This window comes from Sorex fumeus, unplaced genomic scaffold, assembly GCF_029834395.1.
Source record: "Sorex fumeus unplaced genomic scaffold, SorFum_2.1 ptg000131l, whole genome shotgun sequence".
NCBI classification, from domain to species: domain Eukaryota; kingdom Metazoa; phylum Chordata; class Mammalia; order Eulipotyphla; family Soricidae; genus Sorex; species Sorex fumeus.
The window spans coordinates 24,867,805-24,939,893 of record NW_026606188.1 but is presented as its reverse complement, the minus strand read 5'-3'; the positions used below and the strand labels follow the sequence as shown (position 1 = coordinate 24,939,893).

Genomic DNA, 72,089 nt, shown 5'->3' with positions numbered 1-72,089 from the left:
ATAAATTCCTTGTCAGAGAGGTTGTCTAGCACTTCATTACTGTTGGTGTCCTCTGGGCTAGCCTCTTCAATAAGTAAGCTTGGTGGACTTCTGCGTTGCCTTACCACTGTGACCTGTGTGGTTTAGACCCTCACACTCACTTTTACTATTCTGTTTGAGATGTAGAATGACTTGAGATGGGCTTAATGAATTATTGGCTAATGTGTTTCTGATGGTTAAGCTAACTGAATGAAAGTTCCATCTAAGAGGGTAAGTTATGGTTCCTACGGGATATGTAGGGAGAGAATAATTCTGGGAAGGGGACCTGCCACCGGGCAGGTAACTGGATGAATGAGGAGAAGGTTCCCAGAACTGTTCAGCTTTGGTTTCACGCAGTGTGCCTCAATTCCCGTCCCTCACAGACCAAGGGTGAAAACCAGCCGTACTCGGGGATCTAGTTAGATACACAGCCCCAGGAAGGGGCCCTGCCGCCGGGTGGGTACCTGGATGAATAATCCCAATGTCCCATTATTAAAAGAATGTCTCTTAAGCTTTCCTCTAGTTCTGGTATATGTTTCTCAAGACTCAGGTTTTCCCATAGAGTTTACATTTAATTCTTTGGGTCAAGCTGACCACCGGGTCAGTAAATGTCTATACAGAGAAGTGAAGCTTTTCCATACAACTGACTTTATTTATTTTTTTATTAGTGAAACACCATGAGGTACAGTTGTAGACTAACAAATTTTTGTACTTGGATTTCAATTATACAATGATCAAATACCCATCCCTCCACCAGTGCCCATTTTCCACCACCACGGGTCCCAGTATCCCTCCCCCCCCCCCCCATCTTACCCTGCCTCTGTGGCAGAGCATTCCCTTTTGTTCTATCTCTCCTTTTGGGTGACACAACTGACTTTAAATATATTAATTCTCCACTGTTAAAATGTCTCTTTAGTAGAGAAGTTAAAGTACTTATTTGCCTGCAGCTGACCCCAGTTCCAGCCGCAGCAGGGCATATGGTTTCCAAAACCACACCCGGAGTCTTTCCTAAGGACAAAATAGCCACTGAGCACTGCTGGGTGGGTCCAACATCCCTCCCAAATAAAAAATAATATCTCTTTTGGGGAGCAGGGGAGTTGGGTCACACCTGAGGTTTAATCCTGACTGTTCAGGAATCACTCTTGGTGAGGTTCAGGAGACAACATGGGATGCTAGGAAGCAAACCTGTGTCACCCATGTGAAAAGCAAGTGCCTTACACACTGTAAGATCTCTCTAGTTACAAAATAATATCTCCACGACTTCATCTACCTCTCGTGAATTCTTTGGGTCAGTTTCTCATTCTTTGCTGGGTTGCCCAAAGCAGCATTGTAAATGCAAACCCAGGCAGTAAGAGGTCATATAAAAGTCTTATGTTTGGGTTACCATGAGAGTTTGTTTATAAAGTTTCATGAGATGGGTCAGTGGCTAAAAGTAATTGCTTTGCAAGCATAAAGCTGTGAGTTTAATCCTTGGGGCTACTCACACACAACTTGAAAGTCTTTCTCTTTACCTGGTCTTTAAATTGGTGTTAAACTAGCCAAATGCACACGTAGAAGCCAAGGACTGGTGAGCTGACTAGGCAAAGGAAGAAGTGTCCAAAACGCCACTAACAGAGTTCAACAGGCTTGGGGGTAGCTGAGCTTGTGTGCTTACATATTGGTACTGGGCATGTCCTAACGGCCTGAAATACAGAGGAAAGTCACCATTAATTGTGTAATTGTGTAACAAGTTTACAAAAATAACCTCAGCCACGGAATAGGACTCATAACAGGGTTTGGATAGAGACAAAGGGTCTTTGAAAAAAAATTCTATTAGAATGGGCAGCAGTGCAGGTCTTGCTTAGAAGAAGGAAGCTGAGAGTCAGTCATATAGTCCTTCAAGCACTGCCAGAATCAATCCACCCCTGCCTATCCCCCAGGCACTGATCCAGGAGTATTCCCTGAGCACGGCCTGTATGGGGAAACTAAAAACAAATCAAATTGGGTCTGTTGAAGTATGATTTGCCTACAATAAAATACGTGGAAGAAAGGGGCCAGAGTTTCTATTTGGGGTGATAAAAGGTTTTGGAAATAGATTGAAGTGTTGTTTGTACAACACTATCAATGTTATTAATGTCCCTAATTGTCCGTTTTTTTGTTTTTATTAGTGAAACACCATGAGGTACAGTTGTAGACTTACACATTTTTGTGCTTGGGTTTCAGTTATACAATGATTGAGTACCCATCCCTCCAACGGTGCCCATTCCCCACCTCCAATGCTCCCAGCATCCCTCCCACCCCCACCCCCCATACCACCCCACTCTTGTGGCAGGGCATTCCCTTTTGTTCTCTCTCTCCTTTGGGGTGCTGTGGTTTGCAAAAAAGGCATTGAGTGGCTATCATGTTCGGTCTATAGTCTATTTTCAGCGTGCATCTCTCATTCTGGGAGGGTCCTCCCAACACCCTTTATTTGGTGCTCCCTTCTCTATCTGAGCTGCATTCTCCATCAGCATGTGTGGCTGGCCTCCAAGTCATGGAGTGAACGTCCTGGTAATTATCTCGGCTATTCTTGGGTGTTAGTCTCCCAATTTGTTACTTTATATTCCCCAGATGAATGCAATCTTTCTATGTCTGTCCCTCTCTTTCTGACTCATTTTGCTTAGCATGATACTTTCCATGTAGTACCATTTGTAAGTAAATTTCATGACTTCATCTTTTCTAACAGCAGCATAGTACTCCAATATGTAGATGTACCAAAGTTTCTTTAACCAGTCATCTGTTCTCGGGCACTTGGATTTTTTCCAGATTTTGGCTATTGTGAATAGTGCAGCAATGAACATAGAAGTGCAGATGTCATTTCAATTGTACTTTTTTGCCTCGCTGGGATATATTCACAGTAGTGGTATTGCTGGGTCAAATGGGAGCTCAATTTCTAATGTTTTGAGAATCATCCATACTGTTTTCCAAAAGGGCTGAACCAGTCGGCATTACCACCAGCAGTGAAGGAGAGTCCCTTTCTCGCCACATCATACCAACACCGGTTGCTTTTGCTCTTTTAGATGTGGGCCAGTGTCTGTGGTGTGAGATGATATCTCATTGTTGTTTTGATCTGCATCTCCCTGATGATTAGTGATGTAGAGAATTTTCTCATGTGCCTTTTAACTAGTTGTATTTCTTCTTGGGAAACTTTCTGTTCATTTCATCACCCCATTTTTTGATGGGGTTAGATGTTTTATTCCCGTAGAGTTCAACCAGTGCTTTGTATATCCTTGATATCAACCCTTTATCAGATGGGTATTGTGTAAATATCCTTTCCCATTCTGTGGATTGTTTTTGTATTCTGGTTATTGTATCTTTTGAGTTGCAAAAGCTTCTTAATTTAAGATAGTCCCATTTGATTATCTCTGTTTCCACTTGGTTGGTCAATGGAGTGTTGTCTTTGAAGATACCATTAGCCTCAATATGCTGGAGGGTTTTGCTGACCTTGTCTTCAATGTATCTTATGGATTTTGGCCTGATGTTGAGGTCTTTAATCCATTTTGACCTGACTTTTGTGCATGGTGTTAGGTCGAGGTCTAAGCCAATTTTTTTGCATGTGGTTTTCCAGTTATGCCAACACCATTTGTTGAAGAGGCTTTCCTTGTTCCACTTCACATTTCTTGCTCCCTTATCAAAGATTAGATGTTCATACATTTGGGGTTGTGTGTACGGATATTCCAACCTGTTCCATTGGTTTGTGGTCCTGGCTTTGTTCCAGTACCATGCTGTTTTAATTATTACCGCTTTGTAGTAGAGTTTGAGTTGGGGAGGGTAATGCCTCCCCATGTCTTTTTCCCAAGAATTGCTTTAGCTATTCGTGGGCGTTTATTTTTCCATATGAATTTCAGGAGTGCTTGATCTATTTCTTTTAAGAATTTCATGGGTATCCTTATAGGGATCGCATTGCATCTGTATACTGCTTACAGGAGTACTGCCATTTTGATGATGTTGATTCTTCCTATCCATGAGCAGGGAGTGTGTTTCCATTTTCTCGTGTCCTTTTTTATTTCATGAAGTAGCATTTTTTAGTTTTCATTGTAGAGATCCTTTACCTCTTTAGTTAGGCTGATCCCGAGGTATTTGATTTTCTGGGGCAAAATTGTGAACAGGATTATTTTTTTCATGTCACTTTCCTCTCTCATTATTTGCATATAGGAAGTGCATGGATTTTTGGGCGTTGATTTTATAACCTGCGACTTTACTGTACAAGGCTATTTTTTCTAGGAGTTTCTTAATAGAGGATTTAGGATTCTCAAGATATAGTATCATATCAACTGTGAATAATGAGAGCTTGATTTCTTCCTTTCCTACCTGGATACCGTTAATGTCTTTTTATTGCCTAATCGCTATTGCAAGTATTTCCAATACTATGTTAAACAGAAGTGGTGATAGTGGGCATCCTCATTTTGTCCCTGATCTTAGAGGAAAGGCCCTTAGTCTTTCCCCATTGAGGATAATGCTTGCCATGGGTTTGTCGTAGATGACTTTGTCTATCTTAAGGAAAGTTCCTTCAAAACCCATTTTGGTGAGAGTTTTCATCATAAACAGGTGCTGGATCTTGTCAAAAGCTTTCTCTGCATCTATTGATATGACCACATGGTTTTTATCTTTACTTTTGTTGATATGATGGATTATGTTGATTTTTTTCCGAATGTTAAACCATCCTTGCATCCCCGAGATGAATCCCACTTGGTCGTGGTGTATGATCTTTTTGATGAGTTGTTGGATTCTATTTGCTAATATTTTGTCGAGGATCTTCTTCTCATCTGTGTTCATCAGGGATATTGGCCTATAGTTTTTTTTGTTGGTGGTGTCTTTGTTTGCTTTAGGTATTAGGGAGATATGTGTCTCATAGAAGCTATTTGGGAGGGTTCCTGTTTTTTCAATTTCCTGGAAAATCTTGAGGAGAACTGCCAAAAAGTCTTCTTTGAATGTTTGGAATAATTCAATAGTGAACCCGTCTGTGTCTGGGCTTTTGTTTTCGGGAAGACTTTTGATTACTGCTTTGATTTCCTTGGTATGAATGGGTCTATTCGGGTATTCCAAGTCTTCATGGTTCAGTCTTGGGAGATTATAGGAATCCAGGAATTTATCCATTTCTTCTAGGTTCTCTTGTTTCGTGGTATATAGACTCCCAGAGTAGTTTCTGATGATCTTTTGGATTTCATTGGTTTCTGTTGTAATGTCCCCTTTTTCATTTCTGATTTGGTTTATTAGGGTTCTCTCTCTTTCTTTCTTTGTGAGTCTTGCTAGTGGTTTATCAATCTTTTTTATTTTCTCAAAGAACCAGCTCTTGGTTTCATTGACCTTTTGGATTCTTTTTTTGGTTTCCATGTCGTTCATTTCTGCTCTAAGTTTTGTTATTTCTTTCCTTCGGCCAATATTGGGTTCCTTTTGTTGGTCTTTTTCTAAAATCTTGAGCTGTGTGCTTAGATTATCTAAGTAGGCCCTTTCTTCTTTCCTTAGGAATGCCTGCAACACTATAAATTTTCCTCTTAGCACGGCTTTATCTGCATCCCATAGGTTCTGGTAGCTCGTGTCTTCATTCTCGTTTGTTTCCAGGTATCTTTTGATTTCGTCTTTGACTTCCTTCCTGACCCACTCGTTGTTCAACATTGAGTTGTTTAATTTCCAGGTGTTTGATTTGTTTTTCGATATCTTTCTGTGGTTTGCTTCTATCTTGTGTGCATAGTGGTCTGAAAAGATTATTGATACTACTTCTATCTTCCTGATTCTATTGAGGTATGTTTTGTGGCCTAGCATATGGTCTATTTTGGAGAATGTTCCGTGTGAACTGGAAAAGAATGTGTATTCTTTCTTTTGGGGGTGTAAAGCCCTGTATAGGTCTATTAGCCCTCTCTCTTCTAGTTCTTCCTTCAAAGCCAATGTTTCCTTGTTGAATTTTTTTCTTGTTGATCTATCCAGAGGCGATACGGCAATGTTGAAGTCTCCAACTACTATTGTGTTGCTAGCAATGTCCTCCTTAAAATCTGTTAGCAGTTGTTTTAAGTACTTAGCTGGTCCCTCATTAGGTGCGTATATATTTAAGAGTGTGATTTCTTCCTGTTGTGCATATCCCTTGATAAATAGAAAATGGCCTTCATTGTCCCTTCTAATCTTTTTCAACCTGAAATTTATGTTGTTGGATACTAGTATGGCCACCCCGACTTTTTTGAAGGAGCTATCTGCTTGCAGGATTGGTTTCCATCCTTTAACTTTGAGTCTGTGTTTGCTCTGATTGTTCAGATGAGTTTCTTGTAGACAGCAGAATGTTGGTTTCAGTTTCTGGATTCATTTTGCCACTCTATGTCTCTTGATTGGTGCATTTAGACCATTGACATTGAGACAGATTATTGTCATGGGGTTTTGTGCCATCTTTCTGTAGGGGTTGGTTGTGTTTATAAGTGTTTTCCTTCTTATCTTACAGGAGCCTCTTTAATCCTTCTTTTAGATTTGGTTTTGAGTCTATGAAGTTCCTGAGCTGTTATCTACAAAATGGTGTATTGTTCCATCGAGTTTGAGTGAGAGTTTAGCTGGATAAAGTATTCTTGGTGAGGCATTCATTTCATTGAGTTTTTTCACTATATCCCACAATTGCCTTTGGGCTTGGAGAATTTCCTCTGATAGGTCTGCTGTGAATCTAAGGGGTGCTCCTTTGTGTGTGATTTCCTTCTTTGACCTTGCTGCTTGTAGTATTGTCTCTGTCCACAGCATCCATCGTTCTGACTACGAAGATACTTGGACTCTTGGAGTGAACACTTGGAGTGTTTTTACTCGGGTCTCTTTTAGCTGGCACCCTTCTAGCTCCTTGGATCTGGATGTCTGCATTCTTTAAATCTGGGAACTTTTCAGCAATGATTTCTTTGACTGTTGCTTTTTCATTGGGGTTGCGTCCCTGTCCTCTGGTTCTCCAATTATTCTAATGCTGTTCCTCTTGGCATCATACCCTAGGTCTCTGATTCTCCTTAGAGCCATTTTGAGGTATTTCCCCGTTGCTTATTGTTCCCTATGGGATTTCTGTTGCTCATCTTCAAGTTCACTGATCCTGTCTTCAGCTGTATTCATCCTACTGCTAAGGGCACTTACTGAGTTTTAATTTCATCTACCGAATCCTTTATTTGTGACACTTCTTTTTGTAGCTTTTTTTATTTCTGCTCTGATTTCTTCCTGTATTTTCTCGACTATCTGTTCTATTGTTTCTTTCATTTTTTTCTTTAGTTTTCTGTATATCTCCTCCGTAGATTCTTTGAGTAGATCCTTGAACATCCTCTGCATTTCATCTTGGAATTTTTTATTGGAGAGAGTTAATTTGTGTATAACCCCGGTTGAGGATTCAGGACTCTTTTCTTCGCACTCTCATTGTAGTGGAGATTTCGCTGTTTCTTCATGTTGTTTTGGTTGTCTAGTGGTCAAACCCTGAAATTCACTAGTACTGTTCCCTCTTATCGTGGGAAAGGATTCCGGATAAGGTCGGTTGATGGTGGTCACCCTTCTCCCTTTCTAGAGTCTAACCATCCACTCAGGCATTTTTCTTTGGCTTATGACAGACCTCTAGTGAAGCTTTGGAAAAGGTGCTCTTTTAATATTGGGCTTGTACAACTTCTTTGCATACTGGTCTTTTGTTATTATGGAGTACGCCAGTGGATTATTGTTGTATTGTAGTTGAGGTGGCCAGAATTTCTTCCACAGATTTAGGTGATGAAGGCTAGGATGAAAGTCCAGAGTGCTGGAAGTGGGGAATATAACTGTGGCCACATCAGCGTTTGCCCGCCCTTGAGAAGGCCACGCTCACTTTTGGAGGCCACGCCCACTTTTGAGGAGGTCATGCCCCCACGATTGTGGCCACGCCCCTGCTAGTACAGATGCTAGTCCACGGACCTGTTAGGGAGGGACGGCGACTAGTGGGGCTGGTGCTCGCATCGGAAGTGGAGGCAGATGCCCCAGACCAGGGTCCCGGCAGCCTGTGGTGGCTGACTTTCCGGGTTCCGAGTTGGGGTGGGAAGTGGGCCCCTGGTGGGTACCTGTTTGGGAGGGCCCTAATTGTTCTTTTTCTAAAGAAATTGAATCACTGTGAATTTATTTATTCATGAATGAGTTTTAGGAGCACAGTATTGCCCATGAGCACAATCCTTCACCAGTATCCACTTGCCTCCACAAGTGTCCCCATTTTCACTTCTGCTCCCAGTCTGTCTCTAAGGCAGGCACTTTTCCCTTTTTCCTTTTAGGCACTGTGCTTTGCAATCCTGTTACTAATAGGGTATCATGCATACCACTTTAACTGCTTTCAGCACCCAGTCTTTGTCCAGAGGGACCACTTTCCCTTATCAAGGTCATAGTGGTTTCTTTCTGAATCTTTTCCTGTTCTCTTCCTCCCCCATTTCCCACCCCTTCAGTGTCTTACTAAAGACCAGTTCTCCTGCTCTATATTTATATTGCCCTTTGACATTAGTTATTCCTGTTTCTTTATACCCCACATATGAGTGTGATCATTCTGTGTCTATCCCTCTCATTCTGATTCATTTCGCTCAGCATGAGACTTTCCAGATCTGTTTATGTATCATCAAATTGCATGACTTCATCTTTTATTATGGCCAAGTAGTATTTCATTGTGTATATGTACCAATATACATATACATATATACACAGCTTCTTTATCCAGTCATCTGGTCTTGGGCACTTGAGTTGTTTCCAGGTTTTGGCTATTGTGAATAGTGCTGCAACAAGCTTAGAAGTGCAGATGTCTTTTCTGCATTGTGTTTTGGGGTCCATATGTGGATTCCCAGGAATAGAGATGCTGTGTCATATGGAAACCCAGTTCTTAGTTTTTTATTACGGCCCATATTGTCTTCCCAAAGGGTTAGATCAGTTGACAATCACCAACTGAGGGTCCCTTTTCCCCACATCCACACCAACACTGGTTGCTGTTGATTTTTTTTGATGAGTCCCAGGCTTTCTGGTGTGAGCTGATATCTTATTGTTATTTTTATTTGAAATTCTCTGATAATAATATAGAGCATTTTTTCATGTGCCTTTTGGTCATTTGTATTTCTTCTTTAGGGAATTTTCTGTTCATCTCTTCTCTCCATTTTTTGGATAGGGTTGTATTTTTGGTAAGGTTCTATCACTGTTTTACACATCTTGGATATTAATCCTTTATCAGATGAGTGGTGGGCACATAATTTTTCACAATCTGTGATCTGTCTTTATATTCTGGTCACTATTTCATTTGAGGTGCAGGAGCTTTTCAATTTAATGCAGTCCCATTTATCTTTGCTTCCACTTGCTTCGTCAGTGGCATTTCATCCTTAAAGATGCCTCTAGCTTCAATGTTATGGTAAACCAAAAGAAGGCAGAAACAACACAAAAAAAATTACAGACCAATAGTAAGTAAGTAAGTAAAGGCTCTCCCGTTGATCATCGATTTGCTCGAGTGGGCCCAGTAACGTCTCCATTGAAGACTTTGTTGTTACTGTGTTTGGCATATCGATTATGTCACAGAGAGCTTGCCAGGCTCTGCCGTGCGGGCGAAATACTCTCGGTAGCTTGCCGGGCTCTCCGAGAGGAGCAGAGGAATCGAACTCAGGTTGGCCATGTTGGCTGCGTACAAGGCAAACGCCCTACCGCTGTGCTATCGCTCCAGCCCAATATCCTTGATAAAAATAGAGACAAATATCCTCAACAATACACCAGTATATCTAATCCAAAAACTCAAAGACCACCTGGGATTCATTCCAGGGATGTAGGGTGGTTTAACATATGCAAGTCAATCTGTGTGATATACCATCTCAATATAAGAAAAAAATCATATGATAATATCAATAGATACATAAAAAACATTAAAAAAGATCTGGCACTCACTTATAATAAAGGAACCCTAAATAAAATGGCAATTGAAGAAACTTTCTTCAACATAGTAAAAGTCATTCACAAACCCACAGCAAACATTATATTCAATGGGGGAAAATTAAATCCTTCCCTTCAAGACCAGGAACAAGACAAAGTTACCCACTCTCACCACTTTTATTCCGTATAGTACTGTAAATACTCACCATAGCAATTAAGCAAGAAAAAGATATCAAGGGAATCCAGATTTAAAAAAAAAAGGAAGAAGTCAAGCTTTCACTATTTGTGGATTATATGAATACTGTACTTAGGAAAACCCTAAAAACTACAAAAATGCTCCTAGAAACAATAGATTTGTACAGTAAAGTGACAGTCTACAGAATTAACACAAAAAAGTTTATGACTTTCCTATACAAGAATAATGATATAGGAGAGACAAATTTAAAAATCAATCCCATTCACAATTGTGACTCAGAAAATCAAGTACCAAAGAATCGGCTTAAATAAAGAGATAAAATACCTACATAAAGAAAACTAAAAATCACTGATTGAAAAATAAAACATGAGGAAATGGAAAGATACCCTATGCTAATGAATTGAGAGGATTAACATAACCAAAATGGCAATATTCCCAAAGCATTACACAGATTCAATGTCATTCCTATAACCCTATAAGGATATTCATGAAATTTTTCAAAAAACTAGGTCAACAGTACTGAAATTTATATGGAATAATGAAACCATTTTCCTTTCCCACCCCCACTCCCCACCCTAAATAGCCAAAGAAATCCTCAGGAAAAAGAAGATGGGAGACATAACTTTTCCCAACTTCGAACTACTAAAAAGTGGTAGTAATCAAAACAGCATGGCACTGGAATAAAGACAGACTCTCAGATCAATGGAATAGAGTTGAAAATCCAGAGAAGGACCCTCAGGTATGTAGTCAGTTAATCGTCTATAAAGGAGTAAAATATATAAAATGGAGCAAACAAAGCCTCTTCAACAAGTAGTGTTGGAAAAACTGACTGACCACATGCAAAACAACAACAACAGACTTCTTTCTAACACCATGCTAAAAAGTTGAAACAAAACGGATTAAAAGGGTAAAGTGGTATGATGCTGCCAGCAGAACAACCTGTACCTGTGGGGCAAGTGCATCAGCAGCCTAATAAAAGCTTCAGATTTCCTGTTACGCCAAAATTGCTTTTGGCCAGACACCAACAAGTTGGGACCAAGTTTATCAAGAGATTAAATGGCCAAAAGTTAGGTATGTGGGAGCCATGCCCACAAACCACCTTCGGCTCAGCTATACAAGCTCATTTATTGGCCTTATTTCATAGACCCATAGATAAATCTCAAAAGAGATCAAAAGCCATAGCTTAATCCTGGACCCTCACATGGCTGAGCTGGCCAGGGTAAATCAGAAGGGGGTGGTCAGCCCGGAGCCCATTCAAGGAGTGCCCCGGGAAGCAACTTGCTTCCACGATCCAGAATCGCCACCATACCCCTGGCCTGACTCCACCTCCTCAGGCTCCTCAGGCCGAACCTCACCAAGATATAATATGCTGAAAATTCTGATATGTGTGTTTTGTGACCAAAATCTTTAGGCTTTCTCAGAGTTGGGATGGACTATTTCCCCCCACTTCCCAATACTCCTGGAAGCACATCAGTCACCCTCCATGAACCAACTCCAATGCCATCATGTAAGCTCTACTACTAGCCTTGCTTCAGAGACCCATAAATAATTCTATAAAGAGATCAAAATCCGCAGTTAATCTCAGATCCACACAAGGCTAAATAGACTGGGGTAAATCTGAGAGGGGCAGGTCATCCTGGTACCAACCCAAGCAGAGCCCCTGGCAGCTGCTTGCTCCCACATCCAAAATCGCAGCCATACCCTCGGCCTGACCCCACCCTCTCACGACGGAGACATAATCTGCTGAAAATTCTGGTACGGGCCAGATAGCTAGTAGAGTAGATAGGGCACTTGGTTTGCATTTGGCTGACAAGGGTTTGATCCCTGACATGGTAAATGGCCCCCAGAGCCTGCCAGGAGTGACTCCTGAGCACAAGCCCTGAGCATTGCATGGTGTAACCAAACAAACTAAAACAACCCTCACCCTCCAAACCTGCCTGTCTACAATAACTGATGATCAGAAGCCCCGCTATGCCCAGCAGCCCATATGTGCAAGGTCAGGCAAGGCTGGTTTAGGGTTTTGTTCTGATGTTCATACAGAGCTTCAGGGTTGTCTGCACAAAAAGTCCTAGCCCCACAGAGAGCCAATGAGGACATAAGAGGAACTGCTGCACAGCTTGTGTTTGTTACCTAAACACACTTCTCTACTGGGCTTAACGTTGGCAGTGGTAGGTTCTCCCTTACTTATAAGCAACTTTCTTGTCTATGAGAGTGGCTTGTACCATATGATGGAAAAGCAATAGATGCTTAATTGGGCCATTTTCAATGAAAGCAATGTGGTTAAATGGTGCAAAGTAAGTTATATTTGAAATTGAATGGAGGAGTCGGTAATCACATCTGTTATTACTTAGTTTTATGGTTTTAATTCTAGTATGCCTTAAATATTAGAAAAAATGTTACCTAAATAATTTTTGGAAGAAAAGTAATGTATTTTGTCAAAAAGTTAAGAAATAAACTTTGCAAATGGTTAAAAAGTAAATCAATAGAAATAAATTTCTAATTTCTGTAAACAAAATTTATAATTTCCAGGAAATCACCATATCAGGAATTAACAACGATTTATATAAGTAAATGCCATTTTAAAACATTAAGAAAAAAATCCTGGATTAAATGCAGGATCCAGAGGGCATCTGTGTCTGCTTATGTATAAAGGTCCTTGGTTAACACCTTTGTGTTTTATTATGTCAGCTAAGTAGTTGGCTAGAAAATCATGTTCAATTCTCAGGACTCCCAATTTCTAGTTCTCTAGTTCCTAAATTTTACACAATAACTAAATTCAAGGTCCAGTTGCTCATCTCTCAAAGACCAGTGCTCAGGAAACAGGACTACCATGGGGAAGACACATCTTACCAACCTCCATGCCTTGGAACTCTATTCTTTTGCCATATTTTCCTTCCTTCCAGGAAGAAAAATCCAATTTGGTCTTCACATGTACATCTTTAGCTATTATAGTGTTGATGAAAAGGCGTAGCAAAGAGAAAGACTACTTTTTCCTGAAAGTGACGGGAATCCTTTCCTCATCAGTCCTACCTAGGACACCCCTCCAATAACTTGCTTCCAAATGTCCTACCCTATCATTGCACAAACAAGGGACTGAGGATCCTGGGATTGTACCCTGCCTGCCCCTTCTTTTCCCTAAGACACATAACCAAACTCCCTCTCCCCTTTCCTACCAAACTAAAGTCAAGATGGGCCTTGCTTAAAGACAAGGGCCCATCAGTTATCTACTTTGGATCCTTTTTGGGGTTTGCAGTATTGGGGGTTTTGTTTGGTTTGCTTTGAGAACCATACTTGGGGGTTCTTGGGGTTTACTCCTGGCTCTGTGTACAAGGATAACTCCTGGTGGGCTCAGGGGACCATATGAGGTGTAAGGGATCAAACCTGAATTGACCTCCTTGCAAGACAAGCACCTTACCCACTGTATAGCTCTCTAGTCCTGAATTTGGAATGCTGAATACCTGCCCATACAGCTTCCAATAAACTGGGACAACTGAAGAACTCCTCCCCACTTCAATAGCCTAAGGACAAATTACATCTGGAATCAGGGAAGTAATTCTGGTGCAGGACAGGCTCCTGTAGACCTGGAGCTTGTTTTCTGATAGGAGGAGGAAAGAGAGCACAGTGGAGAAGTTGGCAGATTAGGAGAAAGAATAAGGATAGGGTGGCATGTCAGTGACCACACCACGCCCACTTAGAACCCCTCCCAATAATGTAACTTCCTCAAGGCACAAAATATATTTTATGCCCACCCTCACCTCTCCACTGCGGCAGGTAGAGAGACCCTTTGACCACAGGGGACTATGCTTGGGATTTCTAAGCAGAGAATAGCCATGAAATTATTGAGACCAGAAGAGAAAAGGACTGAGAAGAGAGGAACAGTCCCTGACAGCCCACTCAAGTGAAGCATGGGATGAAATCTTTGTAGCTACTGACAAAGAGAAGCCACCATTTTAGGAGCGGCTGTGGAGCTCCCGGTGGATCAGAATATAGATGTTTGTTCCACTCCACCTGAAGGGGGAGCCACAAATTGCAACGCATTTGTCAAGGTCAAAACCACAACACTACAGGGTGGAGTCTTGGGTGAGGATAGAGACACATTTGCACATAAATCATCTTTAATAACCCCAAAAGCAACAATATAAATAGATGTTTACACAAAATGTTATGGTATTGGTGTAAAGAGAGTGCTTATTATTCAATGAGAAAAGATAGTACAATAAAGAACTAAAAACTGTAGTATTCTAAAAATGAGATGAATTCATTTACAAGGGACTATTTATATAAGTTGGGAGTGAAGGAACCAGAGGTTCCTTAGATTTGCAACCATATCATTTCCTTTCTTCATGTGAAAAGTCAAAGGAGGGAAAGGTTATTAGAATCTGCAGAGAGAATGTCAGCTCCGAAGACCAATGAACTTTGCTCTGAAGCACAGCTGGTCAGAGGCAACCTTCCAGGAGGAAACCAAGAGAACACTCTGAGCTTGTTCCCTTCCCACCTCCAATTGCATTGCATTCCACTGGCCAAACCCAGATGGAAGCCAGAGGGCACTTGGGGACATGCTGCTAAAGCCCACAGAAGAAAACTGCAAGGGCAGAGTGAATCTGAAGCCACAAACCGGAGCTATACCACACAGAAGGGAAGAATATGTCCTCCACAGAGAAAGAAAAAGTAAGGGTCTATTGGCCACCGGAGACTAAATCAATCTCAACTGAGATTAAAAGCTCAGATGCTGACTCATGTGCCTGTCTGTCTGGTTTACTCTTTAATGCTTACATAACTTTGATCAGTCTCATTTTCATCACTGATGTAGTGAATGGAGTAATAATATTAGCTACATCATGGAGGGGCTGGAGCAATAGCACAGCAGGTAGGGCATTTGCCTTGCATGCAGCCGAACCGGCTGACCTGAGTTCAATTCCTCCACCCCGCTCGGAGAGCCTGGCAAGCTACCGAGAGTATCTTGCCTGCATGGCAAAGACTAGCAAGCTACCCGTGACATATTCGATATGCCAAAGACAGTAACAAGTCTCACAATGTTACTTGGCCCACTCGAGCAAATCAATGAACAATAGAAGGACAGTGACAGTGACAGTGACAGTGATATCATGGAGGGTTGTAGGAACCTGACGTGGGAGAAAGGTATGTAAGCTCTAATTCAACATCTTGCATTAATAAGCATTTAATATATGATAATTTCCCCTCTCAAATTTGTAAATAGCGAAGATCTGTAATTCTTGTTATTGGCAAAATTACGGGACAAAATAAACACTGAGACAAACTTTTTTGACAATATTTATTTATTGAGTTAATTATTATTTATTGAGTACCATGAGTACCATGAAATTACAGTTATTTGTGTTTGAGTTTCAGGCACATAATGGTCCTTTTTTTAACTAAATCACCTTGTCACTATGAGATAGTTACAAAGCTTTTATGTTTGAGTTTCAATTATACAATGTTCCAACACCCATTCCTCCACCAGTGCACATTTCCCACCACCAATATCCCCCCGTATTACTCTGCCCCCTCCATTCTAGCCTGCCTCTATTCTATGGCATGCACTTCCCCCCTGCCCTCATCTTTTGGACATTATGGTTTTTAATACAGATAATGAGGGCCCATCATGTTCGGTCATTTGCCCACTTTCAACACACATCTCCTATCCAGAACGATCCCTTCCAACCATTATTGTTGTAACAGTCCTGTCTTTGTCCCAATTGCCCCTCTCACCAGCCCTTGAGGCAGGCTTCCAACCATGAACCATTTGTCCTGACCTTGTTTCTACTGACCTTGGGTGTTAGTCTCTTACTATGTTTTGTTTCTTTTTTTGTAAAATATATATCCCACAAATGAGTTGAGTGCAGTAATTTTATGTCTGTCTTTCTCCTTTTGACTTGCTTCACTTAGCATGATACTATCCATTTTCATCCATTTATAAGCAAATTTCATGACTTCATTTTTTCTAATAGTTGTATAATATTCCATTGTTAGATGTATCATAGTTTCTTTAACCAGTCATCTATTCTCTGGCACTTGGGTTGTTTCCAGATTCCATTTTGGCTATTCATCTGCAATGAACATACAAGTGCAGATGTGATTTCTGCTTTGTTCTGCTATGTGTTTTTGCAACCCAGGGGTATATTCCCAGAAGTGGTATTGATGCATCATATGGAAGCTCAATTTCTAATTTTTTGAGGAATGCCCGTATTATTTTCCAAAAAGTCTAGACTAGTCAGCATTCCTACCAACAATGAATGAGAGTCTCTTTCTCTCCGCATCCATGCCAGCACTGGTTGTTCTTATTCTTTTTGATGTGTACCAGTCTCTGTGGTAAAAGGTAATATCTCATTGTATGCTTTGATTTGCTTCTCCCTGATGATTAATGATGTACAGCATTTTTTTTCATGCCCCTTTTGGTCATTTGTATTTCTTCTTTGAGAAAGTTTCTGTTTATTTCTTCTCCTCATTTTTTAATGAGGTTGGAAACTTTCTTCTTATAAAGTTTTACCAGTGCCTTATAATCTTGGGTATTAACCCTTTGTCTGATGAGCATTGGGTAAATATTTTTTTTCCATTCCGTGGGCTGTCTCTGCATCTTGGTCGTTGTTTCTTTTGAGGTAAGAAGCTTCTTAGCTTAATGTAGTCCATTTGTTTATCTTTGCTTTCACTCACTTGGTCAGTGGTGTTTCATCTTTAAAGATGCCTTTAGCTTCAATATCATGGAGGGTTCTGCCTCTGTTTTTCTCCATATAACTTTTGGATTCAGGTCTGATATTAAGATCTTTAATCTATGTTGATTTAACTTTTGTGCCTGGCATTAGACAGAGTCCTGAATTCATTTTCTGCATGTAGCTCTTTTAAACAGGCTTTTCTTGCTCTACTTCATATTTCTTGATCCTTTGTCAAATACCAGGTCATTATATATTTGAAGGTCTGTGTGAAACACTTCATAGGAAGTATAAACTGATACATAATTTTTAAGGGAACAGTCTGACCCTATTATAAATCAAAATATGAGAAAACAATACCCTGTGAAGTTATTTCATTAATGCCACAAAATCTTCCTTCAGACTAGAGCAGGCCCTCTCCTACCCAAGGGACCCAGCCTCAGCAGTCAACCTCCACCACCCAACCGCCACCATGCTCCAGGCCACATTCCACATGCTCAGGCCAAGTTTCACGCATGAATGAAGTCCCATGGAACCCAGGTAATGTGGAACTTTGTGACCTTGGACTCTGGGCTCAACGGGACCCAGGAGCAGAGATCCTCTGCTTTTTTCCCCCAATCTCTGGGGACCCAGAATAATGTCCATAAGCCACCTCCTGCTGGCGCCAGATCATCTCATCATCGGCCACCCTCCAGATTCTATGACTGCTTCTTCCAGAAGGGAGCATAACATGAGGGCCCCATAGCCATGCCGCAGGATTCCGTGCCAGGCTGTTTTCACTCCGGGAGCCCCAGAGGGGATCGGGTAAGAGCCCTCCCCGCCCCAAGGGACCCAGCCCCAGTCAACCTCCATCACCCAAAGGCCGCCATGCTCCAGGCCACTTTCCACACACTCAGGCCGAGCCTCACATATAAGTGAACATATTTCTGGACTGCGCAGCCACAACACATCATAAGACAATCCCTACCCATTCTCCATAATTACTACACCATATTTGATGGGGTTCAGACAGTAGACAACAAATCATAAGGGGGAATATATATGTGTGTGTGTGTGTGTGTGTACATTTTTTCATTTATATACCAAAGCTCACATCACACAAACTTTAACAATATGCTAGTGATATCCTACAGAATGTCTTAATGGCTCCTACCAAAATAGAACAATCTTCATACTGTTTTCTATATGAATACTTTTTTGTAAGCATGTTCAGCAGTACTTCATAACAGACAATACAAAAATATATTCTTTTGTTTGTGTTTTGGGACAGGGATTGGAGCTTGGTATGGAAACATTTCGAATTTGGTGATGGGAAAGTGTAATGGTGGTGGGATTTGGTGTTTGAATATTAAATGTTATCAAATATTGTGAACTAACTTGTCACTATCACTGTCCTCCCACTGTTCATCGATTTGCTCGAACGGGTCAGTAACATTGTGGGACTTGTTACTGTGTTTGGCATAACAAATACGGCATGGGTAGCTTGCCAGGTTTTGCTGTATGGGCAAGATACTCTTAGTAGCTTGCCAGGCAGTCCGAGAGGGGCAGAGGAATCGAACTCGGGTTGGCCATGTCAGCCGTGTGCAAGGTAAACACCCTACCCACTGTGCTATTGTTCCAGTGAACTAACTTATAAAATTTAAAAAATTGAAAAAAAAACACTAGAGAAGGATATATGTACAAAGAGGATCAATGTGATATTGTAATTGGGGAAAAGTTGGAAATCACCTAAATTTGAAAATGGAATTTCATATGTCTCTCCTCTCCTCCTTGCTTGTCCATTACCTTGTAACAGTTTGTCTTTGGAAAGTTGCAAAACCCAGCAACTAAAGGCCAATAAAACATGTGCTATCTCACGGGGGGGGGGGGGGGGGGGGGCGGGAGGGGGGCGGGAATTCCTGCCCAGCTCAGTTAGCTATTCCTCTCAGGAGGTTTTGGTTCTGGTGTTGATTATACTTGTGATCCTATTAGAATCACAATGAATTATTAGAGCACTCGTGAGAGGAAGGGAGATGAGATGAGACTGAAATGGGCATTTTGTATTCCTGAATCAGGTTCATCTGGGGGGTGGGTGTGGGCATCCCCTGTTCCCATTGAAGTGATAAGATTCATGGGGTTTGAACTTGGGGTGAAGGGAATCAAAGGAAACCTCTCTCCTGCCTTTTATAGACCCCCCTTAGGGAGCATCTCTGTTCTTTTGAGTTGAAACATGTAGCTTGGAGTCTAAATCTGAGCTGATCTCAGTCTTTCCTTTCCGTTCTTCACTTTCCGTGAACATTTCCCGCTACCCCTACTGGCACCTTGGGAGAAGAATCAGGATAATCTTGAATTCTAGACCATTGAATTCATGTCTCAATTTTCCACTCCTTTACATGAAATGACATCTGGCATGGTCCCTTTGAACTCTTTGATGACATCATATTCCATGCGCACCAGTTGATGAAATTTTACCAAAACAAAACCATTCATATTCCCAACATGCCTCGGTCCCTCTAAGTTGTTTTTCCTTGAGATAAAAAAGTCCCTATCTTTTACCCTCTGATGAAGTCAGCATTATAACATTTTATTCATTCTCAAAAGTATTTGTGTACTGCTCCATCAAAATTTGATAAGTGGCAGGAGGAAGGGGAACTGGAGAGATAGTACAGCTGGTACAGCCTTGCATGAGGCCATCAGGTTTGATCTCCAGTACTGCATATTGTCCCCGAAGCCCCACCAGAAGTTATAACTGAACCAGGAGTAAGCCCTGAGCACAAGTGGGTGTGGCGCAGAATCCAAAATAATAATAAAATAGGGACTCAGAGTGATAGTACAGCAGGTAAGGCTCTTACCTTGCATGAAGTTGGATCTTCAGTATCCCATATGGTCCTCAGCATCCCATATCATCCCCTGAGCCTTGTCTATCATGATCCCTGAGCACAGAGTGAGAAGTAAGTCCTGAGCATCTCCAGGGCTACAGAGAGAGCTGAGTAGGCTAGAGCACATGCTTTGCCTGCAGGAGATCTGGGCAGAACCCCACACCAAATTATACCCCAAACACTGCCAGAAACGCCCTTCCCCCCACACACCCAAATACTGAGCCAGGAGTATCTCCTGAGATGGATCTGACCCCCACCTCCCAAATCCTCAGTGAATAACTGTATTAAACCAATAATAAAAGAACGTTGTGTTTTATTAGCGCCCTCCCTAAAACATTACCGGAGTATGTGTTGAAGGACAAATTGTGGGTTATAGTAGACTCTAGCTGCACAGAAAAAGAAAGACTGAACTTAATCTGACTTTAAGAGCAATGGAATTCTGTAGTTCACAAAACCAAGAACCCAGGACTTGTAAAAATATAGGAGGATCAGAAGGTGGTTCATTGTTGAGTGGTTTAAGGTGGGGGATGGGGGAAGCTCAGGCTCTGTGTGTGTGTGTGTGTGTGATGTTCTGGATCAGCTTTGGCCCTGCTCTTCAGTTTATCCCTGAGTCACACACTTGTAGCCATGCCTCCCTCATCAGAGCCAGTCACACCACCTGGAGAGCAGAGATCTTCCTCCTTCCCAAACTAAATCAACCTATGATTGGAGACTGCTAGGTTGGAGCCATGCCTCAGCCAATGACAGCCGCTAAGAGGTGGGCCTCCCACCACACTCAAATCGTCTCGTTCTTACTCTATCCCATTAATTAAAGGTGAGAAAATCTCATCCAAATGCTGTAACTAGAAAATGCAGAGTCCACTGGGTGAGGGGGCAGGAGAGAGAGAGAGAGAGAGAGAGAGAGAGAGAGAGAGAGAGAGAGAGAGAAAGAGGACTTATCTCTGAATACTATGTATTCAGCTGGTACGTCTATTGCTGACTTATGCCAAGATGTAGTATTCTAACCTGGGAACACAATAGTTAGGGAAATGGGCAAAGTTCCTGCTGGAAGCGGGGAGGGAAAGGAAATACACAAAGACATAAATCTGTCAAATGACAGAATGTCAGGTGACATTCTGAGTCACTTGATAGAAGAAACTTGAGCATTTGTGGCATTTGGTGTCCATGATATCCTGGAACCAGTCCCCTGTGGACTCTGACAGTGCCAGTATGAAGGACTTCAATCAGTACTTGAAAACAATTTGAAAGGGCTTAGAGAAAAAGAGATGAAAGATAAATTTAAAGCTAAATCTAACAGGAAAACTGTAGGTCCAAAAATCATGGTTCTTAGGGGACTTTTCTGGAAGCCTCACTGTCAGTTGTTAGGACGTAATCATATCATGCAATTCTGAACATCTGACATTTTCTACAGGCACAGTATAAAAGCACAGTGGTTTGACCCCTGAGGTAGTAGTTCAAGTTGATTTGTACTGGTGCTCTGAGTGGCCTCAGGACTAATCCTGGGCTAATCCTGGGACTTAAAATAGTGTCTGTAATTTACACTTTATTTTTATTGTCAACATACCTCATCCTGACAAAAGTCACAATTGTGGTTTTCCAAGTTTACTCCAGGGTTGCTCCAAGGGTTCGGGCAGGTGCTTTGCCTGCTACTGCCCTGATTCCATCCTCTGAACTACATGGCTCTCTCCCCTAGACTAACTCTAGATCCCCTCCAGTAACCCAGAGCCATAGTAACACTGAGTTCTCTGGTTCTCCATTGAACCACAGCCCTGGTTGGCAAGATAGAGATATTCCGGGCATTCAGAACAGGTCAAACTCTCACTATTTGCAGACACATGATTCTATATTTAGAAAATCCTAAAGACTCTACAAAGAAGCTCCTAGAAATGGTAAACTTATGGAGTAAAGTAGCAGTCTACAAAATCAATGCACAATCCATGGGCTTTTTATATGCAAATAATGAAATGGAGGAGAGAGGAAATAAAATGTCAATCCCACTCACTGTGTCTCAGAAAACCAAGTATCTGGGAATCAATTTAACTAAAGAGGTGAAAGACTTACACAGAGACAGCTATAAACCACTACTAAAAGAAATAAAAGAGTGTAAAAGGAAGTGGAAACACATTCCCTCTTCATGGATGGGAAAGATCAGCATTATCAAAACGACAATCTTGCCCAAAGTATTATACAGATTCAATGTAGCCCTATAAAAATACCCATGACATTTTTAAAAGGCATATATCAAACACTACTCAAATTCAAATAGCTTAATAAACTCCCCTGAATAGCCAAAGCAGTCCTAGGAAAAAAGATTCTTTTTACTCAGCTTCAGTACTATAAAGTACTATAAAGCTATAATCATCAAACCAGTATAGTATCTGAATAAGAACAGACCTTCAGAACAATGGAACAGGAGCGAGATTCCGAAAACAGATACTCAGGTATATGGACACTTAATTTTCAATAAAGAAACAAAAACATGGCATTGATCAAGGAAAGACTCTTTGATTAAATTGTGCTGAGATAACTAATTGGTTAAATACAAAAAATAAAGGCAAATCCCTACCTAATATCATGTACACACGTCAAATAAAAGTAGATTAAAGACCTTGATTTCAGATCAGAATCCATAAATTACATTGAGGAAAACAAGTGTAGGACACTCCATGATATGGAAGTTTGCACATATATTATTTGCAAACCAAAGCAAATAAAAACATAAGGGAGTACATCAAATTAAGAAGATTATTTCCTTGAGAAAGAAACAAGGACCAGGATAAAAAAAAAAAAAGATGCCCACAAACTGGGAGAAGATATTTTCTTACCACTCATCAGGCAAAGTATTAATATCCAAGAAGTATAAAGCATGGGCATACCTTCATAAGGAAAAAACTCCACTAGGAAATGGGTATAGAGAGATTAATAGAAAATTCCTCCGAGGAGAGAGAGAAATAGTCAAAATTCAAATGAAAAAATGCTCTGCATGCTTTTAGACCCCATGCCAGACTGAGTCATTCAGGGCACCCCGGATGGGATTGGGTGAGTCCACCGCCCATCCAAACAGAGCCCCAGCAGCCAAAAAGCTCTGCACTCCACAATTGCCGCCATACCCACAGCCAGACTCCACTACTCCGGTTGATCCAAATCCAGAAAGTGATCCAAAGTCACTATCCACTTAAAAATTTAACTCCAACTGACTTTTTCCTTTCAAAATTTTGAATTCCTGGACATCTCAAACTCTATACCACTGATGAACCAGGAGTAGCACACCACATTGTATGGGATATAAAGTAGAAGGCAACTAATCTTGATTAAGAAAATATAAACACACATGTCTTAATCAATAACAACAAAGTAGTAATCCCTTCTACAAGGGCTTAATAGCTCCATGGTAAGATACAACAATATTCACACACCTTCTTCTCAAGAAGTATTTTTTCATCATTTTTAGCAAATTTTAATCGATTTGCTCTAGCGGGCCAGTAACATCTCCATCGTGAGACTTGTTGCTACTTTGCTTGGCATATTGAATACGTCACGGGTAGCTTGCCAGGCTCTGTCGTGTGGGCGAGATACTCTCGGTAGCTTGCCGGGCTCTCCAAGAGGGTGGAGGAATCGAACTCGGGTCGGCCATATTGACTGCGTGCAAGGCAAATGCCCTACCGCTGTGCTATCACTCCAGCCCAGCAAATTTTAATAAGTAATATAAAATAAAATAAATTATTCATAGCCTGCTATAGGGCAGTCTTGAGAGACGGTTGGGAAAATTAGAAATAGTGGAGGTGGGAAGGTGCACTAGTGGTGGAATTGGTGTTGGAATATTGAATGTAATAAATCATGAACAACTTAATAAAAAATTTTTAATGGTAAAAAAAGAAAAAGAGCCCCTCTGGAAAGAAAGATGGCAGCTGCATGGGAGCCTTGTGGAGAGCCAGGTATGAGCCGGGGGTGATGGGGCGACTAAAACCTCATGGGAAGGGGGGGGCGTTCCAGCCCGTCCTTCACGCCCTACCGAGGTCACCAGTTACCCTCCACGAGCGGCTCTCTGGCACAGCCACGACTCCAGAGCACAGAAACCAATCTCTTAATTATCTGACTTTCAGTAGAAATACTTCCAGGGTTAATAAGTAAAATAGCAGAAATCCAAAACTGCGCAGCCGCTATTGCGGCCGCAAGACATCATTTAATTCTTGAACCCAGTTGTAGAAAGCAAATCATTTCACAATGCTTTTTCAGCATGTCTGATTTGGGGGGGGGGGGGTGGTAAACTCTAAATAATAATGGTGCATCTTTTATCGAAACAATAAATCTAGTCAAAGTAGATAGAGTGTTAACTAGAATTCATCTGCCTCACAGGCATTGGGAGGGGTGGGAGTGGGGATTTATTGGGGTTCTTCGTGGTGAAAAATAAGTATTGGTAAAGGGAAATGTATTTGATATTTGCATGACCAAGACCTAAACCTGAAAGCTTTGTAACTTTTCCCACAGTGATTCAATAAATAAATAAATTATTAAAAAAAGAAAAAGAAAAAGAAAAATGTTCTGTATCACTTATCACTTGATCATTTGATCACTTGACATCCCATTACTCATTGCTTTGCTCAAGCGGGTGTCAGTAACGTCTCCATTCATCCCTGTCACGTGCTAGTGTAGCCTAATGGTGTCTGCTCACTCCAGGAAGAGGAAGAGCCTCAAACCATTCATTCAGGGTCTTGACGAAGAAGTCTGACCATCTCATAGGTGGGCAGTCACATGATCTTTTGACGTCCCATGGAATCCAGTAGTAACGGCTCTAGTTCAGTGCTCTAGTCCACTGGTTGTCTCTAAATCAAATTATGTGTCCAGCCCATCTGATTTTTGATGCCTTGGCAAATGAGACAGGGTCCCTGATTCTTGATCATTTACGAAGGTCAGAACTCTGGATTTCTTCTCTCACTTGTGTGAAGCATGATACTCCAGCATAGCTCTTTTGATTCCTCTTTGGGAGACCCAAATAGCATTCTCATCCTGTTTTTGTAGGGCCCAGGTGTCTGAGGCATATGTTAATGCAGGAAGAACAGTGGAGTTGAAGAGACGTTCTTGGAGTCAGAGGTTCTTCATCCTCTTAGCTATTTCTTCAATGCTCTTGAAGGCATTCCACACCACTCTCTTCCTACTGTGCAACTCAGGTGACAGGTCATTCGTCATGCTGAGTTCTAGACCAGGTACACATAACTGCTGCATTTGAAAACGTTCGTTCCATTGAGAGCGAATGGAACGTCAGGAACATATCACTTATCAGGGAAATGTAAATAAAAACAACGATAAGATACCTACTGTATCTCCTAGGATGTAGGATTTTTTCAAATCCTTCCATTTATTCATGTATGATTCATATTAATTATAATTTTTATGACTAGTAACAGTTATTTACATATAAAGGTAAAGGTAAAGGCCCTCCCGTTGATCGTCGATTTGCTCGAGTGGGCCCAGTAACATCTCCATTGGAGACTTTGTTGTTACTGTGTCTGGCATATCAAATACTCTCGGTAGCTTGCCGGGCTCTCCGAGAGGGGCGGAGGAATCGAACTCGGGTCGGCCATGTTGGCCGCTTGTAAGGCGAACGCCCTACCCGCTGTGCTATCGCTCCAGCCCTATATAATAGATTAAATATGGATGAGCACATTGTAGGAATACAAATTCATTTCATTTCATTTCATCATCCTGTTATTCGTCGATTGCCTCGAGCAGGCCCCAGTAACGTCTCTTTCATCCTAACCCTGAGATTATACTCAAGGCTCTTTAGGAGAATGAGACCCATCATTGTTACTGGTATTTGGTATATTTGGTATGCCACAGGGAGTTTGCCAGACTCTGCCCTGTGGGCAGGCTACATTCGGTAGCCTGCAAGTTTGTCCAAAGTAGGAATGAGATAATAAGATGTCATAAAAAGATGTCCTGATAAGATGTCGCGCGGCTGCGAATGTGGCCGCGCGGTTCCAGGAGCTGGATTTTATAGTCTCTGAGTCTTGGCCGTTGATGGGATTACACGGCGCCAGGGGGCCAGGTGGTGGGTGTGACCCCCGCCTACTGGAATTTGGAGGATCTGGGTGGAGGATGCTCAACTCCAATCCGAGTAGGCTGGGAGATCTCGGCCCCCGGAACCTGCGTGGATTTGTCCCTCTGCCAGTACCTTCATGTGTGCGGAGAGTGGTCTCAGCATGGTGGTGGCTGGAATAAAAGTAAGTAAAGTAAAGGCCCTCCCGTTGATCATCGATTTGCTCGAGCGGGCCCAGTAACGTCTCCATTGGATACTTTGTTGTTACTGTGTCTGGCATATCGAATACTCTCGATAGCTTGCCGGGCTCTCCGAGAGGGGCGGAGGCTGGAATACATATTAAAAAGTTCTATTCCTAGACTGGGGGGGAGGGCGCGTGTCGGGAGGCTAACTGGGAACACTGGTGGTGGGAAATGCACACTGGTGGAGGAACGGGTGTTGGAAAATTGTATGACTGAAACCAAACCATAAAGTTTTGTAACTGTTAACTCACACAGAGTCAATTAAAAAATAAATAAGTAAATAAATTGTCATTCCTGATCTAAGATATGTTTTTCACCTTTAAACACTAGCTTATGATAAACAAACTGCCACTTTCTGTAAAGTACAATTTATGGGACATCTCCAGCCCATATAAAAATGCCATTTCTCCCTTGATCTCACATTTACTTGAGGGTCAGCTCATGGTTCTTCACAGGTCTGGGAGTGGGGAGCAGAGTTCAGGGTCACGTATCTCCTCCGGGATTTGCTGCTTTCCATCATATCCAGGTGGAAAGTACCAATTCTGAGCTCCTGGCTCCCCCGTGTGGACCTCCTATGCAGGTGCACTAATTCATTTATGGGAAATTCGCTCCACTAGCTCCACTGCTCAGGAGGGCTGCTCCATTAAGACAAAACTGTAAGCATTCCTCAAATACCTGAATTTTTTAAATATAAGTGTCATGGTTAAATATTTTTAATCACATAGCTTCACTGTCACTGTCACTGTCCTCCCATTGTTCACCGATTTGCTCAAGCGGGCCCAGTAACTTCTCCATTTTGAGACTTATTACTGTGTTTGGCATATCTAATACATCACAGGTAGCTTGCCAGGCTTTGCCATGCGGGCGAGATACTCTTGGTAGCTTGCCTGGCTACCAAGAGGGGTAGAGGAATCGAACCTGGCTCGGCTGGGCTGGCTGCGCGCAAGGCAAATGCCCTACCGCTGTGCTATCGCTCCAGCCCATCACATAGCTTAAAAATGATAGATTACATAATTAATGAATAATCAAAAACATTGTAATTATTATAAATACTCATAAAACAAGAGTATTGAATATTCCTATTTTATAATATTCATCACTATAGCACTGTAGCACTGTCCTCCCATTGTTCATCAATTTGTTCGAGCGGGCACCAGTAACATCTCACAACAAATTGTGAGACTTGTTGTTACTGTTTTTGTCCTCCGCCCCTCTCCGAGAGCACTGCAGGCTACTGAGAGTATCTTGCTCGCACGGCAAAGCCTGGCAAGCTACCCGTGATGTATTCGATATGCCAAAAACAGCAACAATATTTATCACAACATTAGTAATTCATTTATACTTTATGAGAATTTTTCTACTGAGCATAGAACTTCAATTAGATATCATTATGCTTATATTTATTTTTAAAAATTTCTGAGATCTTCAAGCCTGCTAGATTGCGACTGGGCTTTCTCCACCCAGATCCTCGGTTTTCCAGTAGCTTGTCAGTCACACCCATAAACTGCCCCCAGTGCCATGCAATCTCATCAACGGCCAAGATCCAGAAACTATATAACAAAGCTCCCAGAAGAAAGCGACACGTAATCTCTTGACCCATAGCCAGGTGGTCTTCACCAGGCCACCTCAGAGGGGCCACGTTGAGTTTCTCTCCCTGCAGAAGCCTGGCAGCCAAAAGCCTCCAGAACCCAGATGTAGTCATGCCCAAGGTCACTCTCCACATGTTTGGGGAGCCTCACCCATAATGGAGCCAGCAGACGAAACAGGTATGTGAGACCTGTGGCTGAGATCTCCAATTCTGCTTGGATCGGGACTGGGCCCCCTCCACCCAGCTCCCTAGTTTTCTAGTAGCTTGGCAGTCACACCTATAAACTGTCCCCTGCGCCATGTAATCTCATCAACGGCCAAGAGCCAGAGACTATAAAATAAAGCTCCCAGAAAAGAGCAATGCAGTATTTCCTGGAGCACGCAGCCAAATTTGAGGCCATGCGACCTCTTATACTCTAGCCCACTGATCTAACTAAAGCAGCACACATTTGATTGGTTTTAACATTATTGCTTGTATTCTCTTATATATGGGCTTAAATGGCTCCAGAATGAAATACAACAACCTTTACTAACTTTCCTCTTATTGTGGTGAGAAGATGCTTGCTGGTGGGATGGGTGTTTGAATATTATCTGTAATGAACTATTGTGAACTACTTTATGAAAATAAAATGTTTAAAAATAGCAAAAATATTTATTTATTTATTTATTTATTTATTTTGCTTTTTGGGTCACACCCGGCGATGCTCAGGGGTTACTCCTGGCTCATGCACTCAGGAACTACTCCTGGCAGTGCTCAGGGGACCATATGGGATGCTGGGTATCGAACCCGGGTCAGCCATGTTGGCTGCGTGCAAGGCAAATACCCTACCCGCTGTGCTATTGCTCCAGCCCCATATTTTTTAATTAAATCATAGGAGATACACAGTTACAAAATTGTTCATGATTGGGTTTCATTAATATAATGTTCCAACACCCATCCCTTCCCCAGTGTACATTTCCCACCTCCAATGTTCCCAGTTTCCCTCTCGCCCCACCCTCTGACTCTATGGTAGGCAAATTTTCTTCTCTGTCTGTCTGTCTGTCTGTCTGTCTGTCTCTCTCTCTCTCTCTCTCTCTCTCTTTCTCTCTCTCTCTCTCCTTTTGGGCATTATGGTTTGCAATACAGATACTGAAAGGTTATCAGGTATAACCCTTTACCTACTTTGAACATTCAGTTTCTGTCCAAAGTGATTATTTCCTACTTCAAGTACCTGATTTTTTCTGAACTGAACGTGTGCTTATTCCTACCCCCTTTAGATACCATCTACTCCACAATCCCAGAGAGACACTCAGTAAATACTTGTCAAGTTGATAAACAATAAATCTCTGAGTTACTGAAAAAGGTAACTGTTTGTCACTCAAAACTCATTTGCCTTAGTGGGGGACTGAAAAGATAGTACAGCCGATAGGGCATCTGCCTTGCACACAGCCACCTGGGTTGGTTCCTGGTGGTCCCCCATATGGTTACCTGAGCATGCCAGGAGTGATCCCTGAGCACAGAGCCAGGAGTTAGCCCTGAGCACTGCTGGGGACAACCCAAAAACAAAAAAAAAAGACTTAATAAAGGGATAAAAAATAGGGTTATTGGGGAGTTATTAACCTGCAAAGATGGTATATATGTACAATAATAAATAATCTTACGACCAGATTAGTTTCAGGGATTAATGTGAGGCTGCTTGTGAGATTAAAATATAACAAAAAATAAGTAGTTAGTGAGTGAGTGAGTAGTGGCAGGGTTCCAGTCTGGAGAAACCCTGCTAATATCTGAATGAATTAACCCCCATGGATGACATATGTCCCTTGTAAAACCATGATGACATTATTATGTTTATATGAAAGCTATAAACATATGTTGTTTATATGTGTAACATCTACCTTTGCCAGCGTAATGACAGTTTTTGTCTTCTTCCAGAAGGCTGGTGCCTGCTTTTCCCCTCTATCCATAACTAGACCTTGTTTAATGTTAAAGAATCAATACAGGAGACCATCTCCTAGGAGCAGAACATAGGACAAAGGCCAACGAGGTGTCAGAGGTTGTAGAAACCACATAGATGGAGAATAACTTGGAGTCAATAATATTTGCTTGCTCACTTCAAGAACGGTGAACTTTCACTGATATCTTCTAGTCCCAATGATATTATCAAGCAGAGCCCATCCTTCTCATGTAGAGTTGCAAAAAGTATATCATGTCAATTAGAGAAGGAATCATAACCAGGGTGTCTGTTGATCCAATGGGATAACACACAAACTCCAATTCACGTCTTGAAGCTAGAGAACCAACCTTTGTCAGAGTCCCTGCGTGCTTGTTCAGAATCTCTGACTCAAAAAGAAAAAAAAACACTAAATTTCAGGTAAAAATAATTTCAAGATGATTTTTATGCCAGTAAAAAGCACTTGCAAAGAAAACTAAAAAGTCAAACAGAGAATCTCAAATCCCCAGTGGCAGTAAGACTGTCAGCTTTGAACAGAGCTGGTCCTGTTCACGGTGACTTCTCAGTGAGAAATTTCCCCTTTTCTGGGGAAATTGTTTTCTTCCTTATGTAGAGCAGTGGGCCTCACAGTGTCTCCACTGTCCTTTACATTTCTGCTCTGCTCTCATTACTGAGAATCTCAGCTATTCTTTATGAAGACTTTGTATTCTGCTGGAGAACAAGATGGCAGAAACCCATTTTTGGTCTTCACATTTCTGAGCTTTCTGCTAAACCACCTAAGTTAGCTGAAAACTGACAGAAGTCAGGTCAGTTAACAAGTCTGATAGAAGTCAGGTCAGTTAACAGGTCTCAAAGGAGCATAACATAAGAGGCAGTGCCTTGATGGTGGGGATATGGACCCCCCCTCCCTCCATGGTTACATGGAACTGTAACCAATACAATGATCTGAGAAACCACCAGGTCTAAAACAGAGCTATGACATAATGAATATCTGTTATTCTAAATAACTCTTTTATCATTTGTTAATATGCAACAATGGACACTTCATTCAAACGCTGAATACTCTCATATTTTCTACTTGTGAGGGGACCTTCCAGGCGGTGCTCAGTAAGCCAAGGGGTTGCACCTCGAGATCCTCAACCTGGCCAGTGGTTCAATGGGAAGATCCAAGGATGCAGCACTGTTCAGGCCCTGAGGTGCTGAGAACCCTGGTTGTAATAGGGGTTATCCAGACTTACGTCCTGTGATGCTCAGTGTCCCCATGCTGTAGAAGAGCTAACCTATGTCATGTGACAGCACATGTCACAAAACATAAGCCTCAAGCTCCTATTGATGCGGAGCAGTGACAGCTGATCTCTGTTGGTCCATAACACTCAGGTTGTTCAACTTTTCAAGAATGAAAGTGTGGAGTAATAAAGATACTCAGACTCAGAGTTGGAAAATAGAAAAAGTTTATTGGAAAGTAGAAGAGAAAAGAAAATAAATTCCCCGTGTAGGGAGGAAATACAGGACTAAGTTAAGTATGGCTGTTTGTGGGGTTTTTATAGGAAAACCAGGTATTAGTACTACTTGTCAAGTGACAAGAATGTTACAGAGTCTACAAGGATCCTATTGAGTAGTCTGACTAATCAAGATCTTTTGGGTTACTTATTTGATCATTTGTCCTAGGTATAGCCATTATCTTTTAGTCTCTTATGAACCTAATCTCTGCAGCAGAATTTATGGTCTTAGAAAATTGCTGACTTTCCATCCTCAGGAAAAGCCCAAGATTTTGCAGGGATGTTTAAAGTGTCAAATGGAGATAGTTAAAATAGAGAGGAAGGAAGGAAAGAATGAAGGAAGGAAGGAAAGAAGGGAGGGAGGAAGGGAGGGAGGGAGCGAGGGAGGGAGGGAGGGAGGGAGGGAGGAAAGAAAAAAGAGAGGGAGGGATGGAGGGAGGGAGGGAGGAGAGAAGGGAGGGAGGATGGGAGGGAGGAGAGAGAAGAAAGAAAGAAAGAAAGAAAGAAAGAAAGAAAGAAAGAAAGAAAGAGAGAGAAAGAAAGAGAGAAAGAAAGAAAGAAAGAACGAAAGAAAGAAAGAAAGAAAGAAAGAAAGAAAGAAAGAAAGAAAGAAAGAAAGAAAGAGAGAGAGAGAGGGGAAGGAAGGAAGGAAGGAAGGAAGGAAGGAAGGAAGGAAGGAAGGAAGGAAGAAGGGAGAGAGAGAGGAAGGAGAAAAGTAAAGAAAGACGATGGCATCCCGGAAGTGCTTCAACCCCCTCAATCCCCCCACCCTCACCCGATACATACCCCACTTCTGTAAACAAAGCTTCCAGACCCAGAGGCACAAGCTGCAGGCCACAGGAGGCCTGACACATAGGAGTGAAAATTTGGATTTTCCTCATAATTTGGGATGTGGGGAATAACGGACCTGACTGCATACCACCAGACGCATGCCACCAGACCCCGTGCCAGGCTGTATCGCTCGGGGCGCCCTGGGGAGGGAGGCAGGTGAGAGCCCCAAGGGACCCAGCCCCAGCAGCTGACCTCCACAACCCAACCACCCTATGCTCAAGGCTGCTGTCCACACACTCAGGCTGAGCCTTATACTTCTTCCATCCTTGGGGTTGACGTCAGTTTCCAGAGATAAGGGGTCTGAACCATACTCCTGTGGCCCATTCCTAGGCAGCATAATGAGATGTCATAACGTGCATGGCTGTGGCTTTTATATCCCTGCCGATGCCATGTCAGAGACCAAGAATCTGATCTCTGCCCTGTGACTGATTTTCTTTCAGCAGTGGACCCCTGGCAATCTTCAGCAGATGCACAAACCTTGTGTGCTTCAGTTTGTCCACAGCAGTCAGCCCTCGCTGGATGCCGTTCATGAACAGATGAGGCCACAGCTATCTCTGCAGATAGGAGCATATTGTCACCATGCTTGGACACATAGCAAGCAAGTACTGGAGGATAAGGTGTTCTTTCTTCTCACCTGGCAATGTGAAAACTGCCCCAGCCATCTTTGTTCTTCAGAAGAGGAGTCAAGCTTTTCTCCATGATGTCCTGCATGATCATGAGGTTTCTCAGTGCATGCCAGCATCAGAGGAGTCCATCAGCCCTCTTCAGGCAGTCCACAGCGGCACCCCAATCCAGCAGGAGCTCACAAAGTCCCTGTGGCCCAGGGCATGAACCTCGGGCAGGGGCAGCTTGTAGTTCTGGTTGGCAGCCTCAGTTAGGAAGGTCAGCATATGCAGTGTCCCTTGCATCCCTTGTAGGCAGTGGAGTGCAAGAGACAGATGCTCTGGATACCACATCCTGCAGCTGCTCTCCCAGGACGTCCACCAGTCCTCCTGTGCCAGGCAGCACAGGTGTCACATGGCCACACATGGGGCCATGCCCTGCTGCACCTGCCCATGCAGGCCAGGGGAGTCAGAACCCTGCAGGTCACCAGATGCCTAGGGACACACCATGCAAGATCTCCCCCACATTTTCAAAAGATCTAGAGCAACAGTCCTAAAATTCATATGGAAAAATAACAACACCCTCCCCCCCACACACACACTTCTCCGCCCCGCCCCTCACTCAATAACTGAAGCAATCCTAGAGAAAAAAGAATATGGGAAGTATCCCTTTCCCAACTTCAAAATGTACCTCAAAACAATAGTAATTAAAACAGCATGGTGCTTGAAGGACAGACCCTCAGATTAATGGAATAGAGTAGAAGATCCAGAGACAAACCTACAAGTACATAGTTAATCTTTAATAAAAGAACAAAAATATGAAATGGAGGAAGAAAAGCCTCTTTAACAAAATTATGAAGTGGCTTTCCTTCATGTTTTTGGCTCAAGAGGCTTTTCTTGCTCAACAAGTGGCTGGCCACATGCAAAAAAATAACTACTTTCTTAACACCATGCCAAAAAGTCAAATCAAATGGGTTAAAGATCTTGATATCAGACCTGAATCCAATAGGAACACAGGGGGAAATTAAAAGAACTCTCCTTGACATTGAAGTTAGAGGCATCTTTAAGGATGAAACATCACTGACCAAGCAAGTGGAAACACTGATAAACAAATGGGACGACATTAAATTAAGAAGCTTCATTGCCTCAAAAGAAATGATGACCAGGATACCAAGACAGCCCACACACTTGGAAAAACTATTTGCCCACCACTCATCTGTTAAAGAGTTAGTATCAAATATATGAAGGGCTGGTAGAACTCTACAAGAAAAAAATCATTCAACTCCATCAAATAATGGGGAGAAAAGATGAACAGAAAATTCACTAGAGAATAAATACAAAATGGCTAAAATGTTTATGAAATAATGCTCTTATCATTAATCATCAGGGAAATGCAAATCAAAACAATGAGATCACCTCATATCAGAGATACTGGCACACATCAAAAAGAACGACAAGTGTTGGTTATAATGTGAGGGAAAGGGACTCTCATTCCTGTTGATGGGAATGTTGACTGGTACAGTGCTTTTAAAATAAGTATAGTAATTAGTAAAAAACTAGAAAGTGAGCTTCCATACAACTCTGCAATCCCACTACTCAGAATATACCTCAGGATCTAAAAGCGCAATTCATAAAAGACATCTGCACTCCAATGTTCATTGTAGCACTATTCACAATAGGCAAAAATCTGGAAACAACCCAACTGCCCAAGAACAGATACTGGATAAAAAAAATTATGGTACTTTAAAAAAATAAAAGTAAAGAAAGAAACTATGGTACATATACACAATGGAAACATATGTATATGTACCATAGTTTACACTTGGCTTGGCTGTAAAAATAAAGTTTTTTTATGTAGGAGTACTGCTATTTATTCAGCCACTGATTAGCTGATTGAATTATGCATGAACTCCACCTTACTTTTTTTTTCATTTTTTATAATTTTATTTATTGAATCACTGTGAGAGCAGTTACAAAGCTTTCGGGTCTAAGTCTCGCTCGTAAAATAAAACACCCATACCTTCACCAGTGCCCATTCTCCACCCCCAACAACCCCAGTATACCCCCATCCTACACTCTCCCCATACCTGTGGGGCAGATGATTTCCACATTGCTCTCTCTCTACTTTGATCACATTCAATATTTTGACACCAGACCCACCATTATTATTTGAGATTTTACCCCAACACTCAGATCTGCTGAAAAGGCAACAGTAAACAATTTGTGTTCTATTGCTGGTTATGTATAACATATGATGTCGTGTGGCTGCAGTAGTGGCTGCATGATTTTGAAATTCCGAAATTTTAACACTTAAATCTGGAGGGATTTTTGCTAAAACCTGCTGGGTTCCGAGATGTGCTCTTGAGTCTCTGGGATCATGGCCATTAAGCAGCTTCATCAGGAGCCAGAAAGGTCATTCCTGGGTGATGACTTGGGGTCTCATTGGGATGGGGAGGACAGAACTGGCTCCACCCCATTCCGTGAGGCCCAAAATGTCTCATCATTGTGGGCCCAAACCTGACTGTCCAATGGCCTGTAGAGGATGACAGCCACTGATCCATCAGGTGGAAGTAGACGGAGAGACAACACATTTCCCCCCTGGGGTGGCCCGGAGACAGCAACCTGCATGGTCTGGACGCATTTCTGCCAAAAGCCGCTGGGTTTTGAGATTTGTTTCTGAGTCTCTGGGATTATGGCCATTAAGCAGCTTGATCAGGAGCCAGAGAGGCTGTTTGTGGGTGATGACTTGGGGTCTTGTTGTGGTGAGGAGAACAGGACCAGCTCCACCCCACTTCCCTTGAGGCCCAAAATGTCTCACCACTGTGGGCCCAAACCTGATTGTCCAATGGCCTCTGGAGGATAATGGCCACCGAGCCACCAGGGGGAAGCAGGCGGAGGGACAACACCCTTTCCCCCCTGGGGTGGCCCGGAGACAGTAACCTACTGTGGGGTCCAGACGCATTTCTGTCAAAAGCCACTGGGTTTTGAGATTTGTTTCTGAGTCTCTGGGATCATGTCCGTTAAGCAGCTTGATCAGGAGCCAGAGAGGCTGTTTGTGGGCGATGACTTGGGGTCTCGTTGTGGTGGGGAGAACAAGACCGGCTCTACCCCCATCCCATGAGGCCCTGCGTGTCTTGTCACTGCGGACCCAAACCTGACTGTCCAGTGGCCTCTGGAGGATGGTGGCCTCCGGGCCACCAGGGGGAACAGGCCAAGGCACAAAACCTATTCCCACATGGGTTGACCCAGCACCAGTAACCTACTGCAGGGACCAGACGCATTTCTGCCAAAAGCCACTGGGTTTCGAGATTTGTTTCTGAGTCTCTGGGATCATGGCCATTAAACAGTTCAATCAGGAACCAGAGAAGCCATGCCTCCAATTATACAGCTGAGCCGGAGGTGGTTTGTGGGTGTGTTTCCCACATACCTAACTTTTGGCCATTTACTTATTTGGTAAAGTTTGCCCCAAGTTTTTGGGGTCTGGCCAAAGCCACAGCAGCGATTTTGGGGTATCTGGAAGTCTGAAGGCGCCATGAGGCTGCTGATGCACTCGCTCACAGGTACAGATTGACCTGCTGGCGGCACCATACCCTCAAAAAATAAAGTTCTAGTTATGTAATTTGCTACTACGTAGGTGGATCTAGAGAGCATCATGTTGAGTGAAGTTAGTCAGAGGGAGAGGGACAGATACAGAATGATCCTCTCATATAGGGATATAAAAAAATCTTTCTAAGGGAACAAGAAAGCCCCAAAGGCAATAGAAATGAGGAGCAGGAGAACTGGTCTTCAGTAGGAAGCTTGCCACTGGGCCATGGGTGGGGGGATAAGTTAGGAAAGGGAGCACTAGAACAATGGGGGAGGGGAAAAGTGCTTGCTACAACCGGGTCGGGGGTGGGGGAGGGCAGGAGAGCAACTGGGGACTTTGGAGAAGGGAAGTGGATACTGGTGACGGGACTGGTGATGGAACATCGTATGTAACATCAATGAATAAGTTGGTAAGTCTGTAATTTATGGTGATAAAAGTCTAAAAATATATATAAGAAAAAATCCAAACTACTCTTGGTAATATCTTACTCATTGGGTTATCTGAACACAATTGGTCTCTTGAGCTCTAACAAAGCTGTAAGGGACCTTGATTTAGGCTCCAATGCTCTCATTGTCTGGGTGGAAGGAAGTAGGCTAAAGCTAAAAGAGGTTGTATGACTTTTTATGGAAAGGGACTAGGGCTGTGTCCCATTGTGTCTTTCAGGGAACCACCTGGCTCTCCTTAGAGAACACACTTGAGCTGCTGATATTGCATTTGTATGGGATGTATGACAGTGCCTTCCTTCCCACTCTGCATTATAGACTCGTGAAAACAAATGCTGTTTCTTTTATGCATCTTCTTATGCCCAACATCCAGCTTGCGCCTTGTTTGTTGCACGAATGGGTGAATACATAAGTAAACTGTCTAGGGGTGAATGGGAATGGAGTCCCCAATGTGTTGAAAAGAAAACACAGATACAGAGAAATAAGATGTTGTCAGGATTGTGCCTTAAAGAACTGTCTGTGGTTTTTCATTTATTTGTTTATTTATTATTTTTTTATTGCTTCACCGTGAGGTACAGTAACAAAGCTTTCATGTTTGAGCTTCAATCATACAGTCATCAAACACTCATCCCTTTACCAGTGCACATTTTCCACCACCAAAATCTACAGTATTCACCCCCCCACACCCATTCCATATCTCCCCCTGCCTGTGTGACAGACAATTTGCACAATACTCTCTTTGTCTACTTTAGTTACCTTCGATATTTTGAGACCAGTCCCACCACTGCTCATACCTGCTGAAAAGGCAATGCTAGACAATGTGTTTTGTATTGCTTGTTATGGATACAATATGGGGCTGGAGCGATAGCACAGCAGGTAGGGCGTTTGCCTTGCAAGCAGCCAACATGGCCGACCCGAGTTCGATTCCTCTGCCCCTCTCAGAGAGACCAGCAAGCTACCCAGAGTATCTCACCCGCACGGCAAAGCCTGGCCAGCTCCCTGTGACGTATTCGATATGCCAAACACAGTAACAACAAAGTGTCACGTTGGAAACATTACTGGTCCCGCTTGAGAAAATCGATGAACAACGGGAGCACAGTGACAGTGACAGGATATAATATAAAGTCGTGAGGCCACAAAAGCATCCGCATGCTCTAAGAATTCTAAAGTTTTTATAATTAGGGTCTGAAGAGATCACTGAGGCAAGTTGCTTGGGTCTGAGATTCGTTTGTATGTCTCTGGATCGTGGCCATGTGGGAACTTAAGTAGACGGTGGCCGGATGTGGTGTCATCTCAGAGTCCCATCGGGGTAGGGGGGAAACGGAGAAGAGCCCCTCCTCCCCTGTCCCATGAGGTCTGGCATCTGCTGCCAGCGCTACTCATACCTGGAGCTTGTCACTACGTCTAGAAAATGTCAGCTGCCAGGGCTCCTAGAGGGCAGGTGAAGGGATGGCACCTGCCCCCGTCTGGAGCAGCCCAGCGGAAACGGCCTATTGCAAAATCTGGGACCATTTCTGCATCAAGTTGCTCAGGTTCGAGGTTCATTTGTGTGTTGTCTGTGGTTTTTTAAACAAATTTTCAATTATACTTGTGGTCAAAGAGAGTGGTCCTGAGCCAAATGGAGGAGAGCATTTTGTCTACAGACTCCCCTCCCCCATGCCCTTTTGTTTATTTTATTTTAAGAAATATTTTCATTAAAATAAGACCGCATTACAGAAGTATTTATGAATGCATCATTGTAAATAAACATCTCTATGTACTAGAAAAAAATTAGGTATTTCAAAAAATTTTAGAACATAAATTCTTGCAACAGAAATATTTTCCTCCAGGAACTGAGCAGTAGGAGAGCAGGTAAGGCATTCAATCCCTCAGCATCCAAAATGGTTCCCAGAGCACCTGTAGGAGTAATTCCTGAGCTCAGAATCAGGAGTAGTAACTAGGTGTGATGCAAAAACCAAAATAAAATAAATATTACCCCCATTTGTATTGTGATAACGTGGTTTTACAGAAGTACCCATATTACTGTTTTATATTTGTAATGCTCCTCCTACACCCCCCCAAAGCCCCCCACCACTATCTTTTTTTCTTTGCAGCCACCACTGGATGATGCATGTTTTATTGTGACAATGTACAATGCCATGGAAACAAGGACTCTGATGCTGGGACCAGAAATGCAAAATGGAATACAAAAATAAAAAGGAACTAATCTGTTAAGAAAAGACACTCAATGTAATATTGTTAAATTTTATAGCACAAAATAAAACAAGCTATGATCCCAAAAAATAATTTGAAAAGCGTACACAAAAAATATTATTGCCTGAAATTTATAATCTTTTAAGTTATAGGTCAAAAGAGTTTTGTGTTGTTGTTTTAAAACACACAGTAAAGACCGTCTAGAATCAAGGTACTGTTTCTCCTGCAGAGAAAATGACCCTGTCTCAGGGATCTTTCCTTCTACTCCTTTAGAATACACAACCAGCTCAGTGTCCACACTGACAGCAGTTACCAGGAACAGAGCTCTCTGGTCCCAGAGGGTGGAGTTTGAGACAGAGCTCAATGGTGTCCACAGAAAGCATGAGTCTTAGGTACTGTGTTAAACAATCAAGAATTCACTCATTTTTAAGAGGTTAATGAACAGAATATTAAAGGATTAAATTATAAACACCTGGCACAAAAACACATCATCTCTTTTCAAAAATAAAATGTTCATATTCCTCTGAGCAAACATTATGAGAGCAGTAGCCAGTCTTCTGTCCTGGCCCACCCAATCTGTAAACAGAGGTAAAAGAAAGTTGGCACAGTGCCAGGGATGCTTGTGCCCCAGTGGAGCAGCCAGTCTTCTTTCCTTTCAGTTTTCCAACCGTGAGCACAGAACATATCTGTCTGGATGAGCAGTCACATGGCAGCCAGTCAGTGTGTCCTCTCTGTTTGCCATGCCATCAGGTGGCCCCACACTGCACAGAAACGAGAAGGATGACTCCAGGGCTGGAGACTGTACTCTAGTAATAAGTTTTTGACAAACCCATCAATGCCCTTTAGCACAAAACTTGTTCACTTCCCAAGTTAACTTAACCACCCAGTTATTTTCTAAAACCACACAGAAGAGCAGAGCAAGTCGCCATGATGAAGAGTCCTACATGAGAAACCTACCCAGGAGGGAAGCTAGCTCCTCTGGGTAGGGCTCATGTTGCTTTATGAAGCACAGACGTCTTCCCAGATCACTGCAGAACCCAAGCACAAAGCTGAGGTGGGGGTGCAGTTTTTGTGTATTTAGTATGAAAAAGAGAAATTTCCTGCATAATTAAAAAGCTAATGTTTCTAAGTAAAAAAGTTACAACTTTTGGCACATATTTTAGAGTTCAGAACTCAAAGCTCACCTTATTTTGGGCTCTGAATCTCGAGCCATCCTGGAGACATATCTATGGGCTTATGTGACCAAAAGTATTTAAAAAAGCAAAGCTAGGTTTATGGGGTATTCTGATTCTGAAGTGCTCCACATAAGGTGGGTCCTACTAAAGGCCAGCAGACATGGCTAGAAAGAAACCTTGCTTTCCAAAAATGCCATATGTATCTTGTGCTCTGATCCAACTTCTCATCTAAATCTGATTTTAAAAGGTGCCTTCCTTTAGCAAAGTATATATATATGATACATCAGAGGTAATCACTGTGTGCATTCCAAGTGTGTGTGGAATCGCCAGTCTGCAGACAGCTGGACTTCGGCAATGCAGTGTAATTTGCCTATGAGAGAAAGCTTTCCCGCATCAAAGGAGATTATGATAGGCAGAACAACAAAGCAGCAGGAGACACAGTGACAGTAATCACTCGTTTTCATCCGGGTTTTGAGGGTCAATGATTTTGACATGTGTAAAGGGGAAAATCCCTTTGCACCCATTCACGTCGCCTTCCCATTGGCCATTTATATTCGTCCTTGTAACTTTCACAATGTCACCAACCTCTAATGCCAAGATGGTCTTGTCATAAGCACAAGGTACTCTTTTTTGAATTGCTTTCGCATAGACAGGTACATTCTGTGTGGATGGCAAGGGATTGATTGCTACTCCAGGAGAATTGGAAACTGTAGGTGGAGCAGTTGTGATCTGAGGTTGAGCATAGGCATGAGCAGGTTCTGGGATCCCGTAACTGTTGGAATTCCTATTTCCATGCTTTCCATGTGGTGACGATCTCACAAGCTTTTCCACAAAAGGACAGGAATCATCCCAACACCACCATCCTTGTTTCAAACACTCCACCATTGTTCTTTGGGTTTCTCTATAATCACCAGGATCTCACCCTTTTTAAAGCATCATTGCCAAAAAAATCAGAGAGTCCGAACATATTGCAAATTTTCTTCCGCTGAAGGCAGGTTGGGTGCTGATACAGATCCCATTGGTGGGCTTGGATACCCGGGTGCGGGCTCAATCGGGGTGGTGGTGTCCAGGTAGTGGGTCTTGTAGAACTCCAGCAGGGCCGGCAGGTGGTCAAACTCCTGGTCTCCGATCTTGAAGCAGCGGTTGGGCAGCGAGTTCATGATGTAGTGGGAGATGCTCGAGTTCTCGGACACCGACAGCACAGTCCCCGGGACAGGTGGAGGAGTCGTGCACCAGGAACGTGCCTTGGCGCTGGCCCTGGAGCCGGGTCTGCGTCTCCTGGAGAGACACCGGCCCCGTGTACCAGGTCGAGCGGTACGAGGAGTCGAACCTGGCGGAGGACATCGTGTCGACCAGGGGGGCTTCCCCGGCTGGTGGGGGGCGGCCGCTGCTCTCTGCCGATCCGGACGCCTGCCCCAGACCGACGGCTCTGGGAGCAGCGGATGGGCCTCTCGGCACACCTCGAGGACCGCTTTAAAAGGCCGAGCCTTCCTCTCGGCTTCGGTCCCGCAGCATCCTCCGCCGCCGCCCGCCTACTCCGGGGCCGCCTAGCGGAGGCCGCGCGTCCCAGGAACGCGGTACCGAGTCCAGGGTCTTGCGGCAGATGAGGGCGAGCGGCGCGCAGAGGCCGCCCCGGAATTCTCGGGCCCCGGCTCCCCAGTAGGGGGTTACCTCCAGGGACTCCTGATCCACAACACGCCGGCTCCGCAACCCCCACGGCCCTGAACCGACTGCTGGCGCTACGCCAAGCACCGGACTCCACAGGAGGGTCCCCTATATGACCTTAAGAGAAGGAACTGACTCTTTTTTCTCCAGATGAAAATGAACTTTACATAATAAGGTGGAGGACAGAAATTGTAATTTCTGAGTTCTCAGGATGAAGTTTAGGGGGAAAAAGAAATAATTTGACATAAGCTCTAACTTTCTCCACAGTAGTATTCTTAGTAAGACCTGGAGGAGACTTTCCCAACTGTGTAACTGCCTTCTAGAGGGGAAAGGATGAGGATGCTATGGGATGCCATGGTCCAGGAAATCATCAGACCTCATGAAATTATCAGCCCTCATAGCTCAGCCCTGGATTTCAGCTTCTAGCTATCAACTCTTACACTTAACTAACAGATGTTTATAGACTGTTGCTTGGTGTTTCTCATTTTCTGAAATGGCCATCTACATTCCCATGCCCAGGAGAAGTGCAAGCCTGTTCTGTGCTTACTCTGAAGCCTCTCCACTGCTCAGGGTGTTCTTATGGTTTCTATGCATACAAAGAGAAAAGCAAAAATCCCTGCCCAAGCTGCAGTCTGACTGTTCATGTGTCTGTCATTTTTTCTGTCAGTGCCCACTTGACAGGTCAGCACAATCACTATATCTGGTCTTTACAAAGAAAAGGTGGACAAAATCCACACAGCGCCTTCTAAACAGAGCTCCTGTTCACTGTCTGTCTCTCTGTGTTTTTGTTCTCTGTGTCTGTCTGTCTGTCTGTCTGTCTCTCTCTCTCTCTCTCTCTCTCTCTCTCTCAGAATGGCAAGTCCCAGAGGTCAGGGAACTATGGGGTGCAGGACACAAGAGCTGAGGAGGGAATTTACCTGCATTCACTGAGACACTTGGCCATTGTTTTGGGTTTCTAGGTCTAGCTTACCGCCTTCTAGCTAGACTTTCTCAAGGACAAAGGAGTACAAGTTTAGGGCCACTTCTCCTGTGGCTCATGTCTTGGGCTAAGACCCTTGGGCCCAACCTTTTCCACACCTGCTCCTTCACAGGCACGCCTTTCTCTGCTTGCATGCCCAGCAGCCAGAGTCTAGTATGACAGGCCTTTGGCTTCTAGTCCCTTCAGAATAAGAAATTATTCCAATACAAAAGTAAGGCTGTCCCCAAAGTTTATAGCTGGATTCCACTACAACCACAAGGAGGCAGGCTAAGCAAAACAAACCAGAGAGATAAAGGCAAAGGACAGCACTCAAGTATGACGTGAAGAAACAAAGCAAGGGGACAGTGAGTAATGACCGAGACTCTGAGACTCTGATGACAGAACTGAGACTACCAAGAAGGGATGAGGGCCTGGAAGTCAGGTGGGGAAGGAGAGGTTGATGGAAGGGACCTAGACATTGTATATTTGCTGGCAGTTGTCGTGCAGTAATGTAAGCTTAAAGTATGAACTTTTGGGTTTTGTTTTAGATTTACAATTGGCAGTACTCAGACATGACTCCTGGCTCTGTGCTCAAGGCTCACTCCTGTGTCTGTGCTCAGGAATCCCTCCTTGCAGGATTCAGGGGACCATTTTGAAATTCTGGGGATCAAACCCAGGTCAGCTGTGTGCAAGCCTTACCTACTGTACTAACTCTAGCCCCTAAAGCATAAACGTTTTAATACTGTAGTAAGTCATGTGTCCTCAATAAAAAATATTTTTTAAAAGTCTTTATGCTGGAGGGGCTGGAGTGATAGCACAGCGGGTAGGGCATTTGCCTTGCATGTGGCCCGACCCAGGTTCAATTCCCAGCATCCCATATGGTCCCCCAAACATGGCCAGGAGTAATTCCTGAGGGCATGAACCAGGAGTAACCCCTGTGCATTGCTAAAGAAAAAAAAAGAAAAAAAATCCCAAAAAGAAAAAAAAGTCTTTATGCTGGAGGACTAGAGAGATGGGAAAGGAGTGAAAGCACTTGCCATGCATGCAACTAACCTTTATTTTCCCTTTTGCACCACATATGGTCCTCAAGCACCACCTGAAGTAAACCCTGAGCACAGAGAGAAGTCAATCCTGAGCACTGCTGAGAATGTGGCCCAAATCACCCTAGCCAAAATAAAAAAAAAGCACTTGTATGTTAGAGAGCCAGGTGACCCTCCAAACATGGAAATGTCAATGGGCTGCCCCTCCTCCCAGATCTACTTACGAAGAATACAATGCTCCCTGACTTTTATTTCTGTCATGTTGAAATGATTAAAATGGATTGCTTAGGGGGTATTGGTCCAGGAATGGAAGTCACACTTGGCCACCTTGCTCAACCTCTCTAGAAACTGATCTCCAAGTCTCCAGATCCCATAGAGATGGCCAGGGAACCAGAAGTTGAATGACCACCTCAGAGCTTTTCTGAGACAGTAAACACAAAGCTTTCACACCTTAGACAAGCTTAGACACCAGGGACCTTTCTAGAGTTCTGCCTCAAAGCTCTGTGAAGAGAGGGAGTAGCCCCTGACTCCTCACATTTTCAGAGTCAACCCTGTCGCCCTCATTTCCAGATCCCAAGTAAACTCTCAATATCATCAGGAGATTAGAAGGTTACATATTGAAATTGGGTGGCCCAGCTGGTGCCCAGACAGGAACCCCCTCTGAGGGGTGTGTGCCCTCCCACAGCACCCCTACAGATTCCTCATTTTTTCCAGACCAGACACTTCTGGCAGAGACTGTATGCCATCAGCCACAGTGAAATCCATTTCGTCCCACAAATCCCACTGAAGACCACACCAGTAGCAGCCTGTGTCCTCTGGTTTGGGGAGGACACGGTGACACTGAGCTGGCTTTCTTGTCTCTCAGGGACATGAGGTCCATGCTGCTGGGTGTGACAATGCTGTGAGTTCATTGACCCGGAATAGCTTTGACATCAGTATTTAGGATGATCGTTACAGTAGCAGTAGATGAGGTAGGTACAGATGACAGGAGCTGTGCCCAGAACAAAGTTTTCCTTGACCTTTCCATTCATGACCAACACACACACAAACATTCACTCACAAACATGCACACACACCACCACCACAACCATCATCATCATCATCATCACCACCACCATCACCACCACCACCACCACCACCACCACCACCATCATCATCATCATCACAATCATGATCATCACCACCATCATCATGATCATCACCACCATCATCATCATCACCACCATCATCATCATCGTCACCATCATCATCATCATCCTTAACGCCATCATCATCACCATCATCATCATCATCATCATCACCATCACCATCATCATCATTACCATCATCATCATCACCATCATCACCATCATCACCACCACCATCATCATCACCACCATCATCATCATCACCATCATTATCATCACCATCATCATCACTGTCATAGTCATCATCATCATTTTGTTTGTTTTGTTTGTTCATGGCCTGGAGCGATAGCACAGCAGGTAGGGTGCTTGCCTTGCATGACGCCGACCCAGGTTCAATTCCTCTGTCCGTCTCAGAGAGCCAGGCAAGCTACCAAGATATCCCATCCACACAGCAGAGCCTGGCAAGTTCCCTGTGACGTACTTGATATGCCAAAAACAGTAACAATAAGTCTCACAAAGGAGACATTACTGGTGCCCCCCTCGAGCAAATCAATGAACAACGGGACAAGAGTGCTACAGTGCTACAGTTTTTGTTCATACCTGGTAGTAGTGCTTAGGGCATGCTCCTGGTTCGGCACTCAGGGATCACTCCTGGTGGGGCTCAGGGGACCATATAGGGTGCTGGAAATCAAATCGAACCTGAATCAGCTGTGTGCAAGGCAAGTGCCCCACCAGCTGTACTATCACTGCAGCCCCCATCACTGCTTTTTAAGCACAGTGCAGCTCCTGACCTACTGTAGGAAAACTAGTAAAAGCACTGGAGGTGTCTGGGGTTGAGTAACTGCCAAAAGTGCTGACCTCCAATGTTCAGCCCCCATGCCTCAGAACGTATTTGGAGACAAGTATTTCAAGAGGTGGTAAAGTGAAAATGAGGGTGAATCTTCATCCCATTTGCCTGGTGGCCTTTACAGAGAGGTTAGGGCACAACACAAGGGGGTGGACTCATGAGGACATGGACAGGAGCCAGGGACGGGCCTCAGAGGAAGCTAGGGCTGCCAGTCCCTCAATCTGGGACCTCGGTTTCTGGAATAGAAAGGAAATGAGCTTCTGCTATTGAGACCCCGAGTCTGTTGTGTTGCATATGCAGCCCCAGCAAACTAGGACAATCATTGGAGAGAATTGACTTTCCCTGGTCTAAGATGGGTGAAGTGGGAGTCCCCCACCTGCAAGAATTTAGAGGGTCTCTTGCCATTGCAGGCTGGACAATGCTGAAGCTTCCTACAAGCATGTCCTCTGCACCAGCCACCCATTCCACCTCGGCACCCTCAGAAAGCAGGAAGGGCTGGCGGGTGGCACAGGCCCGCAAGCAGAGGGAGCCAGGACTGTGCTGGCTGACTCAGCGCCTGTCTCCTCTGCGCATGTGCAGCCCACTCTCACCTACTTGCATGCGGAAAGGTCACATCGCGTTCACCCTGGCAGTGCCGGGGCCAGTGTCCTGCCAAGGAGACAGCAGTGGTGGCAGCGTCCTGCTCCTACCCAGCCTTCTCAGGTGTGTGCGGGCACCCTTCCTGGCTGTCTCTAAGGCAGCTTAGAATTGGGGCAGAGGGGGTTCCAGCCCCTTGCTGGGCGAGGCCCTTGCTTAATGCCTTGATATGCTCCTGTCTAGCCAACAGATCAAGGCGGTGTGATGCCCAGTTTGCAGGGACCTAGAGGGCAGACCTAGCCTTCCGAGACGGGTCACTGGGCTCAGACAGGGACTGAAAGCAGAAACGTCTCTTCTTGTAGACCTGCGAACTTGTATGGGATAAGGAGGACGAGAAAGGGAACTCCCACGGGAAAGGAGAATGCCATGACCCCGTCCAGTAAAGACCTTGTTCCCCGCAGCCCTCGGGTCAGAACTGCAACCGGCTACTCCAGGGGCAAGAGTGATTTCTCCTTGCCCTTTCCTGTGATTCCTTAGACAGCTGGGGCGAATAAGCAGGAAGTCCAAGAAGGAGAGGAGAAAGACGTGCAAGGCTTCTGTGAGTCTGTGGGGCTGGTGGAGGGCCGTCTCCCCTGAACTGGGAGCCAAGGAGAGCAGAGAGAGGTCTGTAGCCAGGAGGCAATATTGCAATATTCTTGAGGATCTTAGGAGCCTTGGGGCTTTTGAAGGGGAACTTCTCTTTGAACTTAAAACAGGTTTGGAGAGGCCAGGAAGAGGGAGAGATGACCCCCAGCCCCCAATCTCCCCAGTAAACACAAGTACATGTATTCAGCGTTGGTCTCCAAACTGGGCACTGTGCAAGACAACTCATCAGAAGGAAGCCACTTCGAACACAACCGGCTTGACAGATGGGAAATGGGCCAGGCCAGGCCAGCTAGAAATAGTGCAGCGGGTAGCGCAATTTCCTTGCATATTGCCAGCTCTGATTTTATCCCAGCACCCCATAAGATAATCTTAGCTTTGCCAGGAGTGACCCTTGAGTAAAGAACAAGGAATAGCCCCCTGAACCCAACCTCTGATCCTGATCCAATAATAATAATAATAATAATAATAATAATAATAATGATAATACAGGGCCAGGGGTATGGTGCTGCCCAGCAGGTCAATCTGTACCTGAGGGGCAAGTGCATCAGCAGCCTGATGGTGCCTTCAGGCTTCCTGATACCCCAAAGTTGCTGCTGTGCATCTGGCTGGACCCCAACAACTTGGGACCAAGTTTCCCAAGAAATTAAACTGCCAACTTACTACCTGTATTGCAAACCTTAATACATAAAACCATAACATAAAAGGACAGGGAGAGAGAGAGAGAGAGTAAAAGGGACTGTGCCTGCCACAGAGGCAAGAGGTGGGTGGAGGGAACAGGGTGGGGGGGGGGGAGGGATACTAGGAGTACTGGTGGTGGAGAATGGGCACTGGTGGAGGGATGGGTACCTGATCGTTGTATAACTGAAATGTAATCATGAAGGTTTGTAAGTCTGTAACTGTATCTCATGGTGATTCGTTAAAAATTAAAAAAAAATAAAGTTTGAACTTCAATATAAAAAAGAGAAGAAATCAAGCAGTCAGAAGTTAAGTATGTGGGAGCCATGCCCACAAACCCTCCAGCTCAGCTATACAAGCTCATTTATCGGCCTCACTTCAGAGACCCATAAATAAATCTTGAAAGAGATCAAAATAAGGCCATTTAAATGCATTAGTGGCCATGATTCAGAGACTAACAAATGAATCTCAGAGGAGAGCATCTCGTGGCATGTTGGAATACAAGGAATTCCTAATATGTTTATCAGGTTACACTCATCACAGTACTCCCGAGTCACTTCTATTCCTTTGTTTGTGTGTAACCACTTCTTTGTGCTCTCTTCCCCAACCAGTTAATCAGCTTTTCCCCACCAGAATCTGTTAATTTGTAAGGTCAGATCCTTCTAGGACAATGAACTTGTACTGTAAGTTAATATTGCCTTTCTTCTCTCCTTGAGAGCCCGGCAAGCTACCGAGAGTATTCGATATGCCAGACACAGTAACAACTAAGTCTCCAATGGAGACGTTACTGGGCCCGCTCGAGCAAATCGACGATCAACGGGAGGGCCTTTACCTTTTCTTCTCTCCTTAGGCCATTTGAGTAGTTTACTTTAATGCAATGTCCTTTTTGTATAGATACAGGAAGACAATTAATATTATGCTTTATAACTTAGGATTTAATTGGCTTTGAATATTATTCACTCCTGGGCACCTGCTTTCTCAACTTAAGCCTCGGTTGCCCTCACTTCCTAGCATCCTCCCCCCATAAAACAGGGTCCCGATGAGGGACTGGATGGAACCAGGGCAAGCCGGTAAATTATTGCTACCCTGGCATCAAGATGGACCAGGCCAAGGTGCCATGATTCTTAACTATAGGTTAAGAGTTTGATCATAGGCAAATGCTGTCATGATCCAAAAGTAACGATGAGACTAGGACCCTGCTAGGGATAGGAAAGACTATCTGGCCTGAGTACTGTAGTCTGAGATTGAGATGGCCCTAGGAGAGCAATTCTATAAGCTTAAGGTATTTCTTACTGTGTCCATACAAAATGATTCATATTATGTATGTTTATATGTTTGTTGGACAAGGAGATAAGAAATAACCCAGGGGATTCCATTCTAGGGTGAGTCGATCTGCTAAATGAGAATCTGCCCTAGAAGCAGCTTTCCCGTGTGTCCTGACTAGTTTGGATGAGACTGAACATTTCTCCCCTTCAAACTGCCTTCAGTAAATAATTTCAGTATATTGTAAGAGGCAGTTTTTCCTTTTCTCACAGATCTCAGGGGCTAGCCAGACCTGATCTCTGGGATGTAGATTCCAAGCTCTAGTAGACTGGTCTTTGGGATGCAAATCCAAGTGCTTGTAGCTTGTGAAAGTGCTTGTGAAAGGTTTCAGTATTGGTTTTGTATCTTCTTTCAGGAGGCCAAAATTACTGACCTGCAGATGTAAAGAAACAATGTATGTTTTGCCACCTCAATGTTCTTTCTGTAACTCCTTTTGATGACAACACTGTGTTTCGCCCTTTAGAGGTACCATGATCTATATCAGGAGATTTTCGTGGCTCTCTGTGGTAACACGTGCTTTAGAGAACCTGGGAAGACGGGGCTGAGAGAACCAAAGAGACAGGTCTGAGAGAACGAGACAGAAGCTGAGAGGACAGGAAAACACGTGCTTGAGAGATCCTGGGCCCTCCATGACATAAGTTTCTTCCTTGTAATAAACTGCTACTAAGACCAACCAGCCTGGCCCTCTTTTCCTTCCTTCGCCTGCCCATCGCCATCGATCTTTCTGGAGTGGGGAAACGGTCTGAGACTGCCGAATGCTGGCGGCGGGAGAGACAGGCTGCTGCCGTCCTTTTGCCTGCTCTTTTTTGTGTTTACACAGCCGCAGAGATGTCTTCCCACCCTGCACCAGGCTAATTTCACCAGGGCACCTCGAGGGGGGCAGGTGTGTCCCTCCACCTGCCCCAAATGAACCTTGGCACCTCAAACCTCCAGGACGCAATCACCACCATGCTCACAGCTGACCTTCACAGGCTCATCCTGAGACCCCCACGCATGAGAATGAATCCGCTGAAAAACCCAGGTATGAGCAACTAATGACTGAAAACTCCAGACTTCATAGAGTCGGGGATGGCAACTGCCCTCCACCTCCCTATCCTTCCAGTTTCCTGGAGGTCATGCCCAGTTTCCTGGGTGCCGGTTAAGGGCATTAACGGCCATGATTCAGAGATTCACAAATGAAATCTTGGAAGAGAGCAGCATGCTGCAGAGATGCCTCCAGACCCCAAATATTTAAAAAAATTTAGAATTCCAGAAGTGCATGGCTCCTTTTTCAGCCACATGACATCTCATACTATTCATAACAAGCAATACAAAATAAATTATTTTGCATCTGCATATGACACAGGCTTGGGTGGTGATGGGAAAATTCAAAATAATGGTGGTGGGAAGGTGTAATGATGGTGGGATTGATGTTGAAATGTTGAATGTAAACAATTATTGTGAACAACTTCATAAAAATAAAATTAAAAATTAAATAATAACTAAAAATAACGTGGAGTTCATGCCTGCTTCGGTCAGTTTAATCAATGATTGAGTAAATAGCAGTATTCCTACATTAAAAAATTAATAATAATTGAGGACAACTGGGAAAACTCTGACCTGACACAGCCCAAAATCATAAAACAAACACTGAATGAAGGGTGCAACGCTTGGCTTAGAGCTTCACACACACACACACACACACACACACACACACACACACACACACGGTTGCTGGGACATCTGTTCACATGTAGCTGGCTCTGGCTGACCAATGGTCCCAGCAGGTTGCTCCTCACTAACTTGACAGCTTAGGGATGTGGAGTGAAGGGGGTAAAGCACAAAACTCTCCAGAGATGTGTTTGTCATCTGGAAGGTGAGGGTTTGGGCTATTAGCCTCCAGTTAGGCTCTAGCCTCCAGACATCGAAGGGCTTCCTGCAGAGCAAGGACTAAGCAAAGGGCTCTCTTTCTAGAGGTGCAAAAGCTTCTTCTGACTCCTGAGAGGCACCATGAGGCCTGAAAACTGATCTTCCAAATTTCAGTTAAGAAAGTAACTCCTCAAGGTGAATGCTACCTCTTACTGACCAGAGGTAGCCGTGAGATTTTCAGTCAAGGACCCGACATGGGTGAGATCCAGTCGATCTGTGCCCTGAGGAAGGACAACCTTTTTCTAACTTGCATGCACACAGTAGATGGGTAAGGCTAACCTGCATTCTGATCCATGATTTGCCTGAAATCATGATATATCTATGACCTACATCATCTCATTTATTTATAATAAAATCTCTAGGAGTTCAACAAAGTGCACTGTAGCATTGTAGCACTGTCCTCCCGTTGTTCACCGATTTGCTAGAGTGGGCACCAGTAACGTCTCCATTGTGAGACTTGTTGTTACTGGGCATATCGAATACATCACGGGTAGCTTGCCAGGCTCTGCCGTGTGGGTGGAGTACCCTCGGTAGCTTGCTGGGCTCTCTGAGAGGGGCGGAGGAATCAAACCCAGGTTGGCTGGGCAAACACCCTACCCACTGTGCTATCATTCTAGCCCAAACAAACTGCAAGGCAAAAAAAAAAAAAATTAAAAAGGAATGAACGAATAAATGAAGAAAAGAAGGGAAAGAAAGGAAAGAAAGAAGGGCAGAGGGAAGGAAGGAAGGAAGGAAGGAAGGAAGGAAGGAAGGAAGGAAGAAAGGAAGGAAGGAATCCAGAGATGCAGAGAGGCATCAGAACACAGTGACCAATGGCAGGATATGGTACTCTATTGGATCTTGATTGTAGCAAACAATGGAGAAAATTTAGACAGTTCTTGGGGTAGTTGGTAAATGACTATGGTAAAGTTTTTTCCCATGTGACCATTGTCATAGCCAAGTTCTAAGATGGTTCCTGGGATTCGTGCTGTGATATTACCCCTCTCCCCAAGTGAAATCAAGCCTGGCCATGTGACATATACAATATGGCAGGAGCGAGGGTGTGTTACATCCAAGGCCAAGTCACATGAGATCTGTAGCTTCCACCTCTAGTTGTTGATCTGTCCCTTCCAGGGAGGCGGCTGCCGTGCAGTGAACACTCCTGAGCCAATCTTTGGGAAGGTCTATGTGGAGAGGGACCAGTGGCCATCACCACTTGTTAGACCCGCATGGCCTGCCTTGGGTGTGGCTTCTCCAGCCACAGATAAATACAGATGCAGTATCCTCCTGAGAGACCCCAAGCACAAGCCACCCCTTCCCAAGAGGCGTCCTGATTCCGACTTATCTAAACCCCAAGAGATAAGAGATGGCTCTTTGAAGCTTCTACATTTGAGGGTAAAATGCTACAAAACAATCAATGATATAGATATTGTGGTTATAGCCCTTAAGAACAGCCCTTATCTCTGTGTAAGTGGCATGCAAATCAAATACTCAGAAGTGCTCAGAGTTGACACCTGGAAACCAGAGTCCTCACAGGGGACAAGAGGATGGAGCACGGCCTCAACAAAATACTCACGAGGTGAGAGAGTTGCATCCTACAGCAAATGAAAGGCCTGAGTTACAGAGATCAAGCAGATGAGCATCTTAGCAGTTTCAGTACTACTTGGTGTTGCTAGTTCTGTTGTTCCCTTTTAGGTAAAAAAGGTAAAGGCCCTCCCGTTGATCGTCGATTTGCTCGAGCAGGCCCAGTAACGTCTCCATTGGAGACTTTGTTGTTACTGTGTCTGGCATATCGAATACTCTCGGTAGCTTGCCGGGCTCTCCGAGAGGGGCGGAGGAATCGAACTCGGGTCGGCCATGTTGGCCGCTTGTAAGGCGAATGCCCTACCCGCTGTGCTATCGCTCCAGCCCCAAGAATTTATTTAATTTGACCTATGTAAACATACATGTTTACTCTACACAAAGAGAGTAGTGGGTAGCTTGAGAGATTTCCTGAAAGGCTGAGCACACGGCCTGCATGCAGGCTCTCTAGGCAGGATTCCTACACTGTATGAGATTTCTCAGAGCTTCTGGGGGTGACCCCCAAGCACAGAGTCATTGGGGATGTGCCCCCCAAAAAAGAATGAGCTTATTGGGTAATTAATATAAACCAAATAGTAACTTTTTAAAAAAGTTTTTTAGAAATATAGACTGAAATGTTTATAGAAGAAGTCATTTGATGTCCAAAATTTCAAGGTAAGGATTTGGGGCAAATATGTAACAAAGCTGACTTTCATAATTAAAGTGGATACACCAGTGTTCGCTATTTGAGTTTCTCTACACTTATTTTGGGGGAAGGGCTGGAGCGATAGCACAGAGATAGGGCGTTCGCCTTACAAGCGGCCAACATGGCCGACCCGAGTTCGATTCCTCCGCCCCTCTCGAGAGCCCGGCAAGCTACCGAGAGTATCTCGCCCGCACGGCAGAGCCTGGCAAGCTACCCGTGACGTATTCGATATGCCAAACACAGTAACAACAAGTCTCATGATGGAGACATTACTGGTCCCGCTTGAGCAAATCGATGAACAACGAACGGGAGGACTGTGACTGTGACTGATTTGGGGGGACCTGGGGTCTCATACTTGGCAGTGTTCAGGAGTGACATTGCTCAAGGGATCTTATGTAGCTCCAGAGATTAACCAAGATGAGCTGCATATAAGACATGTAGTTTATGCCGTTATCCCCTCTGGCCCTCCACCGTAGCTCTTAAATATGGGCCACACCGACAGTGCTCAGCCAAGTGCAGGCTGGTGGTGCTGAGAGGTCAGGCTGACCTGGGATCAGTCTTGAGTTCTAGCACACGATAGCAGGCACTCTACCACTTGGCCCTCTCCATAATCCCCTCTCCCAAACCCCCTGTTCACTTTGTAAATTTGAGATTTTCTATAATAGGAAGTGAAAAGCAAAACAAAACAAAAATTTTTGTCCTCATTTTACAAATGGGGACATTGGGGCAGAGCTCAGCGACTGCTACCAAATCTACCAACAAAACTAGCAAATCCTCTATGATCAGTGCTAAGACTGAGCATTATGTTCCATCCTTACTAAACACACTACTGAATATGCCCTAAATGATCAGGACCGGAAGTGGCCTTCTTGTTCTTATCCCATAACTCCTAGAATAGTTTCTCTAGAAACTTTGTAAAAAAAACTGAACACACAGTGGCCAGTGGCCAGAGAGAACTCCAAGGGCAGAGTGCTCTTGGCATGCTGGAGGCTCTAGATTGGTTCCCCTCAAGCATAGAGCCAGGAGTAATGCCCAAGCACCACTGGGTATAAGCCAAAAAGAATTTTTTTTAAAGAAAAGAAAAAACATAGAAATGAACAGTTATCAGGACTTATAAAAATAGCACTTCAGATGACAAGTGACGACATGCCAGAAAAACAGGTCTTTATCTCTATAAATCACCCCTATGGCCAGTCCTTGAAGTCTGGTCATTATCTCTAGAGATAGTCCAGAGAGCCCACAACAATCCTCCACACTGTTGGCCCCCAGAGGTCAGGATCTGATGGACCACTGACAGTTCCCCTCGCCCCCAACCACTTGTTTGTTCCTTCTTACAAGCTGGAGCCAACCAGAGAAGCCGAACCTGCTCTGCTTAAACAATCACTCCAACCAGCGCACCCCCACGCCCTCTCCAGAAAGGACCCTGATGAAACCCCCTTTTTCTTTTATTTTTATTAGTGAAACACCACAAGGTACAGTTGTAGACTTACAAATTTTTGTGCTTGGGTTTCGATTATACAATGATCAAATACCCATTCCTCCACCAGTACCCATTTTCCACCACCATGGATCCCAGTATCCCTTTCACCCCCATACCCCACCCTCCATCCCACCCTGCCTCTGTGGCAGGGCATTCCCTTTTGTTCTCTCTCTCCTTTTCGGTGTTGTGGTCTGCAAAAGAGGCATTTAGTGGCAATCATGTTCGGTCCATAGTCTACTTTCAGCACGCATCTCCCATCCTGGGAGGATCCTCCAAACACCCTTTATTTGGTGTTTCCTTCTCTATCTGAGCTCCCTTTTCCCCTAGCATGTGCAGCTGGCTTCCGAACCATGGAGTGAATCTCCTGCTACTTATCTCTGCTATTCTTGGGTGTTAGTCTCCTATTTTGTTACTTTATGTTCCCCAGATGAATGCAATCTTTCGATGTCTGTCCCTCTCTTTCTGACTCATTTCACTTAGCATGATACTTTCCATGTAATACCACTTGTATGTAAATTTCAGGACTTCATCTTTTCTTTTTTTTTCCCCTTTATTTTATTTTATTTTTTTTTAAAGTTGTAGATTTACAATTTTTTGTGCTTTGGTTTCAATTATACAATGATCAGATACCCATCCCTCCACCAGTGCCCATTTTCCACCACCATGGATAATATCCCTCCCACCCCCATCCCCCCATCCCCCCTGTCTCTGTGGCAGGGCAATCCCCTGTGTTCTCTCTCTCCTTTTGGGTGTTGTGGTCTGCAAAAGAGGCATTGAGTGGCAAACATGTTCAGTCCATAGTCTACTTTCGACATGCATCTCCCCTCCTGGAAGGATCCTCCAAACATCCTTTATTTGGTGCTCCCTTCTCTATCTGAACTGCCCTTTCCTCTAGGATACCCGGCTGGCCTCTAAGTTATGGAGTAATCCTCCTGGTGCTGATCTCAGCTATTCTTGGGTATTAATCTCATACTTTGTTACTTTATATCCCCCAGATGAATGCAATCTTTCTATGTCTATCCCTCTCTTTCTGACTCATTTCGCTTAGCATGATACTTTCCATATTGTACCACTTGTATGTAAATTTCATGACTTCATCTTTTCTAAGAGCTACATAGTACTCCATTGTGTAGATGTACCAAAGTTTCTTTAACCAGTCATCTGTTCTTGGGCATTCAGGTTTCTTCCAGTTTCTGGCTATTGTAAAGAGGGCTGCAATGAACAAACAAGTGCAGATGTCACTTCGACTATACATTTTTGCCTCTCTGGGATATATTCCCAGGAGTGGTATTGCTGGGTCAAATGGGAGCTCAATTTCTAATTTTTTGAGAATCGTCCATACTGTTTTCCAGAAGGGCTGAACCAGTGGACATTCCCACCAACAGTGAAGGAGTGTCCCTTTCTCGCCACATCCACGCCAGCATCGGTTGCTTTTGTTCTTTTGAATGTGGGCCAGTCTCTGAGGTGTGAGATGGTATCTCATTGTGGTTTTGATCTGCATCTCCCTGATGATTAATGATGTAGAGCATTTTCTCATGTGCTTTTTTGCCATTCGGATTTCTTCTTTGAGAAAGTTTCTGTTCATTTCATTGCCCCATTTTTGGATGGGGTTGGATGTTTTCTTCTTGTGGAGTTTAACCAGTATTTTGTATATCCTGGATATCAACCCCTTGTCAGATGTGTATTCGGTGAATATCCTTTCCCATTCTGTAGACTGTCTTTGTATTTTGGTCACTGTTTCTTTGGAGGTGCAGAAGCTTCTTAGTTTAAGATAGGACTTCATCTTTTCTAACAGCTACATAATACTCCATTGTGTAGATGTACCAAAGTTTCTTTAACCAGTCATCTGTTCTCAGGCACTCAGTTAAACCCCCCTTTTGCCACGGTGAAAATGACCCTTTTCAAAGGTGGAGAGAGACAGAGATAGAGAGACAGAGACAGAGAGACAGAGACAGAGAGAGACAGAGAGAGAGAGACAGATAGGAGAGGGTAGAAATTAAGGCTGTTGCCTTGCCTGTAACTACATATCTGCACACCTCTGAGAGTGACACCCAGCAAAGAGCTGGTAGTATACCCCAAGTAGCACTGGGTGTGGCCCCCAAACAGGCAACAGCCCACTATTTGTACCCCACTATAAATCTTTCCCTCTCCTTAGAGTCTGCCAACCCTCAAGAGCCAGTGGTTGGTTCCCTTGGTGTGGGTAGCTCAGAATAAGGAGCCTGTGTTCTTCCCACATGCCTTTGCTTACTTCCACATTTGACTCAAGGGGGGAAAGTGGGCAAGTAAACCCAGTTGGACAATGTCTACCTTTGTTCCAATGAGTGCATGTGCATATTGAAGAAAATCTTGATTTTTGCCCCGGTCTTCTTCTTTCATTTTTTTTTAATGTAGAGAATAAAAACCCACAAGGCCTGGGGGATAGTACAGCTTGTAAGGTGTTTGCCTTGCACTCGGCCAGCCAGAGTTTGATTCTTGGCACCAAATAGGGTTCCCCAAGTGGCTGCAGGAGTGACCCCTAAGTATGGTGTCAGAAATACTTCTGGGCACTGCTGGGAGTGGCCCAAAAGTCAAATGAATTAAAATAAATAAATTTCCAAAATCCACTCTTTTTTATATATGTAAGTACAGGGGTTGGGGACCTCCCAGCAGCTTGCCACTTGACCTGCTGGTGTGGACCTAATGTTTCAGTGCTCTGGAGTCATTCAAGCCATGCCCAGCAGTATTGGGCAAAGTGAACCATGTGACACATTGAACTCTGGGCCTCACAGGCAAGCCGTGTACCCCAGCCCTTTGAACTCTCTCCCTAGCCCCCAAGTACCACTCAACGTTTTAGCTAAAGGAAGTCAACCAGGAGAGGGCCATGGGGGGAGATTTCCTGTAGTGCTAAAATCTAACCCTGAAGCCAGAGGTGGATCTCACCTCTTTTAGCCACTGCTCCATCTCCAGGAGTTTTGGTTCATCTTGGGGAGGGAGGTTCATAGCAAAAGGTATTTTCTCTTAAAGAACACTTTCTGGGCTGGGGAATGCCTTTGGCTCAGGACATTCCTGTCAGAGCAGGAGAAGAAGAGTAAATGACACCAAGATGTGAAGAAAAATCAAATACAATACAACTCCCTGAAAGCCCTCAGTGGTTTGCTAAACTGCAGCCACCAGAAAGAAAATAAGAAGGAAGAGAAAGAAAAAAGGGTATAAAAGAAGAAAAGTCATCGTTCTGAAACTTGGGGAGCACAGCTGGTGTGATGGCTCAGAGTTCTGCATGGGGGAAGTGGTAAATGTCATCAGGTTCCCCAAAGGAGTAGGTGCTGCACGTTGCTCCAGCAACAGCCCAAGACTGTTTGTAAATCAAGAAGAGCAGTTTGGGGACCAGCGAGAAAACAGAGGGGAAAGCGCTCAGTACCTGGTACCACGCAGGCCCCCAAACACTGCAGGCACAGCCCTGGTCATCCTGAGCAATGCCAGCTGGGGTGACCCTGGTGATCCCCAGCACCCCAGGACCAGAGCAGAGTCATATCCTCAGGACCTGGCACTGAGACCCTGGCCCAAGCCCCTGAGTAGTAAGAAATAAGCACTACCTCTATCCCCTTGTCAAGTCCTTAACGGGTAAAGGTGGCTTCCAGGCAGAAGAATTGGGGGTTGGGGGACTGTGAGGAGGGGGTCCCAGAGTCACCAGGTCTCCTCCTGGAGAGACCTTGTTTCAGGGAGCTACACATGGTGCTCAAGGGCTGCCCCATAGGGGGGCCATGCAGTGCCACAGGCCCAACTGGGCACCCTGCCTGCAGGGCATGAGCTTAGTTAGCCCATTGAGCTCTCTCTCCTGCCTTTCCAAGGGACATAAATTTTACTTGGACATAAAAATTGATTCAGGAGAAGTGACTTAAACCAAATGAAATATCACTGATGGGAGGGAAATGGAGGCAATCAAGGTTGTATTTTTAAAGAAAAAAAATGAGTTTCCCAACTACTGCAGAGGTTATTGTCAAGACCAATGTGGCCACCAGGCTGAAGGCCTCCTCAGGAGCTGTGAGTTCCAGCTCCCAGGCCTGTGAGAAGCACCTAGAAAGGCTTCAGGAAGTGGGCGGATGGGGTGAGCACTAGTGGGAAAATATGGGCAAGCTTTTGACCCTCCAGATAGTGTTCATACTTGTTGGTCTAAGGGAACTTCTGCTAAGAAGTGAACAAGACACGATTATCAGACTCTGGCCTAAGATTAGGGTAAAGATAAACTTTCAGGACTGGCTAGGAATTAATACAAAAACCCCTACGTTTTTAGCACTTTGGCGTGCTGAAGCGATAGCACAGCGGCAGGGTGTTTGCCTTGCACGCAGCCAACATGGCCAACCCGAGTTCGATTCCTCCACCCCTCTCGGAGAGCTCTGCAAGCTACCGAGAGTATCTCACCCACACGGCAGAGCCTGGCAAGCTCCCCGTGACGCATTCGATATGCCAAACACAGTAACAACAAAGTCTCCAATGGAGACGTTACTGGGCCGGCTCGAGCAAATCAACGAACAACGGGAGGGGCCTTGTTTGATGTGGACTTGCTGGAATCACCATTGTGGAGCTCTCGTTGAATTCTCTTTTATTTTTGGTGTTGGGACTGTGAGAAAACAGCTGCATGTGGCAGAGCAAACCAGAGATACCTCCTTGAACCTTGGTCATTAGTCTCACTGCTCAAATTACATGAGGGGAACTTTCCTTCCCTGTGGCCTGAGCAAGGAGCAGTCAGCAGCAGAAGTGAAGGGGCCAAAACCCCAGTGCTCAGGTTCTGTCCCTGCCTTTGTACCCAGTGTCTTTAACTCACAGTTCAGAAGGTCAACTGGAGAGTTTAAAGTCTGAAGAGGTTATAAGTCCCTCTTCATGCCTGAAAGCAGATGGTGAGAGAGAATTAGGGGCCACCCATGTGGGACTGAGTTTTGTTTTTGTTTTGGGGTCATGCCTGGTGGTCTCAGGATTTTCTCCTGGCTCTGCACTCAGGGAATCACTCCTGATGGACTTGAGGGACATGTAGGGATTGAACCCAGTTCAGCTGCATGCAAGGCATGCCCCCCCCACACACACACACTATACTTAATGGCTCCAGCCCCAGGACTGAGTTGTTTAACCCCAGGCCCCCATCTTAATAACTGCATATCTATAGACACACTCTTGAGAGTATCTCTCTGGACCTCTGCTTTTTCTTCTGCAAAATGGAGATGAGAGCAGTAGTGGTGCTGACCTCCACAGCTATCCAGACTGAGAGATGAGGTATGCAGCGTGTTTAGTGTGGAGGGAATGGACAACCTGTGTCTCTGTCCTCATCCCCGTGATTCCCTGCTACACCCCAATGAAACACAGGCAGACTCAATTAGATAGATAGAGAGAGAGAGAGAGAGAATCTTTCCTTTCTGAAAGCTGAGGAATGGCTCATGGAGTGCACAAAATGCACACACCAACCCAGATGAGAGGGAGAGGAATGGACTGTTCCAAAGGCAGGGATGAGGCTTCCCAAATTTACACAAGTGAGTACATCCAGCAGCTTCACGGGGTCAGTAGGGCTGAATGCAGACCACACCAGCATAGTTGAAACTCCAGGCACCCTGCCCTTCAGTAAAGAAAACCACAGTAGCCAGCGAATCTTTTATTCACACAGATACACAGCAGGAGAATGTAGCTGGTTCAGAGCCCTTCAATGAAATGAGTGAAACTCAGCACACTATGTCTCTTCCTGTTCTCTTGCCTGCAAAGAGCCCAGCTCTGTGTGTAAGTCCATGGGCATGGGCTGAACCCCTGTTCCACTCATGTTCAGCCCCGTTGGGGTCAGGTAACAAGGGGCTTTTAGGATTCTATGAATTCTCCTCCTGTTTTGGGAAAGAGGAACCCAGTCTGTAGTAACAATAGAAGAATGCTCCTTAGTCAGACATTCAGAAAATAGAATTAGAGAAGAACGCCAAGCAGACAAAAAAAAAAAAGTGATCAGAATTAGAGGAAGAGGGTAGTGGGTTCAATGGCACAATTGGAGGCAGACAGCCAAATGCTCCCCACCCCAGTGGAGGGAATGGTGGTTAGGAAGTGCTCAGGACCTGGAACAGAGCTCGCTGAGAGTTTGATGAGGCTGCAACTGAAGTCAAGAGGATGGAGCACTGTCTTTGTTGGGTGACTGCTGAGAAGTCTGTGAAACACTCAAGGAATCAGATGGCCGGCAGAGCACATAGGCTTTGAGGATGCAGAAATAGGTGTCCTTGAACTTCTTTATTTTACAAGCATAGACTATGGGGTTCATCATGGAGTTGGCATGTGACAGGAGGATGCCCAAGTGTTGCACAACTTGTGGCACATCAACATTGAAGTAGAGGACACAATTGATGATGGACAAAGGCAACCAGGACAAAGCAAAAAGGAAGAGAATCAGAAACAAAGACTTGGCTGTCTTGAACTCCCGCCCGTAAAAGGCACCAGTCTCTCTAGAGCTGACATTCTGGCTGAGTCGGTTGCGAATGATGTAGAAGATGTCGAAGTAGATGGCGCACATCACCACCAGAGGGATGAAAATCCACGTAAAAAAGCTGAAGTAGACCATGTAGTCCATCCTCACCACAGATCGGAACTGGCACACAAGGGCAGTCTCATTGTTGCTTCTGCCCCCTGAGGAGTGTCTCATGTTCCAGCCAAACATGGGGGTGAGCCCCACCAGGAACGACAGCAGCCAGCAAAGGCCCAGGGCCAGCCATATTCTTCTCTGAGTAGTGACCCTCCGGTACCTGTTTGAATGGAAGAGAGTCTGTGAGTTCACAGCAGGAGCAGCTGGAAGGTTAGAAAATATTTTTCTGGGGGAGGAGGGAGAGATGGAGTGCACAGGTCCTCTACAGTGATGACTCCACCTAAAAGCTGCAGGAAGACCAGATATGCAGATGCCCATTGGAGAAAAACACATCTGACGTCTCTGGGAACTTCCTAGGAAGGGATGAGCTAGAATGCACCAGGAACATGAAGCCAGGAATTGGGTGCTTGCACGCCTCACTCATCTCCATTTCCAGCCCAACAAGGCTCCAGTTTCTGGAAGTTAAGAGTTATTTAGGGGATCCTGGGATGGTCAGCCTGGTGAGATATGAGCCCTGTCAAAACTTGTGCACCTGCTGTGCTCTGTGATGTTTTGTTGTGCTGTTGGGTTGATGACTGGAATTCGTACTGTGCATCTCCCACTAATCCCCCCACCTCTGTCTGTCCTTGTTTCTCTTTCCGCACATCCATTCACATTTGACTGTTTGAGTTTGATGTGTCTGTGATATTGCAAATATAAAGGCTGTGATGAAGCACTTCCAAGATCTAAAGAGATTCATCCAACAACAATTCCAATTTCACCTTCAACCATCCTTCCTGAAAATATCCTACACAATTAAAAGGAGGAAAATCATTTTGCCAGATGACAGCTCTGTACGCAATAACTCTTACCTCAGTTAATTCTTCCAACAAACTGGAGGTAGTTTTTAATCATAAACCCTATTCCATTGACAGTTGTGGTAAAAATAACTATGGTTATAAGTACTCTTTTTTCAGCACTTTTCTAAGAGCTTTACATGTGCCAGAATATTAAATATTCTAAAGAATGTGCATTTATTAAATCTCATTTTATTTGAATAATATTTTGGCAGTGTTGGGGATCAAACCCAGGTTTTTACTAGGCAAGGTACATGCTACACCACTGAGTTACATCTCAAGCCTTATAATCTACATTTTGGATGGGGTGGGGAATAAGTAACTGATCCATGCTAGAGTTGGAGGAACTCAGAGAGATAGGTCTGAGTTCAAAACATCTTAACCACTACAATGAAGGCTGAAACAGAGAGTGTTTATTTGACTTGCCCAAGGTCTGATTTCCTGATCTGAACTCGGGCTTTTTTGCATCAATTGTTTGTAGCTAAGGTGCACACAGCACTCAGAGAGAGAGAGGAAGGATGGATGGAGAGAGACAGACAGACAGACAGAAAGACAGAGAGACAAAGTCAGAGACAGGGACAGGAACAGGAATAAGACAGAGAAAGAAAGAAAGAAAGAAAGAAAGAAAGAAAGAAAGAAAGAAAGAAAGAAAGAAGAAAGAAAGAAAGAAAGGAGAGAGGAAGGAAGGAAGGAAGGAAGGAAGGAAGGAAGGAAGGAAGGAAGGAAGGAAGGAAGGAAGGAAGGAAGGATCCTGAGTGCAGGTGTCCAGAACACCTGGACATCTGTTTTTCTCCCTTTGGACATTTGTTCTGTTCACACAGTCAAACGAGAAGTTGTTGCTCATTTGTGCAACAGGGGCTGCTTCTTTTGCCCCTTCCTCAAAATGGAAGAGGAAGCAAAGCTAGAATAACTTAAAACTAACCTACATTTGCAAAGACTAGAACCAACAGTTTATGTCTTCTTTGCTGCTCCTTATTTCACCTAGTGGGTTTCTAATCATTTCTAAAACCCGAAGACTTTTCACTAATTAAAGTTGCATTAAGCTTTCATCATTTTTAGCTCCTGTGGGGAAAGCTAAAGTTGCCCGTAATCAGTGATGAAGGATTGTAGCATTATTCCTCTGTTTCAGCTCATCCTCATGGCTAATCTCACTCCTCACACCCTAAGAGGGGGAAAGTACCTCTCTTCAAGTTCAGAAACAATTGGGGTCTGTGTTCACTCAGAGGGACAGGGTGCCCTGTAGACCCATTTATCAGGCATCTCTATTACCACCACCTTCACCCCCATCCCCACCAGGTACCTCATGGTGAGTTTCACCCGTAGGTAACGGTCCACTGCAATGGCCAGCAAGGACATGATGGATGCGTGGGTGAAGATCAGCAGCAGGCAGGTCATGAGGAGGCAGTGGTAGAATTGAATTATGATGCCCAGGCTGACGACCACGGCCAAAGGCATCACCAGCATGCCCACCGCCATGTCAGCCAGGGCGAGGGAGATGATGAAATAGAAGGTTGTTGTCTGTAGGCTGGGGTTCAGCTTGATGACCCAGATGACCAGCACATTGCCCACGATGGCACAGAACCCAATGAGAATCTCCATGGTGATGTAGGTGATGGTGCTTAGAGCCAGGGCAGTGCTGTTGCCTGGCATCTTGCCTGGAGGAGCTTCCCAGGGCCAGGCTTGCCAACAGGGTCTGAGTCTAGCTCCTGTAAGGCATTTTGCCAGAGAGTCGAGGTGTAGTAGTAACGGCCCAAAGCTCACAACTCTCTGATATTCCTTCTCTCCAGCTTGAAGCTCCTTGAAGAGCTTGTGCTCCTTCCTGAGAAAGAATCCACTGCAGGACAATCACTTCCAGCACCACTGGTGGCAGCCACACTTGCCCCAGGTTCCTGGAAGCCTGGAGGGGAGTTTTATGTTGGTTGATTCTCAGTGTGCTGTATCTTGAAGTTCCCGAGAGATAAAGCTCAAAGCTTGAGTAACTGTCTTCCCCTGCCCCCTAAGGGCTACTCCAGCTCCATCAAGATAAGCAGCCCCCTTCAGGGGTGTTTCAGGAAGTGAGATGGTTCAAGAGGAAGCTCTGAGCCAGAACAGCTCAGCAAGAAAATGGAAAGAACCCAAGGGGGTGGGGAGAGGTGGGGGTAGTGTGGAAGGACCGTGCAGCGCTGGCTGGGAGAGAACTGGACGTCTTGGCTAGGTGATGCATGGCTTTGTGCGGGTTTAGCAGAAAGATCCCATGATAAGGGTCAAACAAAGGGAGTGCAAGGGAACATTATGTACTTCTGATGGTAGTACCTTTAACTTAGTCTGAACATGTTCTGTATCAGTGCATGCTGTACGTGGAATGTTCTGGTCTACTCCATACTCAGGTGGAGTATGGAGTACTCCCAAGTGATACCAGAGGGGGGTTTAGATGGGAAAACCCAGAGAATGTCCTTCCCCCATTCTGTCCTGTAAGAACGCAGCCAGAACTGGCTTGATGCAGACAGACTCTGTCTGAGTCCTAATCTTGGACTCCACCCCCCACAGAACTGAGAAGTACATTTCTATTGTTTCCAGACTGTGTTTATCGGCTGCAGCAGCTTGAGCATAAGGGCAAGGACTGGGGCTCTGTCACGTGGATTAACCCTTGGCAGAACATGAGTGGAACTTAGGCTTTTCCATCAGAGACCCCTGCTAGGAGTCTGTACTCAGAAGAACAAAGACACTCTGGCTTCCTTCACTGTCTTCCACCTTCTCTTCTCAACCCCCACAGCTACCGAGATGCCTACACACCAGCTCCCAGCCTGTGTCAAATCTTCCCAGGGTACAGGGTGGTAGGGCAAGCATCCCTGCAGAAAGAGGGAGAGCAAGAGGTGCATATCATCTTACCTCCCCTGTTTTCAGCTCACATCTCCACCTGCACCTGCAGGAGCAGAAGCCTGTTTTGGAGCCAGACCCTGGCCCCAAAGTGGCTCATTTCCAGGAACCAAATACAGTGACCCTGAATGCAATTATCATCATGGGGGGTTCACCTAGTTGAGGTGCTTCTCAGGGTCACCAAGGGGACTTGTTTCCAGAGGTAGCAAGAACAGGCAGTTGGAGCCAAGCCCACGTGTGGATTGAAGAGTTCATAAGCGTTCCCTTCAGTACCAGTCTGTGTAGAGCCCAAAGAAACATTCAACAACTGCTGCAATAGTGCTAGTTTGGTGTTGGCTAACTAACCCATCAGAATTGGTTTGTGTCTTCTGGACTGATGGTGCTTCTGTATCAGCCTCACTCACTGATCCCAGCTGTCGCCCAAGGGTGCTCAAATCTGTCTGTTCTGTCATTTTTTCTATCTTATTTTGTTGCAGGGCTGAGTGTGCCTGGGTGGGCAAGGCTGGGCTGCCCACAGTCAGCTGGTCTCTCCAGCCCTCAGAGCAGAGTCTGTCTGCACCCCTGGGCTTCCCTGCTCCACCTGCACTCCTTCCTGAGCCCACTTTCGTGCATTAAAGAGTGACCCTCTTTGTCTGCTGTCCCATTGCTCCAAATCGACCAAATAGACCCCATTCACATCCCACATCCCACACTTCTACCGTGGGGAAACTTGAAGAGCTTCTAGCAGGCTCCAACGTGGCCCCATCCTGGCATTCCTACCCATCAGCCCCTGTCTCTGTGCCAGAGAATAAAGTCATGGAGAGCAACACCGGGCAGGCTGTGTGTCAAGGAAAGAGTCTGTTAAGACTCTGTGGTGACTATCGAATCTTTGGGGGTGTACCATAAGAGTGGGTCCTTATGACCTCTTGCCTGATCCACAGACTGTGATAACCCCAGAACCTGAAGTGACACAGAGAGAGGATGACTCTGGTTACCTGTTGTGTGCAACTGTAAAGAGGAGTCCTGGTGGGGTTTGACAGCCCAGGGTCTGTCTCAAACGCAGACCTGGGGTGAGTGGCCAAGGATGAAATGAAGAGCAGAGGGGAGACATTTGGTCAAACACTGTCTCTCCCTGGAAGCCAGACCCCCTGCCCTTTCCTTAACACTCCGTCCACCCTCTCCTTCACCATCCATTTGGCACAAACTCTATGTGAGTCACTCAATGTGACAGTTTTGCTACAACTCTGCCCAGCCTTAGAAAAGTTCATAGGGTGGAAGGGTTTACCTTCAACCCCACACCCCACAAATCATGGTGGGGACCAGACAGCATCTGAAAAGGAGAGGCAAGCCTGGGTAGGCCCACCACCCTAGCCACCTGCCCCCATGGGGAACTGTTTCTGAATCCCCTGCACATTACTAGGACAATCCTGCTGTGGGAAGCAGGCATATCCTTCCTCTCTGGCTTATATGTAGAGTGAGTCTGTTGCTACTTGGGGATATGGCAGAGAAGGGCTTTGAGGGGAGAAGAAAGACTTTCTCAGCCACTTAGCATTTGGACCCAGGAAGGGGCGTGGTCTTGAGGGAAACTTTTGCCTTCTAGGTTGAAAACCAAAGAGCAGCTCAAGAAAAGAACCAGGTTGGACAGTCACTACATTTCCCCATTTCCCCTCTATAACCCACTGTACTATCCACCAAGTAACTTTCCTCATCACCTCTCATGTCAAGACCACATCCCCGAAGGTTCGCGCTGGCCCCCGACCCATGACCTCTAAGTGGCCTCGAACTCAAGTCCACAATCTCTGATGCTCAGCAGTGGGATCTCCCAGTTTCTGGAATCTCTGCAATTTCCTGCCACGTGGTCCCCGCAAAGCTTGGACAGCCCCTGAGCTAAACACACAGAGGCCCAGAGGACCTTCTCTTCCATTCTCTCTCCTGTGTGTACATTCTTCTCCACATGCCTCAATGTGCTTAGAAGCACAAGCACATTTTCTGCAAGACGATTTGCAATCAAGACCTTGACCAAACCTCCCCAGAACCAACCACCAAATCCTGTCAACTGCTGGGAGGCAGGGACCCCCAATTTTTATATCTGCATTTCTGGCCAATGCCTGGCAAGTAGTAAGTGTCCAGTCTACACATAAGAATGAGTAAAGAACATCTGTGGATTGTGGGTAGAAGGCTGTGAACTCAACGTGGGGACTGTAATGACACCAGCACAGCAGCTGGGGTCTGGAGCTCACTTTCTACTACACCCATTACTGTGGCAACATTTTGAATGTTCAGGTCTTGTTCAGCTCTTTGAAGCAACAGATACAATCATCTGTGCTAAAGCTCATGGCAGTGAAGCCACTTCTCCAGGGTTGTTGCCCAGCCCGGAAGTGGCAGTCCTGGTATTTAAACTCAGCGTCCCTGCTTCTGAGCCCAAGATTGGACCCACATCCTCTGGCATGCAAATGGGCCAGCGAAGGTTTCTCCATTGTGGGCTGTCCTGGGCTTGGTGTCACCACATTATCAGGAGGAGGTTCTAACCTCACACCCAGAAAGAAGGTGGGAATCAAAACGATAAGAAGAGAGAACAAACACTGCAACTCTGGCTTCAGGAGACTCAGGGAAGCCTTTGCACAGCTGAGCACTGGTGGGCTGAGGCCCTGACATCACAGCTTGGAGTCACCTAGAAAAATCTCGTTTTTATTGTTGTTTTGGGGCCACTCCTGGCAGTGCTCAGAGCTTGCTTCTGTCTCTGCACTCAGGGATCATTCCTGAAGGGCTCAAAGGACACTGTGAGTTGTCAGGTGCCATGCAATGCAAGCGCCCTGCCCACTGTACTCTCTGGCCCTCCAGAAAAACCTTTTGTCACATCAGGGACCAGAGAGTTTCTCTTAGCCATAAACTAAACATCAAGTGAGGGGTGGCTCTGGGGATTTTCCCATCTAAACAAAGGAGTGAAAAGCCTGGGCTGAATTCCAGGAAAAGCCACTGGTCAAAGGCCCCATGATCCTAAACCTGGTTGGAGTGTCCCTGGCTGTACAACAGCTGGACCCACTAGGCTATCCCCTGGCCATGGGGCGCTCTGCCTAGCACCTTGAACGGCTGGACAGAGACTTCCTGGAATCCTCTGAAGCTTCTCAGAGAAGCCTGGACACCCTCAGCAGACACAAGGCGCAGGGTACAGGGTCCCCTAGGCCGGCTGCTGAGACACAGCACCTGGCAGTGCAAGGTGGTGGCTTTTGCTCAGAGATTGCACTTGCTTCTGTGCTCGCTTCTTGCAGGGTTTCGCAAAATCAGTTTGCTCACTTCCTCTTGGCCCCACACCCTGCTTTAACTCCCTCCCTCTACATACACTCCAGGCCCCCCACCCCAGTCCTATTTTGAGAGAGTTTTTGACTTGCTAGCCAATAGCAGTGGCTTAGAAAACAGTGCCCAGAGGCACACCAGGAAGGTGGCTTGCCCTGAAACTCCCTCCATGAGCACTCCATCCTCTCACTCTCTGAGACGGGATGGAAGGGTAGGAGGGCTGAACTGCAGGCATTGTCCCCAGGGGACATTAGGCAGACTGGGGACTGGATCCAGGCCAGACCCAGTTTTTGGCCAAGGGGCACAGCTGTCTATACCCAAGCCTATGGTTTCAGTTCAAGAGACCTAGAGCTCCCGCTAGTACAGAAAGAAGAGCCAAGACCCCTCATTTCTGAGCAACAGGAAATCCTGCCCAGCAAAGGGGAACTGCACTGGAAGTCCACACCCACTCGCTCCGTGTGAGCCTGGGCCATCGGGAAGACTCTAGTGCGCTGTCCCTGCTAAATCGACAGTTCTCCCAGGGTTAGACCTTGGAGACTTCTGTCTGAGGTGCGGGCTACATGGCTCCGTAAGGCTTGCTTGGTATTGCGCCCAGGCTGGGATACTGTTCTCCGGAGTGACCAGCAGGGGGCAGCACGCTCCCACCGTCTCTCACGGGCTGCAGGAAAAAGAACCTCCAACTAGTAGGTATCGCCATTCGCAGCTGAAAGGAGGGTAGACTGCTAGGTTTAGGATTAGATCTATGAGTTAGGTTAGTTAGGTGAGGTTTTTTTCCTGTTCTTTGTTAAAACTGCAGGGGAGGGGGTGTTTTTAAAGGGAGATTGTACAGTTTACATCGATTGTTAGTTTTTTTTTTTTTTGGTTGTTAGTTTTTGACATTGGTTAGTGTTGGATTGATCATAGGTTAAATTTAGGGCTAGGGTCAGGATAGGGTTCTGTAGTGATTAAGTTACAGGTTTTCCAATATATTTAAAACCGCATTTTAAGTATACGGAAAATGTTAATTTTCAGCCAAATGGTAGTTTTTTTTGCAGTGTCAGGATAGTCTGAGCATAGGTTAGGGTTAGGAATAGGATTTGGGGCTATGTTTGGGTTAGGGTTTGTGTAGAATTTAGATATTAAATTTTACTGTGCTAAAAATTAAAAATGAATATTATTGGGTGAGTGTTATGTTTTGATAAATATTTATGTTTATGTCAATAATGCCAGCAAAGATGTTTGGCTATTTGCTAGCATAAGATTTTGATTGGATTAGGAATTAGGTAAAAATTGGGGTTAAGGTTAGGGTTAGAATTAGGTGTAATATTTTGCTCTATTCTTTGTTAAAACTGCAAGCAGAAAAACAGGGTAATTATTCTATTGATTTAATAAAGTCGTTTTTGACATCAAATTTGAATTGGTCATAGGTTAGAGTTTGCGTTAGGATTAGGATTTGTGAAGGGATTTAGGTGTTAGGGTTTCTGATGGTAGTTTACAAAATTGCAAGTATAGAGGCAGTGTAAAATTAAGGCCCCCAAAGTAGTTTTTGCATCATCTACGATGAGGTTGAGCATAGGTTAGGGTTAGGGTTAGGACAGGATATAGGATAGGGTTAGGGTTTGTGTAATATTTAGGTACTAACTTCTCCTGTATTCAAAGTTAAGTATGTATGTTGAGTATGGAGCGATTGTTGTTTCGATTGTAGTTATGTTGATGTTGATGCCTGGGTCTTTGCTAGCACAGGGTTTTGATTGAATTAGGACCAGAGTAGTGTAGGTTTATCTCTGTTCTTTGTATAAACTGCAAGATATGTATGGGCAATTGTTGAAATGGTGTGAATTGATAGTTTTGACATCAGTTAAAGTTGGATTGATCATAGGTTAGGGTTAGGATTAGTGCTAGGTTAGGACTAGGGATTCTGAAGGGATTGGTTTTTAAGTTTTCTGGTGTTATTGATTAATATTGCAAGTTAAGTATATGGTTCATATGAATGTTTGGCCAAATGGCTTATTTTTCGCAATGTCTCAGGTTAGGTTGAGTATAGGTCAACTTTAGGGACAGAACTGGGGCTAGGGTTAGCATTAGGGTTTGTGTAGGGTTTAGGTATTATGTTTTTCTGTGTTGAAAGTTAAAAATGCAAGTTAAATATGGGACAATTGTTATATTTTTGTGACAGCAGAGAAACTGGGGACATTGGTGGTGGGATATGTACACTGATGAAGAGACAGGTATTGAAACATTATTTGAGGGGCTGGAGCAATAGTACAGCGGGTGGGGCTTTAGCGTTGCACACGGCCAACCCAGGTTCGATTCCCAGCATCCCATATGGTCCCCTGAGCACCGCCAGGAGTAAGTCCTGAGTGCAAAGCCAGGAGTAACCCCTGTGCATTGCCGGGTGTGACCCCCCCCCAAAAAAGAAGAAAAAAAGCGTGAAACATTATTTGACTGAAACCCAATCAGGAACAACTTTGTAACAATGTATCTCATGGTGATTCAATTAAAAAAATAATAACAATAAGAGGATGGTTGACGATTCCAGGCAGGGGAGAGTAGCCAAGCCGGTGTCTCCTCTTCTCTCTGCGCTTATGATCAGACACCAACGTGAGGAAACCACCTTACTTTAGTTCTCTGCTGAAATGACTTCTCAGATAAAATCTCATTTTCCCTGCTTGTTTCTGTTTGTTTGTTTGTTTGTTTGTTTGTTTGGGCCTGACACCCAGAGATGCTCAAGATTTAATTCTAAACTGTCCTGTGCTCAGTCATCATTCCTCATGCATGCTACAAAGAAGCATAAACCTTGCCAGGGATCAAACTCAGGTTTACTGCACACAAGATAAGTGCCCCTCTCCTCTGTACTATCCCTACATGTCATCAAAGGTAAATATAGAAGGCGGTCTCAGGAGCTCCCCGCAACATCCATGGTGATTGAAGACACTCTCTGTGGTGATGGTCTTTAAAGTTTCTCAGGATGAATATCTCTGAGTTTTGTGGTAGAAAAAGGTGCCCCGCTTGGGTGTGCAGGCAACTCTTATAATTCAGTTCTGTGGGAGTATAAGGGGGGGGGGGGAACGTTCAGAGCCTGCGTATGTCTCAGCAGCCAGCTTAATGTCACCAGGACACCTAGAGGTTCTTGGTTCCCTCTTGGACTCCTGGTGACTTAGTGATTCTATGAAGCCCTGAGCAGTTTCGTATCCTTTCTGCAAGTAGGCAAGATAACAATCATAAATACAGAGGGCTCACATTGGAAGGAACATCAGCCTGTATTTTGAGGGCTTGTCTCCGCACAGATACTGCAGAGGCCAGGAAGAAAGCACCATTAGCAAGGCTCTTGCCTTGTATAAGGCCAATTCCCAGTTAGATCCCCGGCATCCCTTATGGTCCCTCCAAGCACTACCAGGAGTGATTCCTGAGTGCAGAACCAGAAATAAGCTGTGAGCATTTTCAGGCATTACTCCAAAGCAAAAAAAAAAAAAAAAAAAAAAAAAAAAACCATAGATAATGCCATCAAGTATGCAAAGATCCTGGCCACAGCCCAACCCATGACGATAGAGGGGAGTGGAAGGGCAGCGGGGATATTCCTCCTTTCCATTTGTGACCCATAATCATGTACTGGAGTAACAGTTATGGAAACAGGAAGCCAAAGTGATGAGGCAGAAGATGCTTGAGTGGGTCCTTGAAGGAAAGCTCTCAGGACAGTACGTGGGGCCTCAATATCCTGCCAGATGCAAGAAACTCTCCCCTAGGAACCAACACTGTGATTCCCTCAGGTAATCATGCTCTTTCTGTGCACCCCACCTACTTCCACAGAGGAGCAGATTGCACCCAGGCTCTGTCAATATGTCCCTCCTCTGGACCCCCATCAGTTTACACACTTCTCAACGTGGGCACCCACCACTTTGTACTTATTTGTTTATACTACACTTCTCCCTCGACCTAGTAAAGTAAGAGAGAAGCCCCCAGAAGAGATTACGCTGTCTTGTGTCTATGTCACTCTCCCCCTCCTTTCTCCCCAAAGAACCACCAACTTAAAATAGCACCCAGCTCCCAGCACTCACCTTCTAGCACCAGCTTCAAGCACTCAGCTCCCAGCACCCAATTCCCACCACCCAGTTTCCAGCACCCCTGCATTCAAGTCCGTTGCAGGTCCAGTGTTCCTGCCTGTCTCTGGACATGAGTGCTGATTTGGTCTCCTCTCTTGGGCTAGATAGAAAACAGCCGTGTGGCCAGTTTTGGTCTGGGTGAAGGGACTCAGCAGAGGATCTGTGATACTGACATGACACTGTGACCTCAGTGTCCTCAGAGCCTGCACAGCCAACCCCATGCTCTCATCTCCATGATGGGTCTAGGGTAAT

General features: G+C 44.7%; 1 protein-coding gene and 1 pseudogene across 1 annotated transcript; both read right to left on the bottom strand.

Moving 5' to 3' along the window:
• Window positions 1-40,000: 40,000 nt before the first annotated feature.
• On the bottom strand, window positions 40,001-41,492 carry LOC130046237 (crk-like protein; annotated as a pseudogene).
• Window positions 41,201-63,411, bottom strand: ADORA3 (adenosine A3 receptor). The gene is given in 6 exon segments (XM_056139000.1): window positions 41,201-41,466; window positions 44,107-44,214; window positions 44,217-44,289; window positions 58,358-58,380; window positions 60,337-60,953; window positions 62,930-63,411. Coding segments are annotated over 6 exon segments (1,437 nt in total). The 5' UTR covers window positions 63,280-63,411.
• Window positions 63,412-72,089: the final 8,678 nt, after the last annotated feature.